Below are 72,089 nucleotides of genomic sequence, written 5' to 3'. Positions count from 1 at the left end.
AGAATTAAAGCAGAAAGTTCCTTGGGATCCATAGAGCAACACGATGGTATATGTAAAACTTTATGAAGATTTAGTCTGGGATCAGAGCTGACGTCTATAGACCTTTACAACCTTAAGTTGGTGGGCTTATAAACATTTTTTGGAGTCCTGGTCTCCCCCTGTGAACATATTCCCCCCAGGACAACCCCCTCAAAGCAGCCAGACAGAGTTGGCTACTGTGGAGACCTTTAGTATGCCCTCCAGAGCTCCAGCTTCTTTAAGATGTCCCACAAGTCCTAATAGGGAATGTCTGAAAATAACCCAGGGGTCTATCCATGGACAATGGAATATTTTATAGTAATAAAGAATGAGGACAAAAGACCTTCAGAAGGTAAGTACTATGGCTCTGGGCTTTGACTGGCCTTCCTACCCTCACCCTACCAAGTGACCTCCATGCTCTCCACCCCCAGCAGTGACCTGTGCACAGGGACCTGGAGGGGATCTCTGGGTCAACTGACTTCTCTGCACCCAGCCAGGATTTAGTGTGTTGGTCCAGCAGCTGGCAGGTACATGTGTGTGTGCAAACTGAGTCACAGGGCAGAATCTCTGAGGCCAGAGACTATCACTACATTCCTGAAAGTGAGATCTTAAATAGCAAAGTAAACATTATAAGTCAAGAGAAAGACAGCAGAAACGAAACATTTTTTAATTTTAGTGCCTTTAACAGCACTATTTTCCTGTTATCTGAACAAGGGATCTGTTATGAGCTGAACTATGTACTGCATGATTTTATATGCTAACGCCCTAATCACCAGTACCTTCAGACTAGGGCTGTATTTAGAGAAAAGGTCTTTACACAGGCAATTATGTTAAAATCAGGTCCTTAGGATGAGTACTAACCCAATAGGACTGACAGCTTTATGACAAGACATTGGACAAAGAGACATCACACGGAAGACTGACCGTGTGAGGACATGGAGAAAGTGAGCCTTTGCAAGCCAAGGAGAAAAGCTTCTGTAAAGACCAACCCTGCTGACGCCTTAATCTTGGCACTTCCAGTCTCTCCCGAATTGTGGGAAAACAATTTGTCATTCAAGCCACCCAGTCTGAGGGATTTTGTTATGTTAGCCCTTGCAAATTAATGTAGAGCCCCATATCTTCATTTTGCACTAGTCCCTGAAAATTATGTAGCCAGTTTTGACGTTTTACTGGATAAATAAAACCCTGCTTTGGGATGATTTTAACCCAGAACTATATAGGGAAGGAGAGTCTAAGAAATTTAATTCCCAGCTTATCCAAGCCGGCAATCCAGCACAGGAAAGCATGAAGATTCCTGGAAAAGAAAATACATATTCTTCTATGCCATGGCATCAGTATTTGTGGAATGCTGATTGCATATTTAATACTTCCCAGGACACAGAGGGCTGTGTGCAAGTAGATCTATGCAGACCTATGTATTGCCGAAATAAATTTCAGTTTACCTGTAGTTCAAGGTGTAAAATCTGGCAAAGAACCTGAACATTGTCATAAGTGTTTTATTGAAATTGCATTTTGATATTTCCCAATTGAGTCTTACCAAAAAAAGTTCCCTTGCTCTAAAACCATGAACATGTGAACTTACACACAATTTGACACATGTGCTCCTTATCACCAGAGTATATGAAGCATCCATGACAGCTTAGCTACAAATGCTTATTCATTTTTATTTATTGTTCAACTTTATTTCAGCATACTCAAGAACTAGATTATAGGTTCTATAGCTGTGTTTTAAGTTTTTTAATTTCAGTTGTTGCTGGAAACATTGTATTAGACATTAAACATTTTTATTACTTAAAAAGAATGAGGAAACACCTTCAGTACTAAAAATATTCTCTCCAAGTGATAGTCCTACTAAAAACATAAAACCAGGAGAATAATTTATATATATATACATGAAATATATCTAGAGAGCCATGGGGAGGGGAAATTTATGCCCAGTAGAAAGGGGTGGGAGACTTTTTCATCAACCTCTTTGTACCTTTTGATTTGAGTAACAGTTCAAATGTATTCTGATTGAAAAACAGTTTTGTTTAAAAAAAAAAACAGTTTCAAAATCTGCCTTCAATTTTGCTTTAGTATAGGACTCTTAAAATCTATGATTTATTTTCTCTTTACTCTCCATGGGTACCTCAATTTCCCTTCCCTGAGAAAAAGAACTATTTGTCCCTCCATTTGATTTTATGATAAACTTGCTGCTGGCTTTAAGTTCAATTGCCCGAGCTCACAGCATCCAATAAAGTCGGGCAGAGAAGATAGCTGCTTCCTGAAGTTTTAAAACACTCAGCTTTCACATCTCTGGCTCCCTCACATCCTCCAACCTAAGGCTGCCAGATCCTTCTTTCAGTGCTCTAGCCAAATGCATCATGGTCCCACCGTGGTGGTGTCGGAACCGTTCTTCCAGAGACAATTAGGGCCCAGTGCTTCACATCCTTCTGATGTCCGAAGTGTATCCCATGTCAAGCTAAAACTTCCTTCTTCAGTTAATCACATCCCAAGAGCAACTGAGACCTTAAAGTTATAATCTCTCAGCAAGCACTGCAGCCAAAACTGTACTATTCTCACTAAAATAGGTGTATTATATTTGATACTTGGTGCTCCAATAACTTTTCATGGGCAAGAGGTGGGAGGAAGTGCTGGGAATCTCACCCTGCAGTGCCCCCTACTGGTCATTTTAAGAAGAGGTTGAAGGAATGGAGGGAATGGTAGGGACTTTCTAAAGGGTGCTAAGAGATTCATTCTGTGGGCCTGGGATTTTCCCCCCTCTATGCCCTTCGAGTTGGGTTATTTTGGTACCTACACTCCCCTAGTTACAAGCTTACAGAAAATACCTCTAAGTCACACTGGGGAGGATCCAGTGTCAGTAGAAGGGAAAGAACTCCAAACTACAGACAAAAAAGAGAACCCCACAAGTGGGGGGAACAAAGTGCCTCAAATCTTAAGGGCTGCCCCATCCTGGCCCCCAACCCAGAAAGGGTGGTCATAATAGGACAGAACATTGATTTCATCGGCCAAAAACCCTATGCTGAAATTCTCCGATTTTTTTTCCCCCTCATGAATTTTCTTTCTCTTTCAACATGCAAATAACTCTGGGAAAGTTAAATGCATTGGTTTTACATTTGCTTTAGTGGAATTTCCTTGAAACAGATTGGCTTTGACTAACAACTTGGTTTGGGGTTAACTGGGACTGAAAGTTTTAAGACTTGCATTAAGGAATCTGGAGCAGGTTCAAGAAGGGAGGCCCAGAGGCCTGGGTTCCAGGGGCCTTTAGGTACCCAAGGGCAGCAGAAGGACCCTGAAGGAATTATAGAAGGACCCTGAAGGAATTTATGAACACTTAAATTTTCCCTAGTGTAGCAAGGTGTTCAGATGGTACCACTCCCATCTCCAAATGTGGGCCATGTCCCAAAGCTTAGAAAATAGATGCCAAGGCCATCCCCACAGGATTTGCAAGGGGGTCACCAAAGAAATTCTTTTTCCAAAGAGAGCTCATCACCCACGTCCTGACAATATAAAAAGCAATGTATTCATTGGAAGAGAACAGAGCTAGGAGGTAGAAGATACTTTAAGAGAGTTGGTGCTCCAAGAGTCCTCCTCATCATGGACAAGGAGGAAGCGGTGCCTCCCCCCCCCAACCCCTACTTTCTGTGAAGTGAGGGATTCTTCAAAAGAACTTAGAGTTTGTCCTTTGTTCCCTGGAGACTGCAGGACTGACACCTGACTTGTCCCTCAAGTGTTAAAAGGTAAGAAACTAGCTGAAGTATCCTGCCTGCTGACAAGGACAACAAAGGAACAGCCAGCCTTTCCAGAGTTTGGTGTGGTAAAGATGTTCAGGACTTTCCTGTTGGGCAACCATAAACCCGCATGGAAGAAAAATAAATAAATAAAGACTTGGTTTATCTTAAATAGATCCCCTAGAAGGTCAAAGTGATCCCAACATAGGGACATCACAAGGAGTCAGGAACTGAGAAGCACAAATGTCCACTGCCCATATCAGGGGAGCTGTGGGTGACAAAATGCTATGACTGGAAGCCCTGAAAACTCACTGAAAGCCTCCCTCTCCCCAGGAGTAAATACTAGCACTGTAGCATCCAACCCACCCAGGCACCCCAATGCCAGATAACAACTGTTCTGTCAAATAAGACCTTCCAGCTCTTGCTCATGTCCTCCCACTGCCACCCAGTGCAGTCCAAGGAGTGATGCTGAGGTAGAAGAACAAGGAGAGGAACAGAGGAGCCAGCCAAGTCCTTCCCTTCTCTCCACACAGGCTCACAACTCAAATAGCCTGATGTGGAGGAGAGGAAAACTTGGCTTTAACAAAACTTTGCAATGACGGCAATTATTCCTTTATTCATTAATAGATAAGGAAGAAAGACAAGGAGTTCCACTGCAGTTGGGGTGATGATGCTGGAATACATTCTGTGTATGCCTCTAAGTGCAAGGAAAACACAAACACCTGAGACCTCTCAAGGTGTCTCTTTTAATCTTCTAGTCTAAGAAACAAGACTTGGGAAGGATAACAAGTAGTACTGAATAGCACTTTCCAAACCACAGTCACATGTTATTACTCTATTTCATTCCCATTATCATCCCCATTTCAAAGATGGAAAAAAAAAAAAAAAAAGGTTCCGAGAAATAACTCACCCTGGGAGCAAGTGCACCTGTAACTGAATTTGAACCTAGCCTGACTCCAGGGTACTGAGAACACCATTTGTAAAACTCAACTTTCAGCTTCTCTGGAAAAATTCTGAAAGCTTCAATGGATACAAAGGATTTGGTGCTTTACTTTCTAGCTACTAATCCATTAATGTGATCCACTGGCTAAATACCAGAAGCTAAATACCAGAAATACCTACCAGCCAATAAATGCCCCTTCAAGACGACCATCACTCATTTTCCTGTGCCTTCTTAAACTCCTTAAAATACTCCTGAAAATTGATCATCTTCAGTTACTGAAAGATAGTTAGGAGGTCCTTTTTACACTGTCAAGCTCTGGACCGCTAGATCATTTCATGGTTTCTCACAGCCTGCCCCAGTCTCCAGACCATCTCATTGCCCAGGCATATAGGCTTTCCAGTGAGCTGTGTTTCTCTAGAACCCACAATAAGCTTTGCTTGTTCCTCAAAGCTGAAACGGGTTTTTTTCCACACTAACAAATCCCAACACGTGTTGTTTCCATAACAACTAGTTTAACGTTGTAAATGATTTTTAATTATTTAGGTCTGGGATACGGCATTCACATTTTCTCAAACAGCATGGCAGGTTTTATTAATTCAGATTATTGGCCAGCACCCACCCCCCCTTCTCTTTTATCAAAAAGATGGAAGAGAAGGCAAGGACAAAGAGGAAGAAAAGCCCAATGCAATAATACAGAAACAGCCCAAAGCAATAATACAGAAAAATAAATTCAAGGCAGGAAGGAGGTTTAACATTCATCCATTCTCCTGGGGTACCAAACTCAGGTGGATAGAACAGCAGCTCTTCTCTCCTTGCCCCTCACACATCACAAGAGAAACTAGTCTTCACTTTCTGGCAGCCCCTTGCTTCCTAGCCAGAAGCCTCTCTCCTGCCTTTTCCTTTATCATGGCAACCACTCCAGATACAGTTGTTTCATTCTTAGTTACACCAACTTCTAACTTCTTAGCAGTAAACTAGACTCACAATGTGCTTACAGCCAAGGTACTTTATTGTCCAAGAGGGGAGCCAAGAAATCAATTTGCAACTTTAAAAAGGCCATGCGGTAGGACAAATGGAGAGGCAGGATTCACTGGCGTTGCCTCCACCCCTACATTCCCACCACTGACCTTGGGAAAGTAGACAAGAGTTCCTATCCTGGCTTGGCCTGGGACCTCAGAACAGCTCTGGCACCATATAAGCCTCAGAAGGGCTAGAGTTTGGACTGGTGGGCTTGTCTGCCACATCAATGGTCCCTAAACCTTGGGGTTTAGGCATTTCCCTCCCATTGGCTCTAAAAAGCAAACCCCAAACTAGCTCACTTTCTAGTCCTCCCATCTCTGTCCTGTTAGAGCCTGGTTTCTTTCCCTCAGCTTCAGTGTTCTGAACCTTGGTTCTGTACCCCAGTAGGAGGCATGAACTACTTTCTCTCACTCTTGTCTCACTTACCACAAACCTTGCCTCTATCCCTATCCCTAAACCTCCTCCAGGTTTAACACTTACCTATGCTCTTCTGGCATTTGAACCTTGGCCTCCCTGACCGTGATCTCCGGGTCAATTCCCTGATCCAGCTCCAGCAGGGCAGAAGGGCCTGTTTTACAGACATGAGAAACAGGTACAGTGAGCTTAAACTGCCTGCCCCAAGAAGAAAGCCTGATTATATAACCTAGATTCTTATCATCTGCACCAGTGGGTCTCAAACATTAAGTGGGCATCAGAATCACCTGTAGGGAATCACGAGCTTACGAGGACCAAATCCCAGAGTTTCAGATTCAGAAGGCTTAGCATGAGGTCTGATCATTTGCATTTCTAACAGTTCCCAAGTGATGTTGTTGTCTGGGAACTGCACTTCGAGAACTCTTGCTTCTATACTGTTGTCTGCATTTAAAACAGGTCAATTAAATCAATCATTAGAGGGGCAGCCTAGGCATCAGTATTTTTCAAAAGCCCTTCAGATGATTCTAACATGTAGCCTGAGTTGAGAACTACAGGTACATCCTTACCACTCAAGGCACAATCCACAGGCAGCAACAACATCACCTGGGTCCACTCAGGCCTGTTGACTCACAAGATCCCCCAGATGAGTCATACTGCTTTAAAGTTTAAGGAACACTGATAAACACTCTACTGCCTCCCAGTTCCTCTCCAGCCACTCAGCCCATTACCAGGGATCCTGGAAATCACTGTATCAGTTTCAACCAGAGAAACAAAACTGGTAAAAATATATTATTAAGAGATTTATTGTAAGGAACTGGCTTCCAAGATTGTGGGGCTGCTTAGGCAAGTCCTAAATCCATAGGACAGGCCATCAGGAAGAGAAGGCTACATAGCTAAAGACACTATCCTAGAAAAAATTTCCTCTCTCAGGGAAACTTTGGCCTTGCCTTTTTAAGACATTTCAGTGGATTAAATCAGGCCCACTCAGATTATCTGGGATAATCTCCCTTAAAGTCAACTGACATGGGCCTTAATCACATCCACAAAACACCTCCATAGCAACACCAAGGTACAAGATTGACACATAAAACACATAAAACCAACCACTGCAACCACGGAGAATGTTTGACTTAGTAACAGAGCCCACAGCTAGCACCTTCCCTTTTATGCTCAACTGGAGCAGACAGCAGATCAATACATCTTTACCTGAGCACTGATGAAAATAGGAGTTGTGTGACAAGTGATTAGCTCTGCCTCCTTCAACTTTCATCATTGACTTCCCTTTCCCTAGGTGCTCAGAAATCCTAATAAGAAGGCAACACAAATCTTCACTTTCTCTAAAAGGGGCTATCAACTTATAAAAAACTTAAAGGGTCCTTACCATGTGTGGTTCAGAAGACTTTTCACATGTCTTCTAGCCTCCGTAAATTATAAATAATTATTACCTCTATGAGCTGGACTCTGTACTTCAAATAATACACCCTAAGATTGTGCAACATTTTTTAGCAGCCATGTCACATTATTTTGTTATTTTGAGCTTGAAGTCTACTGAATAATTCTCCATGTAAATTCCTAAAAAGCTGGATTTCCCCATAGCCCATACCTCTATGGTTCATTATTTGAACCCAATTTGAGACTTCACATTTCTTCCTTTATTAATTTTTTTAACAGATACGCTAGGCATGAGACACACCGTCAAGTAACTTCCAGTCAGATGGGTGAGCAGAACCACATAAGAATACAACAGAGATAAGTACAAAGTAAAAGTCCGTTTTGTTAATTTTAATTCATTCTTATAACCTATAAAAATCTCTTCCTTCTGTTTCCAAGTGTATAACTACCCAACCCAGCTTTATCTTAACCACAAATTTAACAAGCATGTTTTATATTTTTGTCCAAATTGCTACTAATATTTTAATTGCATCGGTTGATACCTCAGAATCAATGCTCTTTGAGTTTATTTATTACAGCCAGTTGAATAGCAATGCCAAAAAAGAGATATCCCCATCCTAGTCCCTAAAACATGTGCATGTGACCTTATGTGAAAAAAAAGGCTCTTTGCAGATATATTTAATTTATAAAGATCTTGAGATCATCATGGATTACTTGGGTGGGCTCTAAATTTAATAATAAATGTCCTTATCAGAGACACTCAGGGGAGACAGAGAAAAGAGAAGGCCATGGAGCAAAATAGTCACAAGTCAAGGAACACATGCAGCCATCAGAAACTGAAAGAGGGAAGGAAAGAATCTCCCCTAGAGCCTTCAGAGGGAACACAGCCCTTCAGATACCTTGATTTTCGACCTGTGGGCTCCAAAACTGTAAAAGAATAAATCTGTATTGTTTGAAGCCACCAAGTTTGAGTAATTTGTTATAGCAGTCCTAGGAAATTAATACTATAAATTTACTACCTATTGTGCATCACTTTGGTGTATATATTAACAGGAGTGAGATGCTGTGTGAAGAGGACCATCAAAGGAGCATACAGACTTCAGGGACATAGGGTAGGGGTCAGGTTAAAGAGGAGAGCTGTGAATGACAGGAATTTTGACTTGGTCCAATGGGAAGTCCAATGGTCCAAGGCTCTTGATTAAAGCTGGGTTTTTTAAAGGTTAAGCTGGAAATAATGGGCAGTACCTATGGATATGAAAGCAGGGAGGGGTGGTTTCTGAAGTCAGGATACCATTTAGACACACAGTTTCAAGAGTCTGGACATTAGGTGAAGGCAGTGTCAGAGGAAGAACCAATGGGAACTAATATACTAAGCATAGAGAATTTCAATCAGATATCAAAATCAGAGCAGGAAAAAAAGCCTCTGTCCAAACTGAGAATACTGGAAAGAAAAGCTAGCTTAAATGGCAGGTTTAACCAATGTATATTTGAATATCTGAGGCCTGCACTTTGTTGAACCATGAACAAATTGCCTGTATTTTCAGTATCAGCGAGAGAAGTCAGGTATATATCTCCATGGTTAAAGAGTATCTTTGCCCTTCTATTAGTGATTTTCCATTCTGGCCTTCCACCTCTCCTCATTCCACCTACAGGTTTCCCTTCGCAACCAGCAGTCACTCAGCCTGGGACATTCAATAACTATGAAATAACTCTAGTCCAGTCATGAAAACAAGTTCTGATCCATTTGTCCAGTGACTGGATGTGCATCACCTTAGCAAGAGCAGGTATCGTGAAACTCAAACCATTGGAACTTAAAAAAAAAAATGTAATTTGCTCCACCCTCTCTGCTAATGAGATTTTTCATTAGAACTTATATTGGGGGAGAGGGGAGCATGGATGTCATTGAATTGGTAGATGTTTTAGCTCAATGAAATCAAGAGCTGTAGGGGTGCCTGGGTGGATCAGTCGGTTAAGCGGCTGACTTCGGCTCAAGTCATGATCTCGCGGCCCGTGAGTTCGAGCCCCACGTCGGGCTCTGTGCTGACAGCTCAGAGCCTGGAGCCTGTTTCAGATTCTGTGTCTCCCTCTCTCTGACCCTCCCCCGTTCATGCTCTGTCTCTCTCTGTCTCAAAAATAAATAAGCATTAAAAAAATTTTTTTAAATAAAAAAATAAAGAGCTGTAAGAAGAAACAGGCTAGCGGGCAGATGAGAAGGGAGATGGACAGGCATACAAGCAGTGCCCATTTATATTTGTCAAACACATTTACTCTCAGCTTAACAATTTTTAACAGCAATTTTGTTTAAAATTTCTTTAATTTTGGGGACGCCTGGGTGGCTCAGTCGGTTAAGCATTTGACTTCGGCTCAGTCATGATCTCGTGTTCTGTGAGTTTGAGCCCCGTGTCGGGCTCTGTCCTGAGAGCTCAGAGCCTGGATGGAGCCTGCTTCAAATTCTGTGTCTCCCTCTCTCTCTACTCCTCACCAACTTACACTCTGTCTCTCTCTCTCTCTCAAAAATATATATATTTTTTAAAAATTTTTAAATAAAAATCCTTTAATTTTATAAAAATTTTATTAAAATTTTGTTAAAAGTGCATAGTAGTCCATTAGAGACAAGAATCCATTACAATAGCATGTAGTAAAAGTTGTAGGATGGAATCAGACCCAAAATCAAGGTCAACCAAGGTTCTGGGACAGAACTATACGGGTTTGAGGGAGGTCCCCTTACTAAGAGCATTAGTTAGTAAGAATCAAGACAGAATGAGTTAATTCATCTCAGAAATGTTTATTGGGTGCCTCCTGTGTGTTCTGCCCTGTCCTAAGTGCTTCTGGAAAGAGTGGTAAAGACAGACCAAATGCCTGCCTCCTTAGGTGGCTTGCCTAAGGTTATGATGATAATGGGACTCAATTTCCCAATCCAGTCAAAAAGATCCAAGGGTTTTTAGGTCCTTAGAGGTGAACAGGATATATCTACACAAAAACATTAATGAAATGTAAAGGATATAAAGGAAACTCCAACCTTTCAATTGTATTACAGCCACATGAGCTACTTACTGATTTCAGGAGTGGATTCTTCCTCTTTAAAGGGAATCTGGGGGTCTTTGCAGTAATGAAAGAGTTCTGTATCTTGATTATGGTGTTTACATAAAGCTACAAATGTGGTAAAACTGAAAAGAGCAATTCACACACACAAATAAGTGCATGTAAAACAGGTAAAGTCTGAAAAAGTTCTGTGGATTGTACCAGTGTCAACTCCCTGGTTGATACTGTACTCTAATTAGGTAAGATGTTACCATTGGGAAAATGGAGTGAAGGACCTCACTGTACTATTTTTACAACTTCCTATGAATCTATAATTATTTCAAAATAAAAAGATTTTTGGAAAGGGATTTGAGAATAAGAGTGTTTTCGTGAGTTTGATCTACCCAAGATAGAAGATGGTCTGATTCTGGGACCATCATCAGAGTTCTAAGCACATCCCTAGAAGGAAGAAGGTTGATCCATGCAGTTTCCTCAGAGTCCTAGAAATCAAGCCTCCTCCTTGGCAGCTCCTTTAGCTCTTCCCAGGATACCCACACCAGAGGCACACATAAAAAGCCATGGCAAACACTGGACTTGGCCTCAGGAAATTCTTCCAGAATGCCTCCACATAGCCTGCCTGGAGCCTTCTCACACATCACACATGGTTCTCAGTTCTCTTGGCTTCTCACCTTGGCTCCCCTTCTGCTTATTTCCCAGGGTGGAGCTGGTAACAGTGCCCCAAACTCTTGGCACTGACCTAAGACTTTGTGAAGTAAGACCCAGACATCACCTCTCAGCTCCAAACACTGATGTCTCTAAAAAAGAAGGCTGAGGCCCTGTGACCTGGAGTCCAGAGGGACCAACGAAGGTCCCTGGTTCCATATCCATCCAATCCAATTCATTTTTTTAATGTCTTTGTTCTGATTTTATGCTCATCTTGCAACAGTTGATCATGACTGGGACTTTCAAGTGGATTTTCTCAATGGAAGGAAGTGACCAGAGAAAATAACCACTTATTACATCTTCTGTTGCAAATAAATCAACTTCCATTCTGGTTTCAGCAGGAGTTAAATCAGCCCCTCAGTATAGTATATATGACTCAGAACCAGGCTGCTTGAGTTTAAATCCTAGCACTACCCTCACTAGCTCTGAAACCTTGGATTTTACCATTCACTTGCTATAGGACCTCAGGCAGAACCTCATCTCTCTGAGGCACTTTTTGTTTCCTCATCTGTGAAGTGGGTATAATAATAGAACTTACCTCACAGGACTGTTGAAAACATAGGGCTGTTGAAAAAGGAGAAACACATCTAAAGTACTTAGAGCTGTGCCTACATAGTAAGGGTTATGTTGTAGTTATTATCACTGCCTGGAAATTAACAAATATTGAGGCCTATAAAGCTAGAAGGCAGACCCTATAACCATAAGAACTGAGTTACCCACAAACACTGACACAATAGCATACCCAAGCTAAGAAATAAGCCATCTTCAGAGACTTCTGTTGCCCCCAAGTGCCTATAGAATTGGTCTGCTTGGTGATAAAGAAAGGACACATGCCAATGCTAAGTTTTGCCCTTCAAGGTCAAAACGACTTGACAAATGATTCAAGTCAGAGAAACTGCCTGGTGGTTCAGACAAATCTGTTATTCTGATGAACTGATTCACACATGGAGTAAGAAGAGTTCCAAAGACAATCCATGTAATGGTATCTGAAAATATCCCCTGAAGCAGGGTTTTGAGAAGTGCTGCTTGAGAAACTACAGCGAATCAATACTTGTGTTTACAAGAAGCTAGGGGAAGTAAAACTATTGCAGGTTCTATGTATATGATAACAAACCAACTACTTCAAGAAAGTTGACTGTAGAAACTAATAAATCAATTAATTCATTCAATTAACTTGCCAATTTAGTAAAAGATTCAGTTAACTTTGTGTTCAATTCAGTCAAAGGTATTCGACACACTTTGTGATAACCACAGATTTTACCTATGGCTCACTTGCCAATTAAAATGGCAGTTCACCCAGGGAAATACACAAGGGTTTGAAAGTGATTACATTATTTCATAAATTACCAACATAAACTAAAAGTTAGGTATGGAAAGAGCTTAGAGAGTCAAGCTATAGCAGCTGTTTATCATTACCACCCCAAAACATGATCCTGGCTAAGTTGCATAAACAAAAGACATACCGGTCACAGCATAATTAATAAATACCAAAGTTACAGCTGAATCAGAGCAGGTAACAAGGGTAATTAGGCAGAGACACCTGGATGGAATTGATTCCCTTGAGTCAACTGGGGAAATGATATAACTGCCTCCCTGGAGAGACAGAGACTGGCTGAACACTTCTTTTGTTTTCCCTACAGGGAGTCACAAATGCAAAAATCCTGTGTCCAAACTATGCATAAGTCTAGAACCTCAGAAGTTAGCAAAATAAAACCAGAGATAGGAAAAAATAATACATTTCCAGGGACCACTGTGACCTAACAGAGCTCTCCTAACTGTCCATTCATGAATGTGTCGGGGGGTTGGAGGGATGGGCTGGAGAATGGAGCTAGAACTCAGAAATGCCAAATAACAATAGCCAAGATGTGCTGGATGCCTACTGTGTGCCAGGCCCTCTTCTAAGCACTCTCATAGATTAACCCCTTTATTTCTCAGGAGAGTAGTGTAATCAGCCTCATCTTACAGGTGAGGAAACTGAGATACAGAAAAATTAAGTAACTTCCCCAAGATCCACAGTAAGTAGCAGAGCTGGGGTATTTTATCTAGGCAGTATGGTGTCAGAGTTTATTTATTTAAATACTATATTAGGGAGCTAAACAAAAGAATCCACTTAAATAAATGCACTATGGGGTCAAATGAGAAAGCAATCTATCAAATCCCCTTTGCCTTTAAAGTGCCTCCAACAATGAGCATCAGCACATATAAGCGCAGTGTTTGTAAAGAGGTTAGTCATTTGGACCTGTGGAGCAAACCAAAACTGGAAAGGGGCGGGGCACATGGGTGGCTAGTGGGTTGAGCATTCAACTCTTGATTTCAGCTCAGGCTCAAGTCATGATCTCTCAGTTCATGGGATTGAGACCTGTGTCAGGCTCTGTGCTAAAAGTGTAGATCCTGCTTCAGATACTCTCTCTCCTCTCTCTGCCCCTCCCCTGCTCACGAGTTCTCTCTCCCAAAATAAACATTTAAAAATTAAAAAATAGAAGACTGAGGGGGAAAGGAAGGAAGAATTTGGTACTGTGAAAAAATACCACTCATCACTCTCCCTTTCATAAACCTTGGTACAGCCTCTATAGGCTGACCACATCCACAGGGTGCCATGCCTCTGAGGCATGGCAAATACTCTAAAGTAGCTTCCTGGCAGTATAGAAGAAAGGTCAGACTTACAAATCAACAATAATGAAGTGCAACTCCCTGCCTGCAGCCCTGCCAGGCCCTGTGAACTGTTGGCAGCTCCTGGCACCTGTGGGGCCCTGGCCTCAGGGCAGGGTGGGCAAAACCCCATTTCAGAGAGATTTGGAAGGAGATAAAGGGTGATAAAGCCTGCTGTGCACAGAAAAGATCTCATCACAAGCAGAAACTATATCTACCTGAAAGGGAAAAGTAATTATTACTAGAAGACAATGGAATACTCTGGGAGCAGAGAGACAACAGAGCATGTCTCTCCTGGAACAGTTAAATCTGGGCACAGATCAGAAAAAGAACCAAAAGGAAAGAAGTGTAGCTATTTAGAAAAAGAAAAAAAAAATCTGTTTTAAAAAATCATCAGTCCCATACCCAGTTGCACTGAAAAACAGCTAAAATCTGGAAGTATGTTTACAAAAGGAATTGACTGGAATACCAGAGAGGTGTCCTGTGTCTGCTCAGAGTTCTTATTGGACCCCTGTAAGGAAGAGAGAGGCCTATTCTGTCCTTTATCCTAGGAAGCACAGTGTCCTGAGCAGGGAGCAGCACCACCCAAGCCACATGTGGCTTTTAAGGGAAGAAGGAGGACAGTGAAGGCACCTGGGTGGCTCAGTCGGTTAAGCTTCCGACTCTTGATATCACTACTCAGGTAGTGATTTCCTGGTCATGAGATCAAGCCCCGCATAGAGCCCTACATACAGCTCCTCACTGAGGGTGGAGCCTCTCTCTGCCCCTCCCCCATGTGCACTCCCACTCTCCCTCACACTGTCTCAATCTCAAAATAAATAATAAACATTTAAATAAAAAAAGAAAAATTTCCACAAAGCCTTTTAAATGACTAAACACACCAAAGAGAAAGGTCCCATTGCTGTGGGATTGGAGAGTATTTTCTACCCTTACTTGTAATGATTCAAACACTGAGGGATGCCATACCAAAATAGGGAAGCAGAGCGGGGGAGGGAGGATCCTGATGGAGCTCGCGGATGCAACATATGGAATAAGTTACTGAAGAAAGTGGCTCTAACAGAGTTTGTAAAAGTTGAGGAAGGGCAGTTATGCTTCTTTTGGAGACAGAGAAGATTGAGGGCGTGGTGAAAAAATAGCGAAACGGGATTAAGATAAACCAAAAACAGAGGAGAAATATTGGGCCAGATGAACTTTCACCTTCCCTAAAATGATTTATGTACTTACGAATAGCTAGACTGGACTTGATTTCTGGGGGTGAAAGTTGCTGGTGAACCTGCACGAATCCAGCATTTCTGCAGGAATTCTAGGCAGAGCTACAGTTCTACAGGCAAACCGAACATCAAAGTTTCATGGAGATGAGGTTCAATATTTAGGTGGGAAAACCATTACTAAGTCTTAGACTTGACCACCTCACTCTGAGGAGAGGAAAAGATGAAGGGCATGGAGTGAAGTAGAAAAAGAAGAAAGAGAGGAGCTGATTTTACAGAATTCTGAGGAAAGAAGTGGTTCACTTTTCTTAATGCTTTAATCTAGTCTTTTATCTCTTCTAAAAAAGAAGTTTCTTTCTGTCTCATTTATGACTTATAGTTATCAGAAGTCAAGAGAGACCCAACTGTAACTAAATGCCCTGTGAGAACTCAACCAGATCTAACCAGTGGCTTCCATAATACTTTGGGCCAGAGAGGGTTGGGCAGAATAAAGATTGTTAGAGCACAATGGTGAGCCAGTGTATCTAACAAATTGTCACAGGGCAAAGCAGGAGCCATAATGGCAAGGAAATAAAATGCAAGATTGAGAAATTTGGTGTCAAGTGTCAGGTACCGGATAGGGAGACTGAGAGAGTACAGACTTGCCAAGTCTAAGGCCCAAAGAGTCAAAGGTTGACCCTGAAAGATTTACTACAGCTTGAGATCCATGGAAGGGTCATGAAATCATGTGGTCCATTTTTCTCCAGAATTAAAAAAAAATAGTAATAAGATAAGATGGAATAGAATAGGTTAAGACAGGGTAAGATATAAAGTAAACTAAAATAGACTATACTAGAAGAGTGAATTACATTCTATACTAAGAATAAATATTGTTCAATGAAGTTTTTAATTCAGGGGCGTTTGTGTATATGTGTGTGTCCACACATGCACTAAGTCTTCCTATAAAATACACACCTGACCATGTGTATTTACCCAAAAAGTCTGAAACCACTCATAAATAGAGGCTTTAGGGGAAATGGGGGATGAGGGAGGAAAGAATTATAAAATGCATGAAAATTGGAATTCTCAGCAAATGCTACAATAGTTCTAATGCTCTCCTTGAAGAATGGAAACCCAAAGAATCAAAATAATGTGCCCAAAGGTCTAGGGTTCATGACAGTGCAGATACTGGTATCTTCATGCCTACACTGTGAGTGCCTAACATTAAGTTTTTGATTGCCAAGGCATCCATTTTAAAAGACATCCATCTTGGGGCGCCTGGGTGGCGCAGTCGGTTGAGCGTCCGACTTCAGCCAGGTCACGATCTCGCGGTCTGTGAGTTCGAGCCCCGCGTCGGGCTCTGGGCTGATGGCTCAGAGCCTGGAGCCTGTTTCCGATTCTGTGTCTCCCTCTCTCTCTGCCCCTCCCCCGTTCATGCTCTGTCTCTCTCTGTCCCAAAAATAAATAAACGTTGAAAAAAAAATTAAAAAAAAAAATAAAAGACATCCATCTTAAATAAATATATTATCAGCTGTGTGAAACAGGTACCAGCAAAACAACCAGATAAGGAATTAGGCTGCCCCCACCATGAAGTGTGATCTTTCAGAAAGCCCTGGGTAACCCAAATAACTGACCACCCGAGTGACCTTGCTTCATCCTTCCCACACCCTAATTCCTGCTCTTGTGCTCTAAATTAGCCAATAAAAAGTGAACTTGCAAACCTTGGACATCCTACCCTCAGACCCTAACCAAAACAAAATCCCAGGTTCATTTCCTCTCCCCTCCCTGCATCCCCGCCACCCTCTTTCTCTCTCTCTCCACCTCACCCTCTTGCTTTTCACTTCACTGTGGCCTTTGGGTGTGCCGTGTACCCTTCAGGACTCATGAGTAATAAACCCTGATCCTCAAAATTCCCTGATGGTTTTGCTGAGTGCATGCCATAATCATAATAAAAACCACAAGGGCCAGTACAGCCACAACATTGGCCCAGGCTAGGGAAATGTCTGCAGGGGCTTCCTACAAATAATACCAGCTGGGCTTGGCAAATGCCTCAGGCATTTTTAGCTGAGAGCATCACTGTATAGGCTGGGAGGACACAACAATGCCAGTAAATGCTTTTTCCCCCTAAACTGTAAGGGAAACAGGTTGAGAGAGTAGGAGGAAAGGAGGCACTTCAGACAAACCTCCGCTTTGAGGAGCACCTTGTGTTGGTTCTACCATTAAGGTGGACAACAGTTTGTAATAAGTCTCTGTTCTGCCACCCACCTAACTTGGGCAGTCACTCAACTTCCATAACCCCAGGTGTTTTTCCTCTATAAAGTGACACCAAATACTTGGACTACACCCCATTGAGAGTTACCAGCAAACATTCCCCCCTGCTTATTTCCTATCAGTACCCTGACTTTATTCATTCATCTCCCCTGCTCCATGTGACCCAAGGGTAATGAACTCCATGCTCAGCTCCAAGAGTGGATCCTGAATAGTCTATGCCAATCATAATAATCCCATCCTTCCTTGCCAGTAATTGGTTCAGGCACCCAAGCCTGTCACTGTAGGTCACCCCTCCACCCTCCCACTCCCCTATGAAATAGACATTACCTAAAATTAGATAATCTATGTAAAAACATTTTATAAACTGCAGAAAATTTATACAAATGGCAGCCTTTTCCAAAATTATAAAGTTTCAACTAACCTAGATAGAGGGGTTTTTAGGAAAAGTCCTTAACTATTATGAGCCTCACCTCCTTTCTTATGGGACATATTTGCCCTCTGTCTTGACCTCTGAACAGGGATTGTATTCTGTAACAACACCTAGGGCATTATCAACACTTAATAAATGCAAAATAATGTTGTGTTAACTACAAATTGCCACCAGATGTTCTTAAGGCTTTAGAACCTTCAGGTGAAACTGATTGCACAAAATAGTAGTTTAATTATTACATCATCCATCTCCGTAATGGAGAGTGTCTGTCTCAGCACTGAGATCCCAGGTTAGACTGTTGCTGCAGGGTTTAAGACTCAGTGCTCAATATGTGGTCCCTAAAGGCAGGTTTTGGGAACAGCCAACAATCAGCTTCTCTGTACATCACCATCTTGAATTATTTTGTTCAAAGACAAGGCTGAGCATCCAAAACAAGATGTCAAACAAGAAGATGTCAAAAAAAAGAAGTTTCTGGCTGAAATGAAGTTTAGGAAGACAAGTACTCCCAACAGTGCAGACAAGTAACCAGAAGCATTACCCATAAGTGGTTAATAAAAAGATAGGATGACAAGGTTGCTTAGAAGAGCTATAAGGAATAACCTCCTCCTCTGAAGGGCACCAGGAACGGAAAAGGATTCCTGAACCCTCAGAAAATATTCCTCCCATCCAGTGGGTTTTAATCCTGTCTGTAAATTGGAATCACCTGGGGAGGGGTGGGGGTGAAAGGAGATTAGTACCATATGTCCCTGAACCCCACCCCAGCGAATTAAATCCGAATTCCCAGGGGAAGGATTTAAAGTACACATGGACTACCAACATCATTAATATCACTAATATCACTTAGGAACTCATTAGAAATGCAGACTCTCAAACCCCCAGTCAAGACCTACTGAATCAGGATTTGCACTTTAACAAGATCCCCAAGTAATTTTTGTGCCCCTAAAGCTGGGAAATGCAAGCTCAGAAATCAAAGAAATTTACTTTTCCTCTCATAACAGTTCCTGTGCAGAGTAGCAGGGAAGCCTAACTCCACACAGTCATTCAGGGACCCAGCTTCTTTCCTTTATGTTGCTCTGTCATCCCTAGGACATTGCTAACTACTGCCTGGATAACTATGGAGTCCAAACAGCAGCAGGAGAAGAGAGCACCAGAGGAGAACCTTCAATTGCCCTGAGGTCTAACACCAGAAGTACTATACAATGTTGCTCCTCTGAAATTAGTCACAGAATGACAGGTAACTCAAAGGATGTTGAGAAAGTTAGTCTAGTCACATGTCTAGGAAGGAGGAGAGGACAAATTGTGGTGAACAAAAATCAGTCTCCATGCTGGACACACAGTAAGTGTCCAATAAATGATAGCTTTTAGTAGAGCTATAATTATTTTTTTTAATGTTCACTTATTTTTGAGACAGAGAGCGAGCAGGGAAGGGCAGAGATGGGAAGACATAGAACTCAAAACAGGTTCCAGGCTCTGAGGTGTCAGCACAGAACCCAATACAGGGCTTGAACTCATGGACCACAAGATCATGACCTGAGCCAAAGTCAGATGCTTAACCCACTGAGCCATCCAGGTGCCCCAGAGCTATTATTCTTAACCAGTATGTATGCTTTACTAGCTCAGAATACATTTTACCCTTCTAGTGAACTGCTGGAGACCCAAAGAACTGCTTGAGATCAGCAGGAAGTCTGGAACTCCTTCCTTAGGGCCTTCCCCATTCCTCCATCCTTACACGGCTCAACATCCTAGGGCCTTTTTCAGTTCTAAAAGGTCAATCAGCGGCATATGGTTGGTTCAGTTGATTGAGTGTCTGACTTCAGCTCAGGTCATGATCTCACCATTCATGAATTCAAGCCCTGCTTCGGGCTCTGTGCTGACAGCCTGGAGGCTGCTTGGGATTCTGTGTCTCCCTCTCTCTCTGCCCCTCCCCCTCCTTCTGCCCCTCCCCCACTCTGTCTCTGTCTCTCTCAAAAATAAACATTTAGGGGTGCCTGGGTGGCTCAGTTGGTTAAGCTTCCAACTTCAGCTCAGGTCATGATCTCGCGGTCCGTGAGTTCAAGCCCCGTGTCGGGCTCTGTGCTGACCGCTCAGAGCCTGGAGCCTGTTTTGGATTCTGTGTCTCCCTCTTTCTCTGACCCTCCCCCATTCATGCTCTGTCTCTCTCTTTCTCAAAAATAAAAATAAACGTTAAATAAATAAATAAATAAATAAATAAATAAATAAATAATAAACATTTAAAATAAATAAGTAAAATAAAAGGTCAATCATACTTCCAAATGCCAGATGAGAGAAATAACTAGAATATTCTACTAGCTCACCAGGTACCATTGCTTTCGTGGCTATATCATGGCCATACTAAACATTGGCAAAATCACCAACTTCTACTCAAGATCAGTTCTATTTACCAAGTTCTATGGTGAGGGGGCTACCTTTGTCAAACCATAAACAAAAATCCCTTAATAATATTACCTCAGGGGTAAGACGTTACTGGCCTTACTTTTTCACAACTAAGGGAGGCACTCACATGACTTTTCCTATTATAATAAAAATTGGCTCTACGGCTGCTGGTGGACGTTAGAGGCTGGTTCCATTTTAAAAATTTCATCTCACCAGGGCACCTTGGTGGTTCAGTCAATTACGGGTCTGACTCTTGATTTCAGCTCATGATCTCTCAGTTCATGAGCTTGAGCCCTACCTGTTGGATTCTGCACTGATAGTGCAGAGCCTGCTTGGGATTCTCTCTCTCCCTCTCTCTCTCTCTCTACCCCTCCCCTGCTTGCATGTGTGCTTAATATCTCTCTTTCCCTCTCTCTCTCGCTCTCTCTCTCAAAATAAATAAAACTTTTTTTAAAAGTGTGTAAAAATCTCATCTCACTAGTTCTCAATAGCACCTAAATCTCCTCAAGACAGGCATCATGATTTCTGTTTATTGTTTTAGAAGGGAAGAATTTAAAAGAATTTTAAAGGAGGAGTTTTAAAAAGGAAGAATTAAAAAATGGGGCTGTCTCCATCAACTGATGAATAGATAAAGATGTGGTTTATAGATACAATGAAATACTACTTGGCAATGAGAAAGAATGAAATCTTGCCATTTGCAGCAATGTGGATGGAACTGGAGGGTATTATGCTAGGTGAAATAAGTCAGTCAGAGAAAGACAGATATCAAATGTTTTCATTCATATGTGGAAGTTGAGAAACTTAACAGAAGACCATGGGGGAAGGGAAGGGGAGAAAATAGTTTCAAACAGAGAGGGAATCAAAGCATAAGAGATTCGTATAACAAGGCGGGGGGTGGGGGGGTTGGGGAGAGAAAATGGATGATGGGCATTGAGGAGGGCACTTGTTGGGATGAGCCCTGGGTATTATATGTAAGTGATGAATCATGGAAATCTACTCCCGAAACCAAGAACACACTGTATACACTGTATGTTAGCTAACTTGACAATAAATTATATTTAAAAATTAAATTAAATTTAATTTAAATTTAAATAAAAAATTGGGCCATCTCAATAACCACAAAGTCAGCACTCGAAACTTGGGCTTTTTGGCTGATAATAATAATATCTAATGTGCATTAAGCACTTTATATCACCATGTACTTTAAAAAAAATTTTTAATTAATGTACATACAGAAAAGTACACAAATCACAAATATGCGGCTTGGTGAATTTTCAAAAACTGAGCACACCCACGTAGTCAGTACCACAACAGGGAACACAACATTTCTAGCACCCCCAGAAACCCTCCTCATGCCACTAGCTAGTCATTCTCCCCAACTAGGGCAGTCACTATCCTATTTTCTAGTTTTGCCTGTTTCTGATCTTTATATAAATAAAATCACACTGCATTTACATTTTGTATCTGGTTCTTTTATTCTACAATACATTGTGAGATTCATCCATGTTTTTTAAGTTTTTTTTAAGTTTATTTATTTATTTTGAGAGAGAAAGCACAAGCCAGGGAGGGGCAGAGAAAGAGGGAGAGAGAGAGAAAATCCCAAGCAGGATCTGCACTGTCAGCACAGAGCCTGACTCAGGCCTCAAACTCATTAAACATGAGATCATGACCTGAGCCGAAATCCAGAGTCAGATGCTTAACCGACTGAGCCACCCAGGTACCCCAAGATTCATTTATTTTTTTGCAAGTACATACAGTTTCTCCATTATTGTTGCCATATAATATTCTATTACATAAATACACTGCCGTTTATTTATCCATTCCACTGTTGATGGGCATTTGGTAGCTTCCAGTTTGAGGCTATTATAAATCCTGCAACTGTGAACATTCTAGAACATGTCTTTTGGTAAATACATGTATTCATATATATTATATATATACCTAGAAGTGGAATTGCCAGCACATACGATATGCATTGTTCCACTAGCAGACACTAACCAAATACGGTTTAAGTGCTTCACATGTATTAATTCACTGAATCCTCGTAACAGTCCTAACAGTGAGAGTGATATCATTGGTCCCCATTTTTACAGAAGCGGAAATAGAAGCACTGAAAATTAAACACGTTAAATAACACAGCCAGTAAATAGATGAATTCTATTTAAATATGGTTTATTTTTTAAATGTTTACCTATTTGAGAGAGAGGGGCAGCGCACACACACAAGTGGGGGAAGGGCAGAGAGAGAAGGAGACAGAGAATCCGAAGCAGGCTCCAGGCTCCAGGCAGAGCCCAACACAGGCTCAAACCCACAAACCATGAGATCAGGACCTGAGCCAAAGTCAGATGCTGAAGGGACTGAGCCACCCAGATGTCCCTTAAAATAGGGTTTAAATTCAGGAGGTTTAGGCCCAGAGCCTAACCCATAACCACCACCCTGTGTTCTTAAGCCAGGATTCATTCCAGAACTGTGCCATTCTGTTGTTTTGCTAACTCATTTCCCCCACCATGCATTGTTACAAGAGTTAGAGCACATATATACACATGCACACAAGACAGTTCTAGGAATGACAATCAGTATTGACAGTATTGATATCATTGATATAAAACCAGCCACAAGCTGGTCATTTACCTGGGTAGTTTGTGTCTATATGAAAAGTTCAGACAACCAAAGATTATTTTTACTTTATTTCTAGTGGAATTAAAAATACAGGGTAAGCAAGACATCCTCAGATACACAGTATCAGACATTCTATTTTAACTGGAAAACTTGGAGCCATGCTCACCTCAGCCTCCTATAGCAAGTGGCAATTCTACATGATCGTTCACCATATTATCTGTGCTAGCTGTTTTGAGGGGGTGTACACTAGGGAAGCACACATGGGATGAAAACATTCCCCATCCTCATGGATCTCACATCCCTGTGACATCAGAAGTAACAATGACAGAGGTGCCTGGATGGCTCAGTTGGTTAAGCGTCTGACTTTGACTCAAGTCATGATGTCACGGTTCGAGGGTTGGAGCCCTGTATCGGGCTGGAGCCTGCTTCAGAGTCTGTGTCTCCCTCTCTCTCTGCCGCTCCCCCACTCACATTCTGTCTCTCTCAAAAATAAACATTAAAAAAAAAAAGAAATAACAATGACAGACAACAATAATAAGTGCCACAATGTAGTTATAGGGGTACAGATACTCAAGAGAGGAGTGAAATACTTCTCATCGACTGGTCAGGGAAGACTAAAGTAGTGGTCTCTTTTAGCTGAATAATAAAAGATTGATAAGATTTCCCAAAAAAGACAGTATGGTCAGGGAAGGAGTCATGGAAAACACCAAATGCTTCTGGAAAATAGCCAGTAATGGAGTATGTTAGAAACTGGAGCATATACTGAGCAGAATAACGACACTATTAACATTTACTCAGTATTTAGTGTGTACATTCTCATCTGATCCTCACAACAGCCTGACGAGGTAGACACCATTATTCCCTTACAGGTAAGGGTACAGGGATATAAAAAATTAAGTTAACTTGTTCAAGGCCACAGCACTGGTAAGTGTCACTGACCAGCCTTCAGTTGTGGCCCATCTGACTCTAAAGGCCCCACTACACTCTAATGTCACCTGCCAGGAGTAATGGGAAATGGATCTGAGGGGGTACTAGATGCCTGGACTTCATATGGCAGGCAAAGTAAGGACATCAAAGATTTAGTAAGAAACTAAGGACATAATCAGAGCAATGCTCTAAGAACAGAATACTTCAAACTGTGGGTTACTATTTATTAGTACATCATGGGATCTATTTAAGTGGGTTTTAACTAGCACCTTTTTTTAATAAAAAGAACAGATTGAAATAGAAAATATTAGAATGCATCTCTTGTTGACTAAAATACAATTTTATAAAACTTCTGTCTCACTTTAGATAGGTAACATACAGGTAAGTAAGTGATTGGATGGATGGATGGATGGATGGATGGATGGATGGATGGATGAATGGATGGATGGATAGATAGATCCATCCTTCTTACTGTAGGTCAGGGTCCAAAAGTGGGAAGCCATCAGCTCTAAGAAGATTGCCAGGAGTGCAAGCAAACTGATCTGATTAGAGGAAGAGTGTCTGAGGGCAGGGAAACCAGTGAGAGGATATTTGTAGATATTTTAGTCATGGAGAAGACTGAATTGGGTGATAGCAGCTGAATTCAACAGAAAGGGTTTTATGTAATACATGCATGTTTTCTCTGACTTCATCTACACTCGACCTCATTCTCCTGTTCTCTGTGCCCTCTACAGGGGTCCTTTGAAGGCCCCTTCTGACTTGCCTGCCTATTTCCTAGCAGAAGACTTAACTTCCACGTTGCACCCCTCCCCAGAGCTCAAGCAAAGCAGTCACTGACGTGTAGGGTTGTTTTAAAATAATGAAAGTAACTTCTCTCTCATTGGTCCAGTAACCTGTCTGTTACAAAATATATCCTGGCTTTGGGGACAAAACATTAGACAAGCCCAGAGAGGTGGATGGCCCTGAAGATGGTCTTTTCCTCTTGGGCTCATCATTAGAGGCCTTCCTGACTCTCTCAGTAGCTCTGCACTTCTGTTGCCTCCACCCTGGGCTCCCATTCAGCCCTCACAGCATCCTTGTCACATAAATACTATATTAGTAACTCCATTTTTTAACAGATGAAGAAACTGACAGAGAAGATAAGCAATGTCTTCAAGTACCCACCTCTCTCAGCTAGTAAAGAGGAGAAATGAGATTGCAACCCAGATCCATGTGACTTCTAAGGTCACGTGTTTACTACCATTGACACACTGCCTTTCATTAGATTATGTTTCCTTTATATTAGGAAAGCTTAAATTTTTTAAGATTGATTTTACTGTACTGTACCACAGAAAGCTAAGGTACGGAAGCATATCGGGTATTCAATCGGAAGACTAAAAAACAAGAAGTTTCAATGTCTCGTCTAAGACATAAGCCAGTGACAGAGCTAGATCCAAGACCAAGGCTAGCAGGGCTAAGTGACAAACAGCTGTTGGTTCAAAGAATTTTAATCTAACTGTACTCAGAGCATAGACATTGGTCTGAATTTGTCAGAAGCCAGTGTATAAATTCATTGCACAACTTCTTCCCTGAAATACACTTTTAAACTCTTTCTGGCTGACTGAACTTGTTAGCATTTTCCTTTACACTACATCTCATCCTCTCCGTGTACACAGGATGGTTGCTGGAGAATGTTAAGAGGGTACAGACAGATTCTACACACAGTGGGGAATCGCAATAACTGTGGAATAATGTCAACTAGGAAGAGACATATGAACTTATATACACTCAAAGACCCTGAACTAAAAAGGTCTCCCACAGACAAAATTTAAGAATTAAGTTGTCTGGGGCGCCTGGGTGGCTCAGTCAGGTAAGCGTCTGACTTCAGGTCATGATTTCTCAGTTCATGGGTTTGAGCTCCACGTCAGGCTCTATGCTGACAGTTCAGAGCCTGGAGCCTGCTTTGGATTCTCTGTCTCCCTCTCTGTCTGCCTCTTCCCTGTTTGCGCTCTGTCTCTCTCTCTCTCTCAAAAATAAATAAATGTTAAAAAAATTTTTTGTAAGAATTAAGTTATCTGGAGCACCTGGGTGGCTTTGTCGGTTACACATCTGATTCTTGATTTTGGCTCAGGTCATGATCTCATGGTTTGTGAGTTCAAGCCCCACTGTCAGTTCAGAGCCTGCTTGGGATTTTCTCTCTTTGCCCTTTCCCTCACTGGCATGCGCATGGTCTCTCTCTCTCTCTCACTCTCAAAATAAATAAATAAACTTTAAAAACAAAAAAAGAAAGCAAACCTACCCTTGCCTCAGTTTCTTTTTTTAATGGGGAGGAGAAAAAATAACCTTAAAATAAATAATGAAAACATGTAAACTATAGTATGACATGGTAAAATGAACATGACTTAGACCCAATTTCAAAACCCAAGCTATATGACTTTGGGCAAGTAACTCTACCTCTCTGTCCCTAGTTCTTCAGCTGTGACAATTAAATAAAATAAGTTATAGAAAGACATCAGAAAATGGTAAGTGTATATACAATAAATTATATTATAGACATGAGAGTACTACACCCAAATGATCACTGCCCTGAGGCATGTGGACACCTCACTGCCAGGCTGACAAGAGGATAAAAACCATTGCAGTTTGGCTGATGCTAAAAGAACTGACCTGACTCTGGACTTATTTGTAGAAAAGGAGTCCACCAGGAAAAAATCATAGTATTCAAAGGCAAGCTTGGATCTGATCCAGCCTGACACTGATACCCAAGAGGATGGAAGTGGAGGCCTGGAAAGGCAGTAAGAATGTGTGAGCTGTGGAGATATTCATAGTTAAGTGGATGACAGAATTTGATTCCAGACAGACTCATTCATGTTGAATGTCATAACCACAAGAGACAAGAGGTCAGCATGGGCCAGGAGTTTGTCAGGGTCCTTGTGGTAGGCTAAGAAATGGCCCCCAAAGGGGTGCCTGGGTGGCTCAGTTGGTTGAGCGTCCAACTTTGGCTCAGGTCATTATCTCACAGTCTGTGAGTTCAAGCCCCAAGTCAGGCTCTGTGCTGACAGCTCAGAGCCTGGAGCCTGCTTCGGACTCTGTGTCTCCCTCTCTTTCTGCCCCTCCCCTGCTCATGCTCTGTCTCTCTCTGTCTCAAAAATAAATAAAAACATTTTTAAAAATTAAAAAGAAAAAAGAAATGGCCCCCAAAAACCTATCCATGTTAAACCTCTGGACTCTATAAATGTTACCTTATTTAGAAAAGGGGGGGGGGGGTCTCTGCAGATGTAATTAAGTTAAGGATCCTGAAAGAAGGAGCTCATCCTGGATTATCTGGGAGTGCCTAAAGGCAATCACATGTCTCCTTTAAAACTGACACACAGGTGGGGCGCCTGGGTGGTGCAGTTGGTTAAGCGTCCGACTTCAGCCAGGTCACGATCTCACGGTCCGTGAGTTCGAGCCCCGCGTCAGGCTCTGGGCTGATGGCTCGGAGCCTGGAGCCTGTTTCCGATTCTGTGTCCCCCTCTCTCTCTGCCCCTCCCCCGTTCATGCTCTGTCTCTCTCTGTCCTAAAAATAAATAAACGTTGAAAAAAAAATGTTTAAAAAAAAAATAATAAAACTGACACACAGGAGAAGACACACAGAGGAGAAGGCAGTGTGAAGACAGAGGCAAGAGACTGGAGTGATGAGCCTATAAGCCAAGGAATGCTAATAGCCATTGGAAGCTGGAAGAGGCAAGGAACAGATTGTTCCTTGAACCTTCAGACGGAGTGTGGTCTTGCCCACAACTTGATTTCAGACATCTGGCCTCCAGAACTGAGAGAATAATTTCTGTTCTTTTAAACCACCAAGTTTGTGGCAATTTGTTATTGGCAGCACTAGCAAACTACTGCAGCCCTGGACAGTGGTTTGAGGTTTGGGTGAAGTTCAAGCCCAAGAATAGAAACAGAGTTCAATCTAATGGTAGAAGAGAAGTCCATCACACAGGAGTTCATGGGGCAGACAGCAGCATGGCCTTTCACTTACCAGATACCAGAGTTAGGCTATCCAGACCAATTCCAGATTGAACCCTGATGGAGAAGAGTGAGCAAGTGCTGAGCTGACTCAGAGGCTGGTGGAGTTCATCCTTCAGGTGAGATATTTCAGTACCCACAGGAGAGCAGGCAAACAGGAACGGACAGAGCAATCAGTGATGTTCTGCTAATAAATGATAAATATCTTGTAGAACCTGGTCATATGCAGTCTAAGATGAGTTGGTTTCGGCGGAGGGATAAAAAAGCCACAAAACATGCTTCTCCTACAATGGAGAAGTCACATGCTAGGCACATGTCAGCACTAGAAGCACAGAGCTGAGGCCAGGCTTTGCCCTCCGGAGCTCCACCTCCGGTCAGTGCCCCCCCGTAGCCCCCCCCAGTCTCTCTTAGAACAAGACCTCCCTGCATGTGCGACAAGACTCATTCTCCTTCAGTCAGCCAAAAGTTTCTGTGGCATTTTATGCCCATGTTAGCTAGAAAGAAGAATCAGGGAAAGGAAGAACTGACCATCTCTATAGGCTTCCAAGTCACAAGTCACAGAATCTGTCTTATTGTTAGAAGACAGCAGGATTCCCTGACCCCTAAAAGTACCATTATAATAGGATTTCAGCTTAGATTTTCTCAAAAGCCATACTTCTCCCTCCTAGGCACTACAAAAGAAACAGATATGCATCAGTTACATCTGCATACAAACAGATATGCATCCCTGTACTTCAAGGAGCCTGTGCTCTCATATGTAATATGAGGTCTACACATAACCACTAAACTATAAAGCAGTGGGTGCATTAGAGTGACACAGACAATCAGAGATTAAAGAACTTGAAGGGATAAGAGATGTTTTTATTGATATATCAATGCAGGCATGAAAGGGTTCCTAAATGTGGCAATCTGATATTAAACTTGTATCATCATTCATGGCCACCAGAAAGAGTCTTATCCAGAATAAACCAGCATGATAATGAAATAAGACAATGTAATGGCTGCAATGAAAAACTCTTAGTAATCAAAGAATTTCTAAATTATTTCAATTCTCGGGGTGCCTGGGTGGCTCAGTCGGTTGAGTGTCCAACTTCAGCTCAGGTCACGGTCTTGCAGCTCATGAATTCGAGCCCCACGTCAGTCTCTGTGCTAACAAACAGCTCAGAGCCCGGAGCCTGCTTCAGATTCTGTATCTCTCTCCCCCTCCCCTGCTCATGCTCTGCCTCTATCTGTCTCTCAAAAAAATAAATAAATGTTAAAAAAATTTTTTTAAGGGGCGCCTGGGTGGCTCAGTCAGTTAAGTGTCTGACTTCAGCTCAGGTCATGATCTCTTGGTCCATGAGTTCAAGCCCCACGTCGGGCTCTGGGCTGACAGCTCAGAGCCTGGAGCCTGCTTCAGACTCTGTGTCTCCCTCTCTCTCTGACCCTCCCCCCATTCATGCTCTGTCTCTGTCTCAAAAATAAATAAACATTTAAAAAAATCCAAATTTTAATCAAAATTTTAATCAAAAAAAATTTTTTTGATTGTTTCAATTCTCTGGCCTTGATTGCTCCTTCTATAAAATGGAGGAGTTTTATACATAATCACCAAAGTCTTTTCCAGCTTCCAAATATTCTTTGGGCAGTTTACCATAAGAGAGATAGCCCTGTTGGCTTTATCCTTAGGGACTTCCACGAGTTTTTTGTGGATGTGGAGAACTTTTGGATTTTTAGAAACCTATAGACATCTTTTTTTTAAGGCCATAGAATGGCTGACATGTGGAAATGTGACTGAGAAAACAGTCACATTTAAGCAGACAGGTCTGCTTAAAACTCTGGGTTCCTCCCTAAAAGGCAATATGGCCAATCAGGGAATGGAAGACTGATAGACACAAAACTTAAGCCCTGGCCTTGAGACATTTCTGATTGCCTCGGTCAGTTTGGTTCTCACTTTGCTTTCATTCTAACACCCAGCTGTAATTCCTACTCCCCCTCCCACATAGTTCTCCAATCGATCCTTTTTTTTTTTTCTCTTGAGTCAGGTTTAACTTTCTGAAGGTTGAAAATCATAAAGAAAAAACTAATATGAAACAAGGAATTGGGGGAAAGGGAGCTGTACTCAGAAAACTGTAGAACTGAAAGGAACATTTTAATGTTTAAGCCTCAAAAGAAAGGCTGGACTACTGACTCCTCAGAGGGCTAAGTGGTTTGAGCCACATACATTAGCACTGGCCTCCTCAGACTGATCTGTTGGTTGGTTGCTATATGGAGGGTGATAAAATATCTATTTGGGTGGGGTCAAAAATTGTATTACACTCTTAGAGCACATCTGTGAATACTGGCCTTTTGAACAAATGACCATAGTTCACCAGGCTTCTGTGCTGTCAGAGGCTGCTTCCCAAATACCAACTTTGAACCTAGCTCTGCCATATGGACACATGGGGTCAATGAAAAATAGTGTCCAAGGGCCCCCAAGCATGAGAAGGTCTGGCAAAAAGTGACAGGTTTTATCCAGTCTGCTGAAGAGAAATGTACTGAGACTGGAAAGACTAAGGAGGTGCACGCCTTCCGAACGTGTCTGTGGATCAAAATACACCCTAACAGATTTCTGAGAGAGCCCCTGGCGGCCATGTTAACCTTGGCATTGTTATCATTAAGAGGCTATGCTCATTTCTGGCACCTAACATCGGACACATTGACAGCAACAGGGTTGATGGAAGAGGAAAGAATCTGTTTTGCAGTAAAAAAAGATTTAAAGATAAAAAAAAAAGCAGTTCTCAGATTTCTCAGGCCATTTGAAATCACGCCAGAGAAATACTTGATTTCAGCATTCTTAAGCCCTCTGCGATGATGCTGTGAGTGGTGTCCCCCACGTGTGATGATGTGTTTTGGGGCCAGAGTTTTCTCAAGATGTTCCAAGCCTGCAGGCTCCTGATCCTTTTTCAAATTATGAAGATGATAGTATCCCAGTGAGGGTTGTGATTAGTCTAAACTCTCCACAGCTGTGAGAGTAGAATGGGCAAATTCCAATAAAGATCCTGCGTGTTCTGGACTGAATTTACCTACACGACATCGAGGCCTAACTCAGGGACCACTTAAAAGAACCGGAGCTGCCTCAGTGCTGTTCTGTTTCTTCCACAGCATCAGCTGCTGGGGGGCTGGCAAATGTTCTGGGAGGATGCCTCCCCTCGCACCACTGTCATTGGGCAACAGTGGATGTTCATTTAGAAGGTCTGGGGTGTGTGGGTGAAAAGCAGGGCTGGGGAAATTAAACTCAAGTACATGGGAATTTAAAGAGGCCTTGCAATTCATTATGTGAATGGCCAGGAGGATTATAAAACACCTTGTAACTGAAGAGGTTGGCCTGGAGCTGTGTGGGACAACAGAACCAGCTGTATCACCACCCCTAACTCATTTAGAACAGTGCTAGCAAGAAGGCAGGCTCAGAGCTTTCTTCGGTTACTTGGAAAAGCCAACAGGGCTTTATTTTCTTATTTTGGACACTTTTTTCTAAAATACTTCCTTGGAATACTAAGTAATGTAATAATACACAGCATGCTCCTTTTACCATGTTTAATAATTGTATCATCTGAAGACACTTGGCTATTCTCCCTTACGACACATCTGACACTACGCTTTCCAAAACTGGGAAAGACTTAGGGGACAAGGATTTACATAACAGTCTACACATATTAACAACTATAGAAATAATAAATAAGATTCCTCACTTTGGAAAACAAAAAGAAAATACCAAAAATACATATATGATAGTTTTTTTTAATCTAATATGATTTGCATGAATGTAGAATCTTCTAAAATTACGTATACATTCATCATGTACATCCACTTCCATTGTTTACAGTCCACTGAAGCACACCTGGTATCACTCCTGACACCTAGAGATTTTTAATAGTCTACTCTATGATTTACAGTTTATCACATAGCCACACACATATGTGACATGTGACATTTCTCCTTGTAAACACTGAACTTTTCTCTAAGGCAAACCAGAAAGACAACATGACTAAAGTCAAGAGACCCAATGGAGAGTTGAATGAGCTGTAACCAAAATTCTGAAAGCACCAACCTCTGGATGATCTATCCATACGTGGTATTTTATTAAAATGAGGATGTGAGTGGAAGAAGATGGAAACAAGCTCCAATTTTTTCTAATATTCATAACAAACAAAACACACAACTACAAGCATTTCCACTTTTAACTTTTCACGGTCCTTCATGCAAATCTTCTACATGCTAATAGATCTTTCAACTATTGGCCATACCACCTCAGATGTCATCATTTCTAGAGAAAAATCAAATCATTAATTTAAGCCTGTTAAACTGGATGGCGACTGTGCATTACTCCCCCTGGAACCCACGTTGCAAGGGCAACTTCAGTATCAAATGGCTTACTTCTGTCTTTCTGCTGGAGGCCATTTCCGAGTACAATCACCTAGTAAGGCAACTTGGAGGGGGGGCAAGGGAGGGGAACTTTAAAGAACTGAGTAGGAAATCAGACACTATGTCAGGATTCTTAGGGCTAAAACAAAGCTGCAGGGAGAATAAGCAGGGCAGCCCTACAGATAAGAGGAGTGTTGCCTTGCTGGGAATAATTCAGTTGGTCTGATAGTAACATTAGTAGTTGCTGGTAGATGCTTGACAATCAGCTCTTATGGAGAAAAGGCCATGTTTTATAGCATTTGCAATTTCCCTGGTGTTATTACACCCATGAAGGCTGATTTCAAACCACCCAAAGTGATATCCCTGCATGAGATTCACCGTAACAACCTCTGTATATTTCAGACACAGAGACATAACTAAGCTCAACAGCATAAATTATAATAAAATGTGGGGAAATAACTAGACTATGGTGAATTTTGAGCATTACTGTTGTTTTTAGTGTCGTTATTTTAATTGTAAGTTTATATAATTTAGTTCTAATTAATGGTTGCATTTAACAATTGGCTCCCAAAATTCATAAAAATATAAAGGTGGGCTCTAGTGAGCAGGTACCATTGGCTCCAGCACACCACTGCATTTTGTTCTTCAGGGACATTAAAGACATTTTAAACAAACAACAAACCAAATAAATGAAGCTACTAAATCACCTGGATCAAACTATTTTCAGGGATTCCAAGGGTTACACTGTGGGTAGTATTTACAGGGATACCATTAAATGACAACACCTTACATTTGTATCACGCATTACACTCTTCAAGTTTAGGGCACGATGGGACAGTCTGATCCTGCGTAGTGAATTTAAATCGGTGAGTAATAATAGCATTTTAGTGTCTGGTGCATGAAAAGAAATTCCTGGGAGCTATCCGTACAAGAGAGAAGTGTAAGGAAGGAACTGGGAGCCAGGCAAGGAAGCCCAGAGCTGGCCAGAGTCCCTAGGTTCCAGATTCCGTCCTGGAAACGGCTCCATTACTGAGAAAGCAGGTGTACGTTAGTACCAGGCTTTCCTAGCTCCCTCCTGTTTTCTGACTCTAACTTAGGAAGTCAGACTAGAACTCAAGTTTTTTCTGATAGAAAAGAGTTGGACGGGATATCCTCTAAGAATCCCTCAAAAAGATAAATTAGAACCATAACATTCAAATACGCTTTTATCTGACAGAACAGCTTTGAATGGTTTTTCTCCCCGATCCAAACATACCTGTTACACTGTACACACTCGTGTGAAGAGTCTACATAGATCTCACTGCCAAAATTAACAGCAGCAGTAGTCGTGGCCGAGTGGTTAAGGCGATGGACTAGAAATCCATTGGGGTCTCCCCGCGCAGGTTCGAATCCTGCCGACTACGGGAAGGTGAACTTTTGCTGCCGATACTTGTTTTCGTTTCGGAGAGTTCTTCCCAGTGTTTCCCGCAGATTATTTAAGGAATTTTGAACGGTTGGAATACAATGGGGACCCCAATGGGACCGTAAAAGGAGCGCGTGAGGGAGCTAGGGTGTCGCGTGATTGTGGTTACAACCTGAGCCCAGGAGGGGGAGACGGAACAAAACACGCCAATATGGAGCGAAGAAAAGCAAAGCGTCGCGAGGTCGCGCAAAAAGGGACAGCTCCGACCTCCGGCCCCGCGGCTGGCCAGCTCCGCCAGGACTCCCGGACCCCCTGCGCCCTTTTGCGCGAGCACGTCAGCGTCCGGGCCTCTCGGACGCCTGGGCTGCCTTGGGACGACAAGCGCATGCGCGGGAGTGGCCGCGAGCGAGAGCGCGATCTGTAATATCCTCGCGTTGCCCCTGGAAACCACCGGCGCTGTCGCGACGGGAACGGGAGAAAGACGTAACGATTCAAGATGGCGAAGGACCTGGACGAGCTCTTGGATGAGGTCGAATCCAAGTTTTGCAGACCAGACCCACTCAGACTGGGCATGGTCGAGCGGCCCAGAGGCTGCGTCGGCGGCATCCTCAGCAACGACCGGAACCAAGCCGAAGCGAAAGAGAATCTCAGGTTAACAGGCGGGAGGGGTGAGCTGTCCTGGGTAAAGCCTGCTACACGCTCTAAAGCTGCCCGCTGCCCACGATCTCCAGCTCCTCTCCCTAGTCGGGCCGAGATCCTGAGCTCCCACTCCTAGGGCAGCATACACGTCAGCTCCCTGTCCGGGAGGATTTGGGCATTTCTTAGCAAGGACCAGCGATCCGCCCGTGAGAGCCCTCAGCCAGTCTCTTTCACCTAGACAGGTCCCGGGGGCTCAAATGGGGCGGGGGAGTGCGAGGTGCAGCTTTGGGGTCCTCTCCTGAGACCCGCCCTAGAGGGCCACTCTGACCAGGGTCTTTGCCTTAGCGTGAGTCCTCATCCCACTGTAAGATTCATTCGCACAAAGAACCTCAGCCTATCGCCTCTGACCCAATTCCCCAGGCAGAATAATCCTTGGGCTGGTTGTTCGAGAAAACGATTCCGTTCTATACTGTGTCATCATTAGCTAATTTTTTTTAAACTCAGAGAAGTGAGTAATATTAAATTTTGGATAAATAGTTAATTATTGTGAATACAATGTTAGTACAGCCACCTATCTTCTCCCTGAGGCCCCCAGGTAAAGGTCTCAGGGAATCTCAGGCATCCAAATTGAAATTTCAGGAGATTTCTTAAGTATTCTGGGTTTTGATCCTAAAAACTACCTTTCAAATTTGTCCATCTTTTTGATTCTGTATAATCAATCCCAAAAAGTCAAAATTTTTGTGTCAGAATGAATATTGCCCTTCAAAGTGATGACCTGGGAATCTCTGTAGTGACTATGTTGGAAATGTTTGTGTAATTACACAGAGGCAGCTTTGGAACAACTCAAGAAAGTCATTCTTGTCAATTTATGACTGAGTCTGTAGTTTGGTTTTGTTTGGCCTTGATGTACAGGTGCATGATTTCCCAGAAGTATTTACCCAACATTGGTACCCAAATTACCCGACCTAACCTCTAGTGACATTTGTTTATAAAAATTGACCCTCAGAAGATCAAAAACATTGAATAGATTCTAAAGTTCAGAAACAAATTCTAAAAATTAGTTAAGTACTGGGCAGTATTCTAAAAAAACAAATGTAGAGCCAACTAAAATGACTACTTTGAAGGAGCTAATACTTATTTGACTGAACAGTTATGCAAATATCACTCATTAATTTATATATTTTTGCCTTGTATGCTGGAGGTCTTATGTATTCATTCCCAGTACATCCCACCGTCCACATTCCACAGCAATGTTATTTTACAATTTCTTTGGTTCTTTTTATTCATTCCTTTGGGGGATGGAGAGAATTTATCAAAGAGCTTTCCAAAGCCTTCATCTTAGGAGAGCTAGCATGCGGATGGATAGGATGTCTTGGAGCATGCTGCTCAAAATAGAAAGGGCTGCTGAGGTGGATCCTCTTTAAAAACGGGTCCTTTATGCCTCTCCATGGCCTGTTCTTGCACTACTGAAATCCATCCGTAATGTTTCTAGCATCCCATCCCATCTTACTGCATCAGATTTTTAAGTAATACTTTTATAAAAGCTGTAGCAAACCAGTACTGCTGTTATTTGTGTGTTAAAACTTTTCATTTGGCCATGTACTTGTAAAGGTAAATTATGCAAAAAACAGCAGCAAAGGCCCTAAACCTAAAACCAAATACAGTCCCTACCTGGTATATGAGGTCAAACATTAAAATTTTATCATGAGCCAAAACTGATACTAAAAATTAGGAACCGGGGCACCTGGGTGGCTCAGTCGTTGAGCGTCCGACTTCAGCTCAGGTCATGATCTCACAGTCCGTGAGTTTGAGCCCCATGTCAGGCTCTGTGCTGACCGCTCAGAGCCTGGAGCCTGCTTCAGATTCTGTGTCTCCCTCTCTCTCTGTTCCTCTCCTGCTCTCACTCTGTCTCTCATTCTCTCAAAAATAAATAAAAAAATTTTTTAAATGTTTAAAAAAAATTAGGAACCTATTTTTTTATGAATCTGTTAACAGACTACCTGTCAATTGTATAACAATGTAGCCAGTATCTCTTCCCCTTGTAAGAGTTAAAATACTGAAATTGTCTCTTAAAATGATAGCTCCACAAATAATAAATGACCATGCTACATCTGGATACCAGGAACAACTGCTTATGTAAGAGGTCAAAACCTATACAATTTGTTGAAGTATTCAAAATGATAAAGAGAAGGACTGGTTAGTTTAAAAAAAAAAAACTGGGTTGAACTGCAATAGGACTAAAGTGGTTCAGGATGATACAGATGGGAATATTTACAGATAATATCATAACCTCCTAGATGATAGCTATAATAATAGCCAACATTTATTGAGTCATTTCTATATGCTAAGTGCTTTGTATGTGTCATATCATTTAATATTCACAACCCTGTGAGGTAAATAATATTATTATCCCCATTTCACTGACCAAACTAAGTAAAAGTTACTTGCCCAAGGTCATATTTCCAGGTCTACCAGGATATTGTAGATCTAGATTTAAGCTTTTATATATACCGTTTACATTTAATTTGGGTCTCAACTGTTTATGTGTGTGTGTGTGTGTGTGTATATATATATATACAGTATATATATATATATATACTATATATATAAATATATATGTATATATATTTTAGAGTATGCCTTTTACTTTTGACAAAAACTGTATCTTTAATCAAGATTAGAATATAAGAAGCCAAGTTGGGGGGGACCAATAAGTGTTTATTAACCTTTGATTAAGATTATTGTATTATAGGAATGCCTCGTGGCTCAGTTGGAAAAGCATGCAACTCTTGATCTTGGGGTCATGAATTTGAGCCCCATGTTGGATGTAGAGATTACTAAAAAAATAAGTAAATGAACTAAAAAAAAGATTACTGTATTATAGCATCAAAAGACCAAAAAAAAGTATTATAGGGTCCATTAAAATTTGTATGAGTTCTCACTGAAATAATGGCATTCTTTTCTTCTTTTTTTCATTTCTATAATAAAGCATAGGCAATTGTATGCATCATGAAATGGTATAACAGACCAGAATCTTATGTAAGTGTGGATCCCTAATAGTTCTATTGGGTTCATAAAGTTTGAGTGCATCTGATTCTTGAAATTGTGAATATCCTAAAAACTAAAGGAGGAGAGAATTTCAGGAGAACAACTTAGCAACCTGCTGTCATAAAAGAAATTGAAGGAATTGGTGCCTCACAGCCTTGGGCATTTTCGAAAGATTAAAGGGGGGTGGAACTGAAAGCAGCCATTAAATTTAGTGATGTAGGCAGTGTTGACATTTGAGAGAAAAGTTTCACTACAGTTGAGGGATGTAGAGGCCAGAGATAGTATATTAAACCTGGAAAAAGTCTTAAATAGTTATCTAGATCTCATTTTTACAGGTAAAATATCTGAGGTTCAGAGAGGTTAAAAAGTTTAAACTAGGTCAGTAGCTCTCAACCAGTGATGATTTTACCACTCAAGGGCATTTGGCAATGTCTTGGCATATTTGTCACAACTGGGGAGGGGTATGCTACTGGCATCTATTGAGTAGAAGTTAGGGATGCTGTAAAACATCCTGCAGTGCACAACAGCCCTGCTTCTACCACCACCACCACCACCACCACCACCACCACCACCACCACCACCACACACACACACACACACACACACACACACACACACACACACCAAAGAATGATGTGATCCCAAATGTCAGTAGTTCTATGTTTGAGAAACCCTCACCCAGATCACCATCCCATATATTTGTGAGAGAGTAGAAATAATGGATATAGACTTCAGGAGCGAGTGAGAGGGTGGCAGCTCAAGAGAATTTTTGGAGTCCTGTATATACTTGTAAGTCAAGGGAACGAGCCAGTATAGAGTGGAAGAATTTAAGGGTAAAAGTTATAGAGGGAACAACTGAAGAGGCAAAGCCTGGAGATAGATGGAATCAGACATTCAGTGTCTGGATTTTCTTACATTGGGTTAATTACTCCAGGCAATAACAAAGAAGGATTATAATCCTGAAGTTAAGAATTTTCAGGAGCACTTGGGTAGCTCAGTTGGTTGAGCATCCAACTCCTGATTTCAGCTCAGGTCATGATCCCAAGGTCATGTGATCGAGCCCCACATCAGGCTCTGTGCTGAGTGTGAACCCTGAAGATTCTCTCTCTAAAATAAATAAATAAATAAATAAATAAATAAATAAATAAATAAATAAATAAATAAATAAATAAAAGAATTTTCAGAGTAGATACATTTCTGAAATCAGTCTGACTAAACTTATCTTCTAAAATATATACTTTAATGGTCTAATTAAGTTATGAAGTTGATATAAAGCATCTATAACAAACTCTAAAAAGAGTTCCTCTTGTTTAGCATTAGGTGTGCGGACTGCCCTAGATTGAATTCCAAACCTTTCTTCCCACTAGTTGTATGATCTTGGGTGAATTTCTGAATCTCTCAGTCCCTGTTTCTTCACCTATATAGTAAGTATTCAGTAAATGTTAGTTAGCTATTAAAGAGTTTTGTGCAGTAACAGTTCATATCAATAGTCCTGTGATGGCTTTCCCTGCACAAAGTAGAAAGGTAGTTGAGATATTCTGTCAAGTGAATGCTCTTGTTAGATAGATAGATAGATAGATAGATAGATAGATAGATAGATAGATAGATAGATAGATAGATCATTTGATTATATAACATTCAGCTCCTGTAGTTAAGAGATACGGTTATTGACTTACAATGGAACTCTTAGGGAAACAATTAGAAAGACTAATTAAAATTATCTTTGTTTATAATTCTCAGGTTCTACTTATAATTGTACATATCTTGTGTTCTTTAAATAAGTGGTTGATGTAATTTAGAAAGGTAATGCCCAGCTTTCTCTTGAATATAGCTTTAAATGTTTTATTTTAAGTGTGAAATAGTAAAGTACATATGTGAATTTGTACCTGATAAACTGCATCTTTGTGTCAACAGTCTTCAACTATGTCTATAGAAGGAAAATAATTAACATCACATTTATCCTCCTGTTATCAACTCTAATAATAAACCAATTAGACAAAATTCTTCTGATACTGACTGACTTTATCTGCACTTAAGCTTCAGCTGTTTTGTTTTCAGATCAACAGAAACATTTGCAAAAGAAGATGATCTTGACAGTCTTATTAGTGAAATATTTGAAGAGCCCAACTTTGACAAAAAACCTTTTGTAAGTCAAGTATTATAAATGTGCAGTAATTCTTTCATTATTTCAAGACATGTTTAGAGTAGTCTGTAAATGTATAGAATGCACAAGTATCTGTAGTCCTTTGAATTCTGAGAAATACAATTATTTTAAAGGAATTATTCTACTCAGAGTTATAGAAAAAATAAAATATTAAAAACTCTCAGTATGTGTTTTGCTGTTCATTTCTCAGCAAGAATGAAACTAGAAAAGCTGTTAGAGCAGAAGTCAGCTCACAGATGAAATAGGTTTCTTACATTTATTTGTATACTCTAAGAACGCTTTTCTAAAAGACTGAAAACGGGTACCTGGGCATCAGATCCTTGATTTCTGCTCAGGTCATGATCCGGAGTTGTGGGATTGAGCCCCGTGTGGAGCCCGCTTAAGATTGTCTGTCTCTCTCCCTCTACCCCTGTCTCCCTGCCCCTCTCCCCTACCCATGCTCTGTCTCTCTAAAAACAAAATAAAAATAAATAAAAGATTGAAAACAGCTTTAATTATAGAAATATGCTTAATGTTTCAGATGCAATGACATTGCTGTTATCCCATGAACCAATGAGTACATTGTTTGTATTTTAATGTTTAAGTGCTTTTGTATCTATCAACTTTATAAAAAGCTTATAAAATAATATAACAGCCAGCTATATATTTACCACCCATAGTGAACATATCTTAATGTTTTGTCATATTCGCTTCTCTGGATTTATTTTTAAAGAAATAAAAATTATAGTTTAAGAACTCCAAATCCTACTCTACTGCCTTCCTTCCCACAGGTAACCTATCCTTTCCATCTATACTTTTATATTTTAATTACATACTTATATAATCCTAAACCATTTTAACTGATGTACAATAGTCCATTATGTAATTCTGCCACAGTTTGTTTACCCACTTCCCTGGTAATAGACCTTTAGATTGTGACCAGTTGTTGCATTTAGGAACATTGCTTCTTCAAATATTCTTTGCATGGCTTCTTTTATCCACGTACGAGAGTTTCTCTAGGGTGCACAAACCTAGAGGAGGAATTGCTAGGTCATAAGGTGTGCTTATCTTCAACTTTTCTACCCATTGCCAAACGTTTTCTAAAGTGACTATACCGTTTCTATTGTGGCCAGCAGTGGATGAGAGTCTGTATACATTAATTTTTACTGGTTTGGTGAAAATACATTTGTGAAATTTAAGAGAAGGAGGCCAGATGGAAGTCTAAATTACAGGGACCACGAAGGGAAAAAAAATCTAAGAGATAAATATAATACCAGGGGCGCTTGGGTGGCTCAGTTAAGCATCTGACTCCTGATTTCAGCTCAGGTCATGGTCTCATGGTTCATAAGTTGGAGCCCCACATCAGGCTCTCTGCTATCAGTCACAGAGTCCACTTCAGATCTTCTGTCCCTCTCTCTGCCATTCCCTTGCTTGTGTGCTCACGCTCGCTTGCTTGCTCTCAAAAAATAAACATAAAAAAAGAAAGAAAAATATATTATCATAGAGGGCTTTTTTAATGTTTATTTATTTTTGAGAGAGCACAAGCTGAGGAAGGAAGAGAAAGGGAGACAGAATCTGAAGCAGCTCCAGGCGCTGAGCTGTCAGTGCAGAGCTCGAACTCACAAACTGTAAGATCATGACCCAGGCCAAAGTCAAAGTCAGACACTCAACCAACTGAGCCACCCAAGCGCCCCTCAAAGAGGCTTTTTTTTAAGGGGGAAAATTACTAGGCAGTGGTGGTGGTAAGGATAGAGATAAGAGCCATTTTTATTTTTGGTAGCCAGACTAAAAATCAAATGACTAGTATAGAGCTTAAGATCTTTATTTCTCTAAATTTAACATTTTCTGTTCATAAGCAGATGGTAAATTAATAGGCTGATGACCCAGTTGATTAACATATCAACATAGTAAGAATGATGAGTACTCTGCAAACAAGAATGCATCATAAATGCCAAATAGCAATGCTAATTTAATCAATGGTAGGATAAAACTGCATGATGTTCTTGTTATTCAAGGATCATCTGAACAATTTGTTACTAAGTACCATAGGGCATGTATCTGTATGTGAGGTACTATCTCTTTAGTTCAAGACAGTTCAGAAGGAAACGGAAATACTTCTCTGCTTTGGCTTTAAAATACACTAAATTGAAATAATAATTTCTACAATTGTGGGTAGGTGAACTTCTTTGCATTTTTTCTGATACTCCCTTTTTTTAGTTATTGTATTCAGTTCTCCAGATTGTGAGGGGAAAAAACAATCTAAATAAACTTCTCGAGGAGAGCAGATCTATGTAAAACATGGATTGGGTGAGGAAGAGAGGTGTCTTTGAAGAGGTATCTGTGCCCACCTTATTCTTAGCAGCTCATCTTCCAGAGAAGAGAGCACTGCTTCCTCCCCCATTGCTCACTCCTGTTGAATTTCTGAACTGCTCTCAGACCCACACAAGAAAGCCCAAGAACAACAAATGCTGTGCGTGCAAGCCTGGATGGTACATGAAACATGTTCCCCCAAATAAAAAAAAAAAAAGACTCATCCACGTTTTTATCTTTTAGGCATGCATCAAAAATTTTTCCAGTTCTGTTTAACATCAAATAAAAAAGAAATAGTGAAACAAAATACTTCTGCCTCCGTTAAATTTCCTCACCTACTAGGTAAAATAAAGGCATGTCTCTGCATAGTTTAAATTGCATTTTCTCCATCTTCCTTCCTTTCCTTGGCGGTGGTCCTGGTATGTGGTTGGTTTATGTTGTTTGGTACCATATACCAGTTAACACTTAATAAATGCTTGCTAATAATGATGATGTTATGTAACCATATAGGAACTACTGTATGGTTGTAACTAGGTAGTTCTACAATTTCCTTGAATGTCTATTGGTTGGTACCATTCCATTTGATCAAAATTAATATTTCTGAAGTTACCCAGGAGTTTGGTTAGTTTATTTTCAGTTCAGGTGAGTACCATTTACAGCCTTTAAAAATGAGTCTGAGGTTTTTTTTCCTCCTCAATTGAATTTTTCCAGGATGAAGTTTTAAATAGCAGGTCCTTCATATTAAATCATTGAACTTAGTATTAACTGAAGAGTTATAAAGTGACTCTAAATCTTAGCATGCTAATAATGGCAGTATATCAGTTTCCTAGACTAAAAGCTGAGTAATTTACAAATTCCTTAGGGAGGTCTACTTCCCTTTTGCCTTTAAAAGGTTTTGATCATTGTTTTTATTTCAGTAACTTTAAAATTATACAAAATTTTTATTTAAGTCATTTAAAAAATATTCTTGTTATAAAATAAAGAATATTAGATTTTATGTTAGAATTCTTCAAGTTACCCTTGGCCTTTATTGTTTTGTTTTTTTAACAGAAATTAAAATCTAAATCTTCAGGTAACACATCTGTCAGAGCTCCCATTCAAGGCCTTGGTAAAAGGTAAGTTGAGATTGCTTTAGTGAATTATACACACTAGTGAGCAAACACTATGAGCATAGTCTAGTAGATTTTGTAACCATTTAAACAACAGTGACATTGAACAACAAAGCACTGGTTGGTTTTCAAGAGAAAGACCAATAGCAATATCTTCGGTGTTCTTACGGTCTGTGACCCCACAGTGTAAAAGAACTTGAATGGAAGATTATTGCATTGTAAATAATTTTCTGCCACATGAAAAAAAAAATAAGTGTGAACAGTTCCTCAAAATTAATGTTCTGTTATATTCTTCAGTGTTTACTTTGTCCCTTATATTATTTGGCAAACACATTTTTCTGTGACTCGTTTTAACTCCTTGAGTGTTCCGGAATGTTCAGGTTATATCCAATAACACAATGATCCTGGAATAAATACCTCTTCTTTGAAAGTTAGCCTGATCAGGAAAATATACTGTTTGATTACAAGTATATAGAGTCAATGAGGCCAAACTCACTTCTCATGTTTTTTTATTGTAATTTTTTCTCCCATCTATTGAACACGTCTAGCTGCAGCCCAGTGTACCTTGGTGGAAGCACTGCTCCATGTGGAATCGGAACAAATACTTCACAGAGGTAGGAGGTCAGAAATAGATTATCTTTCTTAACTAGGTTTTTCCCAGTTGATACCCTGTCCTTAAAATGTAGCTCTCATCATCTTGGCATCCATCTGGTTTGTAACGAGAGGTGTATTTTATTAGCCAGGTTAAGAACACTGTACTGAAATGTTTGTTATTCTGGGCGATAGCTGTTGAAAGCTGTGATGTTGGGTGTGTGCTGTTCATTGTGTTGATGCCCATTTCTAAGCCCCACATGAAGTGCCTGGTTCATTCCCATCCAAGTCTGCTTTCCACAGGACACCAAGAGAGAGCTTCCGCCTTGCCATTTTTGCCAGTAGAAGCCAGTGGATGAGACAGGCAAATGTGGCCGTGCGGCTACATGATGTGTTACCCACTGTCTTGGCCAAACAGCATAAGAAAGCTGGGTCTTCAGTACCCAGAAAGTTCTCAAACATAGCCGCTTGATTTTACATGCTTAAAAAGCAGAAACCCTCCTTTCTTTGTCTCTTCCCCACCCCTTACACCCACTGTCTCATTCATTACTTCTTTCAGGACAGTCTTATGGTCCTGATACCACCCACCCCATTACTGCTAGCATAGTCCGTTATCATTGTCATAATGTAGGGAAGCAAATTGGTTTAAGCATATCTTTCTGTTGTCCTGGTACTGTTGATTCTGTTTTTGCCGAGGCCTGTTTGTCTAGATTATTATATTTTGTCTAGTCATTTCTAAAACACTTTTCTACTTTCTGTTAATTTTTTAAGAAAGAAAAGAATGAGATATATAATTGCATGTTGACCACATTTTAGGAGGAATAATGGTTATATTGAATAATAGAAGTGGGATCTAAAACGTCATTGTAGGAGGGTTTGTAGTGGTGCTGGCCTAGATCCTAGGAAGCCTAGAAAGAAAGGCCATGGGACTGAAGGGAGGTTGGGAGTGTGGGGAACCCTGTATTGGAAACACCAGGCAGCAGAATGGCTCAGATGGGCTACTAGAAGTCCCCCAGGGTGCTGTCTGCTGTAAGGGCTGTAAATAACAATTAATAGCACTTGAATCATTGTGCGTTGAGGGCCATCTATTCAAAGAATTAGAAACACAAGCTGGCCCTCACAGAAGAGTACAGTCTGCTTGCTGGCAGTCCTTACTTACCCATGTGGAGCCACTGGGACTTGTCTCCGTGTTTCCAGACCACACCCCCTCCAACCCCAGCTTCCCTCAGATCACCTAGGAACTGCAGTAGTTTCCCCGTTACCACCCACTCCTTCTTCCCTAGCTTCGCCCATATATAACATGAAGGATAATATCCCTAACATATTCTTTTGAGCACATCTCCCCTGTTCAGAGGGAAAATGAAAGCTACCATTCATCTCACATTAACTCTAGAGTCATTATTTGCTTTGCCAGATCGTGTTCTTCCTGGCTTCACCTCCAGTGAAAGCCGGGTTAGGATACTTCACTTCCACCAGAACATTTGTTATCCTCTACTTTCCACTTACATTTTTCTGCCTCTGAATGTTTTTCACATTTATTCCTTTTTCTAGAATGACTGTCCTTTCTAATGTATGTCCTTGCTGTCTTTGCTTATCTACAAATTTTTTTTCTCATTCTATTTGAGCTTCTTTTTTCTTTTCTTTATATGATATTCTTAAAATGCCCAGCGTGTCCCAGCCCTTACGCTAAATACTAGATGCCAAAAATAATAAATAAATACATACATACATACATACATACATACATACATACATACATACAACCCTATCCAGGAGAGGAACTGGTAAAGAAGCAAATGATGACCCCTGCAGAGCATGAAGAGAAAGGGCCCTGATGGCAGAATGCCTGAGTTCAGATCCTTCACTGTGCCACTTGCGAGATGGGAAGCCTTGAGAGAAGGGATCTATCTTCTAAAACTTCATTTTCCTCACCTGTAAAAACTGAACATACTCCATGGAGATATCGTGAGGATTAAATGCAATGGTACATTAGAGTATGCCGATGGTGCAAAACATAGCTAAGATACTTTGAGTAATAGTTTGCAATTATTTGTGGGTCTTTCTCAAATGGCAGTGCTGCTAGTCCTATATTCTCCTACTACTTTTCCATTTTATCTCAGGAAATATGTATCAGTGTTTACTTATAGGTATCTTCTGATTTTACAAATGGTCTCTAAGATAATACATTCTGGTTCACTTCCAAAAAGTAAATATTTCATGAAGATTTTCTTTTATATAGTGTTTTTTACATGTACTTTGGTTCTAGCACAGAAGAGTCTTGCTCCAGATGGAATTTAAGTAGACAAAAGAACAGCCTATTTTTTTTTTTAATTTTTTTTTTCAACGTTTATTTATTTTTGGGACAGAGAGAGACAGAGCATGAATGGGGGAGGGGCAGAAAGAGAGGGAGACACAGAATCGGAAACAGGCTCCAGGCTCTGAGCCATCAGCCCAGAGCCTGACGCGGGGCTCGAACTCACGGACCGCGAGATCGTGACCTGGCTGAAGTCGGACGCTTAACCGACTGCGCCACCCAGGCGCCCCAAGAACAGCCTATTTTTATACCTGGGGGATCCTATTAGATAATATTGACCCATGAGCATGCCAATATCCATCAAACCCCTTCCTACTTTCTGCACAGCTACAAAAGGAAAAAACACATACTGTTAGCATATATATGCATAGATAAATGTTTATATTCATGGATCTTTTCTTCCTTACCATTACAAAGATACCCTCATAGACCATCCTCTTCATAACACAGATCGATACCCACAGGAGGGTAAGGATAGACCTGTTCATATGCATGTAAAACATTTTATGTGTGAAGTACTTTATGCTGTCCAGAGCACTGTTTTAAATATGCTTATTGGTTCAACTCCACAGGAAAAAAACCAGCATGCAAATACAGCAAGATTTTTTAACCCCATTTTATAAATAAGGAAGTTGAGACACTGGTGTCAAATTCATTGAACACATATTAGCCACCTGTTTACTAGGTCCTAGGTTGTCAGTGATAAATAAATGCACACTTCTCTGCCCTCAGTGAGTTATCAGTCTAGATAAGGAGAGAGACTTTAAATAGGTAATTCCACAAATAAGTATTTAATTTCCATATAATACATAATTTGAAGGGAAAGTGCAGGGTACTATAAGCGTAGATAATTAGCACCCAGTTAATAGGAAGGGTTAGAGAATGCTTCCCTAAGCAAATAACATTTAACCAGACTACAGCATGAAAAATGAATTAGCAAAGAGAGGACCATTAGAGCCAGAGGGCACATGGTGTTAGATGATCCCTGAGCTGGGAAGGAGTTTTGGAGTAGCACAGGACAGCCAGGTGAGCTGGAGCATAGTGAGTGGGGGAGAGAATGGCTCTTGATGGGGCTGGCAAGGTAGTTGAGGGACATTTTTGTTTGGGGTCCTGTAGCCCTCTGGAGGATTTTAGAAAATGTATTGATATATGCAGTGGAAGCCATTAGTTGTTTTGTTTGTTTGGGGAAGGGGGGACTGGATTTTGTTTTTAGCAGATGGAGTGACAATCATACTTGTATTGATAAAGGAAGTCATTTTGGCTGCTGAATGGAACATAGATAAGAAGTTGGAGGGACAAGACTGGTGAGGACACAGGGAGACCAGTCAGCAGGTAGTAGTCATGGTGCTCCAGGAAAGAGACAGTGATGGTAGCTGTAACCTGAGTAGTGACAGTAGCTGTAGGGAAAAGGTGTCATGTCTATGCTATTTAGAATCTAGAACTGACAGAACTCAGTGTTTAAATGGCTATGGGAATTAAGAGAGAACATTGTCAAGAATGGCACCCCAACTAATGTGCCTTGCCAAGGTCACAAAAATTATTACAAATCGAGGACTCAAATATGTAACGTGTTCTTGGCCTATGATGCTTTCTAGTATACCAGTTTGCAGCAGACCATGTAATATATGCAAAAGGGATGAATCTTAGATGTTTTTTCTGTTGCTGCTACTGTCATTTTCCAACTGCCAAACATCAAGGCTTCCTAGTCCACTGTGCATATCTGACAGGATTTAACTGAGAACCAGAGTCTAAGCAGAAGACTATATTGGACTGTATTTTGGGTATTCCCATCATGAACATCTTTAAAATTGTAAAGATTATACTTACTAGCTGGACAAAAGGACAAAGCTGATGGTGACAACTTGGTATTTGAGTTCCCTCCACATTTTGGAGGAAGAATCCTGACAATTTATCTTTCATTAGAATCATGCCTTTTTTTTTTTTTAGAGGTGCTCTAATATGTACATAGTTATGAGAGAGAAATGTATTTAAGCCCTAAAAATAAGCACTTATTTACATGCCAAGGGCATAAAGGAAATTGAGTCTAATTTTCCATATGTTTTGTCTGTCTGATTTCTAGCTGAAGCTCTGGTTTGGGAGTAATGCTGAATGAATTTAGAGTGTAAAGATTTGAGTCTTTTACCCAGTTGGTGGAAAGGAGAAAGAGTAGTAGCAGGAAGCATGGTGGCATTAGTAAAGTATAGATAAAACCAAAGTGTTATTTTCAAGCCAGATCGAATTTTACTCTCCTATTTTTTAAACTACTTGTAAGACTGGATTATTTCATAGGCTGCTACTAATTATGATCTAATAGAGTGAATCGTAGCAGCAGAATGATTTCTTAGCTGCAAGTTAGTTTTATTTTTCTCACAGGGCAGTGTTTGTAGGAAAATGTGGTAGTGTGAGTAGATTTGAATAAACTACTAAATTTTAAATTAAATTAAAAAGCTATATTTAACATTATGGTTGAGATTTTACACATACAAAACGTCAGGAGATTCTAAATTATAGTTCCCGCAACAGCAATAATTTAGCCAAATTGCACATATGTATTAAGGCATTAAAGTTAACACTCTGTGCAATCATGTAATAAACTACATATGCATAAGAAAGCAAGTTATGGCAGCTTTGGGAATCATCATTTTGCATTTCCTGACTTGTACGTTCAAACTCCAAGTTCGAATACGTACGAATGTAATTGTGTTAAATTTCCATATGTACAAATACAACCCTATAAATTGTTAACAGTTTGAAAGAAAATAGAGAATTGTTTATGAAACTTGTATAGATTTGGAGTGTTTATTTTTTTATGAGTAATCACTTTTAAAATAAAAGCATTTATTTTCAAAGAAACTGTCAGCACAAAAAATATTCACAGTTTTGAAGTTACCATATCTGAATTCTAGAGAGAAGTGAAAAATATATATAATGATGGGGTTTTTTTTTTATTATTTTTTAATTGCAGATGTCTTGAATGCTTATTTTAAAAAATAAAAACGAGGGGCGCCTGGGTGGCGCAGTCCGTTAAGCGTCCGACTTCAGCCAGGTCACGATCTCGCGGTCCGTGGGTTCGAGCTCCGCGTCAGGCTCTGGGCTGATGGCTCGGAGCCTGGAGCCTGTTTCCGATTCTGTGTCTCCCTCTCTCTCTGCCCCTCCCCCGTTCATGCTCTGTCTCTCTCTGTCCTAAAAATAAATAAACGTTGAAAAAAAAAATTTTAAAAATAAAAACGAAATTTAAAAATGTATGAAGAGAAAGGTAATAATCTTCTCTCCCCTCCATTCCCACTACCCCTGAGGCAGCAAGTGTTAGTCGCATAGTATATAACCTTCCACACTTTTCTCCATGTTCTTCCAAACCTGCAAACACCTATATAGGAAATTTTTTCAGTTGTTTTTACAAAAGTAGGATCATGCCATATATGTTAACTGTGCACCTTACTTTAGACATCCCTCTAGGTCAATAGATAAATCTAATTCTCTTTATCATCTAGCTACCTAATATTCCATAGTATAAATATATTTCATGTTGTTCAGTCTTTTCCCTTTTTAATAGGTATCCAGGTGCTATCCTGTTTTTGCCACTTCAGCAGTGCTGCAGTTCAGTACAGATTCATGATAAGTGCTTGTATACTGATGGTTTTGTTTATATGTAATAGGTGCCCAAAAATGGGGTTGCTAGTGCAACAGCTAGCAATAATTTTGATTTTAAGATAGTGCTAAGATTTTTCCCAAAAGGTTATAGCAATTTACATACCCACCAGGAATGTCTTAAAGTGCTAGATTAAAACATTTATTTGTGGTTGCTTTAAATTTTAATTATGTTATTTTTTAACTATTTAACAAACACTATGCCAGGCACTGTTATTAGCACTTTACCGGTATTAACTCATTAGGTCCCAATAATAATTCTAGGAGGTATAGAAGTATTCTTATTACCCACATTTTATAGATGGGAAACTGAGTCACAATGAAGTTTTTTGACTACAGCTAGTAAATAGTAGAATCACATTTGAAGCTAGGCAGTCTATCTCCACGTCTATACTATGATGCCTGTATTAGAGAGATTAAATATATTTTTAAGGGTTTTTTGTTGTTGTTGTCACTTGTAAGCAATCTTTTATAGCGTTAAGTATTCAGCAATGTGTTGAAAATATTTTCTTCCACTCTATCACCACTGGTCTTTTCACTTTGTTTTTGGTATCTTAAAGCCTCTTTTTATTTCCTTTTAATTTTTAGATGATCAAATGTGTATCTACATTGATTCTAGTTTGTTTAATTTTTTTTAATGTTTATTTATTTTTAAGAGAGAGAGAGAGAAAATGAATGAGTGGGGGAGGGGCAGAGAGAGAGGGAGACACAGAATCCAAAGCAGGCTCCAGGCTCCAAGCTGTCAGCACAGAGCCCGACTCGGGGCTCGAACCCACAAAGACGTGAGATCATGCCCTGAGCTGAAGTATGGCGCTTAACCAACTGAGCCACACAGGCACCCCATACATTGATTCTAGTTTTTAAATACTTCAAACAGTGGAGGAAATGTCTTCTTTTTTAAAGTAAATCACAGTCACTATACAAATCAAATTGTTTGCAGCAGCAGTTCATAAGTATTTCCATATATTGTCATTTTACTCGTAAACTTACTGTGTAGTATGAGTTTTGAGAAACGTGACATTTCAATTCCTCACATTTTCAGTAAGCACCTAGTACCTGTTAAGTGTCATTCCAGTCACTCTACCCTCTTTCTCCTGTATCATCAGTGTTTTTCTTTTCTCTGCATCTTTACCATCAACATAAAAATATGCTTTTTTTCCTGGCTTCTTAAATATAACCTTCTCTTAACCCGTTTTCTTAACCACCTCTCACTCCCTTTAAAGAACGTGCTCAGATGTACTTCTCAGTGAGGCCTGTGCAGACTACTCTACTTAAAATTGCAATCCACTCCCTCCCGATACTCCCAATTTTATTTACTCTACTTATCATTTCAAAAACTGGAAGCACTTTTCACCTTCTAACATACTATATTATTTAGTTATTATGAGTATTGTTTATTTCTTCTCTCATTAGAATTTAAGCTCCATGAAGACAGAGTGTTACCAGCACATAGTATTCTTTGGGTAAATATCTTTTAAGTGACTGAATGAATACATTAATGCCAAATAGTGGGGCAACTGAAGCAAGTAAGATACTGTCCCAGCATTTAAGTAGCTTATGGGGTGATAGATTCATTTCCATATAATGTGGCAAATTCTGTGATAGGGGTGCCCCTGGAATTTTCAATAGGAAGGGAAGCAACTTAAAGAAGTTATCCTAAGTGAAGATCTCCCTCAGACACAATTTGAAAACCACTGAACTAAAAGATCTGCACATCCCTTTTGTCTGTCTTATATCTGTACACTATGCATGTGTATGTGTGTGTATCAGTATGTAAGATCTTAGTAAAATATGTAGGTTTGTACAGAAATCAAACCTGCAAGTTTGTGCAGAAATTTAACCTGAAAATTTTTACCTGAAAAATAATCAGTCCTTTAGTTAAAAAATAAGATGTAATCACATTAATCTTTACTTTTCTGTTGTTTACTCAGTCATCTCTAATATGAGGTGTATCCTATTAATAAATCACCAGAATTCCCTATTTAATTTTACCAGTAATCTTTAACGTACTGTTCTTTTTCTCTGAACAGAGCTTGTGACCATCTGCGTTGTGTAGCATGTGATTTCTGGGTAGTAAGCTACGACGACTTTATGTGGGACAAATCATGCGATTATCTGTTTTTCAGGTATGTTTCCAGAGAACTTCCCTCTGTGAAAAAACGTACCAGTATACCTTTTTATTTCTTATTTTGCTCTAACGTCTCTTGGTGGACTTGGCAAGATCATGTAGCCTCCACCTCTTGACCATTTCATCTCTCCATCTGCTGTCAGGCTATGTGACGATTTGTTACTTCTGGCAGGAGTGTAGAAAGAGCCTCCTCACTGATTTTTCTGCCTACCTTCTCTTCTTTCTGACCACCCTTTCCTTGCTGAGAATTAAAGCATAACTCTGAGGGTGCCATTCTCTTGCCCAAAAGTCTTCTGCTTATGGAAGCATGTCCAGGTTCCTTAGTACAGAGCAAGACCCTTCACAAGCCAGCCCCCATCTGTCTGTCATCCACCTTGTCCTTCCCCAGTTTACTTCTCACCTTCACAAGATTTTTGCTGCGTCAGAGTACTCAGTACTGCCATTTCTTCGGACAGTGCAAACTCTTCCCATCCTGGGACACCTTCCCACCATCCCACCATTTATCTACTTAAACCTGAACTGCCCCTCAGGGTACAGTTCATTGCGTGTCTTCCATGATTCCCTCACCACTCCTGTCAACTTGGAAGTAATTTTGTTTTTTCCTGTGTCTCCACAGCACTTTGTACCTATCATAGCACTCACTGGAATAGAAGATTGAAAATCTTAGTTGGTATACGTCTGCCTTCCTCCTTGTGCTCAGGATAGTGTCTTACTCATATTTTGCAGTTTGCACATTCTTTTTTTTTTTTTAATGTTTATTTACTTTTGAGAGAGAGAGTGCACTGGTGCGAGTGGCAGACTCTTTTCAGAGAGAGAGAGTGCACTGGTGTGAGTGGCAGAAGGGCAGAGAGAGAGAATCCCAAGCAGGCTCCTCGCTGTCAGTGCAGAGCCCGATACAGGGCTCAAACTCATGAACCGTGAAATCATGACCTGAGCTGAAATCAAGTCAAACCCTTAACCGACTGAGCCACCCAGGTGCCCCACAGTGTGTAAATTCTTGAATACTTACACCATACCTAACATTTTTAAGATGATGTAAGTTATAAAAATGTATCTGAACTGTACTTCACATTTTCAAATAAAAATTAAGAGCTAAAAACTAATAAAAGCGCATAAGGCATGCATTTTGCACCCCCTCTCCCCCGCCCAAACCTGGGCCTGAATAAGAATTGTATTTTCTGATACAAGTAATCAGAATATATTGCGGCTGTCTCCGGTAGTGAAGAGAAGGAAAAAGGTGAGAGTTTCTTCTGCACCTCTTTTGGCAGCCATTCTCACGTAAATCCATAGGAATCTTCTCTACTTGAATTATTTTTAAACTGTCTCACATCAAACCGCTTTCAAAATCTTATGAAAACTTTGAATCCGCTTCACAAAACTTCAAATATACAAGTACATGGAAAAATTACAGTTTGAGAGCTTTCACATTTCCCAACCCAAATAAAGCCTAGTGAAGTCCCCAAATCCCAGATCAGGTTAGCCCACTTGTTAATTCTAGAGTTGGAAAACTTAGCTTGTGATTTCAGATCCATTTTGCCATTTCTGACTTTTCTCAATCCTCTGCTCTATACTAATTTCCGGTTAATGTAATGAGTGGTCAGTAACCCCCATATGTCACCAGTATAAACCATAAACTTTTATAAAACTAGTGTAGAATAATAGAATGCATGTAGTATCAATGCTGGGATGAGCCCTCTGTGACTGAGTAGAGGGAGGTAAAATAGTGATGTATTCAGGGGGAAAGCTAGGAAATGGAAGATTTTTCACATTTGATGGCCTAGCTGTCTGAATGAGGATGTGATCTACAGAAAGTAAAGGACTGGGGGGAAGATGAAACATTTGAGGAGGGTAAGGAATCACAGCTGAAGAAAAGCACAAGTAGGTGGTCACCAAAGAAGGCAAGTTAAAACGTTTGCAGGATGCCGTTAATTGCCTGACAACACAGGGAACCATTTATAGTGGTGTCAGTCTGTACCTTGGTTTGTTTTATTGTCCTTATTTTATAGATGAGAGAAATAGTGTATTCTAGCTTTGACAAGTTCTGGAATTTTCAAAGAGAAGTATAAGCTCTACTTGATCATCCTGCCATAATAGCTAAATAAAAAGCTTGTGTTTTTCTACTAAATCATTTTCTTTACAGAAAATTATATTTCTAAGCTTTTTTTTATTTGTTTATTTTGAGAAAGAGAGAGAGAGGGAGAGAACAAGTGGAGGAGGAGCAGAGAGAGAAGGAGACAGAGGATCCAAAGCAGGCTCTGTGCTGACAGCAGAGAGCCCAACGTAGGGCTCAAACTCGCAAACCATAAGATCATGACCTGAGCCAAAGTTGAATGCTTAACTGACTGAGCCCCCCTAACAGGGACCCCTCTAAGCTTTTAAGATATGTGCTTCCTTAAAAAAAAATTCGGAATACATTAATTAGTTTCCTGGATATTCATGATTCCTGCTCATAAAATCTCCAATTAAGGATTCAGTCAAGTATCAAATGTTAAATTTGTCACAATATATTACAGCTTGAATAAAGAACTTTTTTTTCTTCATTTAACCACTTAGTTTTCATTAAACACAGTTTTGTGGAGTTTTTTCCCTTCTGATAAAACTTAGATTATTCATTTCTTCCCCTAGTTTGCTGTAACACTTACCTAGTCAAAGTGTCAGTTTCCTGAAAACAAAGTTGGCCAGGAAAATCTCTGAGATTTTGTTAGGTTCAAACCTAAATTATGCCTGGGTTTAGTACAATACAGTACTGAGTATGGTGCCCACTGGCCACCAGAGGGCACTTTGTAGCCTGCCTTCCATTGCAGTGACCTCAAAAGTAATAGCACTTTTTGTCTCTTTTTTTAATATTTATACTGTGTTTCATAATTTTGCTTTGTACTTTTTCATCACTTCATTTTGAATTTTTCCTTTTTTTCTGTTACATAAATTTGATACATTGATTATCATGAAAACCATAATTGATTTTCAGTTAATTAAACTTAAATTAACTTCTTTTTTTTTTTTATAGTAGCATCAAGTCAGATAGTTATCACTTTTTATAATGGTCCTGCCCATTGATTTAATTGTTTTAACATTACTGACAGGGGCTCCTGGATGGCTCAGTCAGTTAAGCATGCGACTTTGGCTCAGGTCATGATCTCACAATTTGTGAGTTCGAGCCCCATGTCAGGCTCTGTGCTGACAGCTCAGAGCCTGGAGCCTGCTTCAGGTTCTGTGTCTCCCTCTCTCTCTGCTCCTCCCCCAGCTCATGCTCTGTCTCTCTGTCTCTCTCAAAAATGAATAAACATTAATGCAGCATAGTCATTTATTCTGTTGCTAATAGTATATCTTGCTGATAAATGAAAGATACAGTATTAGTTCAACAAATAGAAAAAACAGGCACTTTTTCTCTATTAATGAGAAATTGTTATAGTTAACCCATCAGAAGCCTATTGTCTTTATGCCTCTTATGTGCCTTCCACTGACCATATTGCAGGCTTTTAAAAATATGGTATAGGTGAGTATTTGAGGTAGGAGATGAACCACCATCCCTCCTACTCTCTTCTCATATCATGTCATCTCTGATTAAGACAAAGCCACTATGCTAAAATCTTCATTTTTTATTAATAGGAACAACATGCCAGAATTCCACAAATTAAGAACAAAGTTGGTAAAGAAGAAAGGAGCACGGGCATATGCCTGCCAGTGCAGCTGGAGAACTATTGAAGAACTGACTGACCTTCAGACCGAACATCAGCTTCGTTGGGTTTGTGGTAAACATTAAGAATGCAAACTTTTTGTGTTTAAACAAATGTATCCGTGAGAGCAATCTCCACTAATCATCATCATATTTAGGTAAAGGTACATAGCAGTATCATGCCCTTTGGAAAAAGACAGGAAATTTCATTTAATGGCTATACAGCACAGATTTTCAAAGACCAAATGGACTTGAGAAGATAATGTGTCCAATAATTTTGGAGTTATTTCTTTTCGATATATGGGCATTTTACTTAGTAAATAAGATAGCAGTTCATCCAAATTCTTTGCTAACCTATCTCCTGTTAAATGGAAGTTTAATTATGACGTTTTATACAAACATATAGCCATTCATTAGCAACTGCAGTATTAGTCACTGCTAATACATTTAGCTAAATATTCCTCACGTATAATATTTAAAGGGGATAAAGCCAGCCAGTGTAGAGAGGTCACTGAGGGGTGTATACATCATCTCCTCCGGTCAAATCTATTGTTGCCAAAAATCATAATTTATATATGGCAGAAACCATGTGATCAGTGGCTCACTGAAGGATTTTTAGGAGTACTGGTATGCTGTAAATGAAAACACTGCCTATATCTGACCTTACCTCAACAACTCACAGTGATATGCATAATAATGATAAATATGTATTACTAGTTTTAACTTATTTCTTCTTTTGTTGATTTAGGTATCAAAAGTTACTTAGTTTGCTATTTTAACAAATAATCCATTTATATATAAAAAAAATTTTTTTTTGATGCACCTAAAATCACAAGGAAAAATCCTAATACAGATAGATCATTGTTAGATTTTTTCCAAGTACTTTCTAGCCTTCAGTGCCTAAAATTCCATCAAGTGAACATCAAGTAAGATATTTTCTCAGGCAGCCTGTTGATTTTTTGGTAGGATCAGGTTAATATATTATTTACTACAGGAGTGCATGAAAGAGGAATAAAGCATAATTGAACCAACAGGTGATCTGTTAGGCTTCTCCTTTACATCACTGAGACTTGAGAAACCCTACAATAGCAGCCCATTCGGGAAGTCAGTTACCTAAAAACAATCAGTTCCCAGCACCATCAAGAAATTTTGGGGGCTTTCCAGTCTACCATAAGCTCTTTATTGCATGTGTCTAAGATATCATTCAAATGTATGACACAAGGTGTGCTGAAAGAGAGTAATTGAAGCAAAGTTGTGATTGCTTAGTCTTAAGCTGAATCCATTCCAGTCACCTGATTCAAGTAAGAAGAAGGATCAGCCATTAAAATCCTTTTCCTAGCCGTGACACATTTGCTTACCTGTCAAACTTACTCTAGTAGGTCTAGCATTGCAACGGAACTCATAGTGGCAGATGCTTACATTTTTGTATTGACAATGTATACAGACCTTACTTACTTTATTTTTGAATAAAAAGTTTTTACTCCCTAAAATTTTATCTGTGTGTAATTATATGAGAAACAAGGGGATTTGATTGAGAAACCATTGGTCATAATGATGACGTTTTCTTTATATTCAAATGTGCAAATTTACTAAATCATTAATTTGAAAATTTTTTTCTTTTTTATTGTTTCATACCTATTCTATATCCTAGATACATTGCTCATGTTTGGCATTCCATAACATAATTCCCCAATGTCAGAAATATATATATGAGCTCACATTGTTGTTGGCAGTTGTACAATCTGTAATCTAAAATGTAGGAAGAATATTATGTTTGTATACTGATGGATAAATAATTTAAGCCAAAATGCAACTATTTTAGTAACAATGCATAAGAAAAGTATAGTTTCTGGTAAGTTATAATTTTAAAATGCAAAGTCTATAAAACTTTCAAGATGTTTTGCCTATTTGTTTTCAATATTTCTCATTTTCTACTTTAGCAATTACCTATTTTTTGTCAAGCTAGGTAGCTACTTTCCTTGAGCTGTATTATACTCTCAGATCCTTATCCTGCCTAGAATAATAAGTAAATAATAAATCTGCCTATAAATAATAAATAGTTTTATTCTGTATTTAGTTGTTTTATTTTATAGTAAAATATTCATAGGATTAATTTGAAATAATTTCGGTAATTTCTTTTAAAATGATAACAAGAGTTTCAAACCATCCAGTTGATCAGAGAATTTATTTATTTACATTGGAGAAGAGAAACATGCCATAAGTTTAAGTGTGTGTGTACATGTATGATAAAAGAGCAGTGGTATTTTTTTTCTAATGTGGAAAAGAGTCTCACTTCACGGGACCAATTTTTTTGTTTCATATATCCGTAATCTCCACGTTTTGATATAAAAACGTCCTGTTTCTTTATCAAGTGCCATGGCAACATCATCGAAAATACTTAGAGGTAAACTGTGAGCCATAACGTTGGAACAGACAAAAACAACTCATGTAGCTCCTTTTTCACCTATGTATTCTATGATTTTCATTTATTTATTTATTTATTTTTAAGAGAGAAAGAGTGATCAGGGGAGAGGGGCAGAGGGAGAGAGAGAATCTTAAGCAGGCTCCATGCTCAGCAAGGAGCCCAACACGGGACTTGATCTTACAACACTGGGATCATGACCTGGGGCGAAACCAAGAGCCAGACACTCAACTGAGTGAACCACCCAGGTGTCCCTTCTATGATTTTCTTATTAATCAATGGTCTAATCTGTCCTTCTGTCAATAGAGAATCCACAATAGACCAACCTGGGAGATACGCAGAGAGCTCATGTTTGGTTGTAAGGATCTTCTCAGTGAGACTCTTATACATTTATGTTTACCGTGCCTTTGGGCAGCATTTTGTCATCCTCACGGTAATCCAAGTTTCCTTTTTCATAGTATATCATCACTGACTTCATCCCCAAATTTGTTTAAGACACCATCTATGGGGAGTTTCTCTCCCTTCACAGAATTAGACTGACCAGACTGTTGGAAGTACCCCATTTGAGACTTAGCCCTACTCATGGGTACCTGTCTGGCTCAGTTGGGTAGGCATCCGACTTCAGCTCATTTCATTATCTCATGGTTTGTGAGTTTGAGCCCCGCGTGGGGCTCTGTGCTGGCCGCTCAGAGCCTGGAACCTGCTTTCGATTCTGTGTCTCCCTCTCTCTCTGCCCCTCCCCCCCAAAAAAATAATTAAACACTAATATTAAAAAAAAAAAAGACTTAGCCCTATTGTTTGGCCTATGTTCTTCAGGTTGTTGTTGATCTGGGGAGTCTTCATGAGCAATAATAATATCACAGGGAAACTCATCCCCAAGACTTTTGGGGGTTGCATTGCCACTGGCAGAGGGAACAGATGGGGCAGAACTGATGGCCTCAGAGTGAGTTTGAGACCAGGCTTTTGCTCTGGCTCTTCCTCTTTCATGGGTTCTTCTCATTTTTCTTCTTTTTCTTGCTTTTCTCCTTCCTCTGGTTCTGGTTCTTGCTTTTCTTGTACTTGTCTGCGCCCTCTCACCCTCTCATTGCGTCCTCTGGAGCTCTGCATCTGGTTCCTGGCGCCCTTCAGCCAGAAGGCCCTGCCTGATTTCCTCTAGTTCTTCCTTCTCTCTCCTCAATCCCGTTCATCTGCTTCCATTTCCTTTTCCCTATCATGCACCCTTTTCTGAAGGAAGCTCCTCTGTAATACTCGGTCATCTTTACCATCATAATCTTCCAAGAATTCCGTTAGGCATTCAATTTCTTTTGCCATTTCTCTTCTCTCTTCTCTTTCAGCCTCTTTCTCATACTCCTGGGTTTTCTTCCAGTCTCTGCATTCCCAATTCTTAAGGCACTCTTGGTAAGAAGCTTCTTTCTCTCAAAGTTTTCAGGTTTTCTTCATTCATCTGCATCTTCACCCTCTTCACAGTCCTGCTTCTTGTCTTCTCCCCCTGCACTCCCACTTCCTTTCTCTCTCTACATTCTTTCTCCCCATTCCCTTTCAGGATCTCTGCTCTTTTCTCCTGATCAACTCCAATGCTTATTCCTGTGTGAGCTCCTCTCCCAATCATAGTCACAGTCCCTATCCTGTTCGCCCATTCCTTGTCCTCTCCTCATTCACGTTCTCTCCCCTTTTTCATGCCCACTCTCACCTTTCTTGCTCCCCTTCACATTCCTTCTCTCCTTCTCTCTGTCCTTTGTCAATTTCCTGTCTCTCCATTTCCTTTTTTCCTTTCTCCCAGTTTCTTGTGTGTGTGTCTGAATTTACTGATCTCAGGTCTCTTGTCTTCTAACATTTCTATAGCATTTATATCCTCCTTAGTGGTGAGTGGGTAAGGGATTAGTGGAGCCGCTGGAAGTCTGAGGAAAATGTGCTTCTTTTCTTCTTCATGGGGTGAGAGTCAAATTCTTGTGAGGGGGGCATTTAGTTCACTGGAGTATTCAGTATTAAAAGTTCAAAGGCCCAAAGGCCCATTTGATCTCTTTGCTTCTTCATCTGAGGCTTCTTATCGTTAGTGAGTTTCTGGCCTGGCATTTCCATCAGAAGCTTTCTTCTTTGTTTTCCACTCATCCAGTTGTGCCTTTGTCTTTGCATCTACTTTAACAAGTAGCTTCTACCATCCAATCTGCAGATCATGCCATAACCTGAATGCCATAGGGATAGATTCAGGCTCCTTATACTCACAGAATCTGAAGGCTTGAAGTTTTCCAGATTCACCTTGTACTCTCTTCCAGCTCAAAACCAACCCACATTTAGCAAGGAGTTGTCTTCTAAGCATGTCCAAGGCTTACTCAGAAGTGTTACCAAAAAAACTGTAGTGGTGGGATCACAGTTTTCATCATTTTCTTTAGTCTTTAAGCCTGGATAATCCTTTCTTATTCCCAAATGCTTTCCAACCATAGACACAGTGGTACTAAGACCTTTGGAGCAGCAGCAGCCATAATGTTCATTGGTACAGGACTCATTGGAGTCCCTGGAGGTACAGGTGGAGGAAAGCCAGGAACTGTAGGGGTGGGATCCCTGATGGGAGTGCTGGGATTCCCATGGGAGGGCAGCTCAAATGAGAGGGGAAAGACATTCTTACTGCAGCAGTCCACCACTGAGGAAATGGTACTGTCTTCACGGCCTTCTGGGCTCCAGGTTAGGTGTGGGCTCCACCGGCTCCAGGTTTCTGTGTGCTGCTCACCAGGAGACTGGTTCCAAAGTGCCTCCTCACACAGGCTGCAAACACAACCACACTGTGCAGGGAGCTTCTGGAGCATTGACATTCAAAGGAGCAGGTCCAAGTACAAGAACGAGCCATGTTGGTATGGTGGTATACATCTACACCCTTGTTGACGTCTGTGAACTCGGCATCTTTTTTCTCTTGGGCCAAAGAAGATTGCATCAGACTATGATTTTGAATTGCTTTCCCTCCTTTTCTCTGTGATATTTTAAAATATGGAATAAAAAGGTGTTTGCATCCAGTAAGTCCTATGGTAAAGCTTAGCAGTAACTTTCAAATGCTGACTTTTCTGTTGTTACTTTTTTATTTTTTTAAGATTTTATTTTTAAGCAATCCCCACGCCCACTATGGGGCTCAAACTCACAACTCTGAGATCAAGAGTCAAGAGGTCAAGAGTCAAGAGTCGCATGCTCTACCAACTGACCAGCCAGGCACCCCTCATATGCTACATTTTAACAAAACTTCCGTCAGCCAACACACTACTAGTAATACAGCTTTACCTATTGTTTAAAAAATAGTTTTTGAAGGGAAGAAAAATTCAAAATATGCATCTTTTTAAAGATTTAATGTATTTATTTGGGTTTGTGACACCATTTTATACCCTATTTTGAAAGATTGAATGGATATATGGATATATTGATGTGTATGTGGTTGTTAATTTGTTTTCAAACTCTCCCCAAATGTGTTGAAATAATAGGTGACAATATGAAATGTTACTAAATCAGAGTTGAGTCATGTCCCTTGGAAAGTTACTCAACTCTCTGGGGTTTTTCTGCCTCATCTGTATGAATGATCTCTCTTTTATAAGCTTGTTGTAAGGATTAAATTATACAAAAAGTGACTAGCATTGTGTTTAGTTCACAATAAGTGCTTAATAAATGTTCTCATTCTTTTTCCTTCTGAAAATAATACTGTCTAAATCAAATAGTGCAGCATGTTTTGTACAGCAAAGCGTTTGACCACAAGTTTATTTTTCATTCCCTAACATTACTTATGAGGAAAACAACTATGCTTTCATTTTTATTTCATAACTAGCAAATGTAAACATGGCAAGCTTTATTTTTACATAACTTGAAACTAAAGCTTTCAGAAACAAAAGAAAAAAACCACTCACCCTAGCCTCCTCTTCCTGTCTGGTTTAAACCTAAATAACTGTCATGAAGGCATCTGGGCCTTTCAGGGTGTCTCCTCAGCTTATCTGCCTCTGCTTCCCTCCTCTTCCAACCAGACATATATCCTACCCACTATTCCTTAGATACGCTCACGTTTTACAGCCTCTTGATGTTCCTACTCTCCTTCATCTTATCCTATCAAAATCTGACTCATTTTTCAAAGTCTGTACCTTTTATAGTTGTCAGAGCCTTGTCCACTCTCAGGGGAGGGTCCACAAGGTCAAACCTATTTTCATAACGCGAAGACATTAACTTCCCTTTTCCCTGTGTTGACATTCATACTGACGGTGCAAATGTAGGCCCACCTCCTGACACCTTATTGAGCGTGATATAAAGTAGTGAGTGGCACAGGCATATGCAGTAGAAAAAGCCAGTTTTACTTAAGAATGTCCTTGGTAAAGGCAGTAAAAATTATTAATCTTGGTCTTCAAGAATGTATCTTTTTAATACACTGTGTGACTAAATGGGGAGTTCACCAAAAGCACTGGTGCAATTGAGTTGTGAGCTGAACAAACCACTTTTTCCATCGAATTCATTTTTGCGTGAAAGAACACTGCAAAATCAGACTTGAATATTTGGCATATGTTTTCTCAAAAATAAACTGAGTGAGTCACCTCCAAAAAATAACTGACAGTGTTTGTTGCCAATGATAAAATTCAAGTCTTCAAAGCAAAAATAAGAATTCTGGAAAAGGTATTGAGCACTGTATGACATCATACTTAAAGACTTTCCTGACGAGACTAGTGGTGATATAGACAAGTGATTTTTTTTCCATACTATGTAATGAAATACGAAAATATTTGGAAAATCTGTATAATTCAGCAAATCAACATTGCTAAATGGCCAACGCATGATATCACAAAACTATGCATTTAAAATGAAACATATGGGGCACCTGGGTGGCTCAGTCAGTTAAGCCTCCGACTTTGGTTCAGGTCATGATCTCACAGTAGGTTTGAGCTCCGTGTGGGGCTCTGTGCTGACAGCTCAGAGCCTGGAGCCTGCTTTGAATTCTGTCTCCCTCTCTCTCTGCCCCTCCCCCGCTCATGCTCTGTCTCTCTGTCTCAAAGATAAACATACACACACACATACATACATACATACATACATACATACATACATATATACATACATACATGCAAATAAGATACAAGATAGACCAATGGATTTTAATGTAAGAGAGTACTAAAAGTTCGATAGGATTTCCGTTTCCACAGGGTAACTGGCTTTTAAGAAACTAGCACTTTTCGAGTTTTGATGTAGTATTGAAGAAGAGCCACAGTTACCTGAAAAGGCTCTTAAAATACTCTTCCCTTTTCCGAATACATGTCTACATGAGGCTGAATTTTCGTCTAAGTCTTCAACCAAAACAAGATCTCAAGAGACTGAAGGCAGTGGTAGATATGAGACCCTAGCTGTCTTCTAGTAAGTCAGCGTTAAAGGGATTGGCAGAAACATGAAATGCCACTTTTTTTTTTTAAGTTTATTTATCTTGAGAAAAAGAGAGAGGGAGACAGAATCCCAAGTAGACTTTGTGCTATCAGTGCAGAGCCCAACACAGGGCTTGAACCCATGACTGTGAGATCATGACCTGAGCCAAAATTAAGAGTCGAATGCTTAACCAACTGAGCCATCCATTAATCCAAATTTCCACTCTTCTAATTATATTTGTTTTGTAAAATATAGTTATTTTCATAAAAATATAACAACATAATTGTTACTTTTAAATAGTTTTTAATAGTGTTCTCAGTTTTAATTTCTAATATAAATATCAATAGATATAACTGCAAAAAACAAGCTCTTTGGGGTTCACATAATTTTTAAGAGTGTAAAAGGGTCTTGAGACCAAAAAGGTTGAGAGCTGTTCTACAAATCCTTTGTATCCTCCTTACCCACACCCCATGCCAGCCTGAAGATATGATTTCTCCCCCTTTCATCTGCTTTCAAACTTTCTTTTTCCCATATAATACCTTGTATTTTTTGTGGCTTACTGTAGTCATCCTGAAGATTAGATTTCAAGTTCTTTAAAGTCTTGAATGATCTCTCACTGGTATATGAGGAACTGTCTGAGACAGCGGTGCCACTAACTTCCTGGGGCACCATGGGGAAGCCACTGTGTCTTTGGCCCATGTATAAAATAAGAGTTGGATTTAATAACATGTTTCCTTTTGCCTTGAAAATGGTATGAATACTGTTCCTCTTAAAAGGACTTGGGGACCCAGTGTTGTACCATCCATACACTGAGAGGTGCAGTACTTGTAGTGGAGAAGTACCCAGATTCTAGGGTCAGAGAAACATGGGTTTCAAAAAGACACTATGCATCCTCTTAGAGCCTTCAGTCAGTGGGGGAAACAAGTGAACCACTTACTACAGAGACCATGACTGCTCTCGGAAGTAAACAGGGTCCTTACAAAGGACAGGCATTTAAATCAGGTTGGGAGAGAAGAAGGTTCTTCCTCCTTGGAGAAGATTATTCTCAAGCTGTCTTGACGTGTTTGAAGAATTACAAGTAAATTGATATGGTTTGATTTTTTTGTAGTGAATGTGGGTGGAGGAATGCAGCAGTAAGATCTGAGGCTACCCAGGCAAGTAGGGTTGAATGAGGAAACCTGTCCATTACAGTCCCATGGAATAGAAACTGAACTAACAGGGAGAAGCAGCTGAGAGAGAAAGCTGACAAACACTTTTTCTGAGGGACATGAGTGTGTGTGGTGCTCTTGTTCACAATTACTCTTTCCCCTCCCTCCAAGAGGACTGCACATCCTCACCTGTTGAGCTCAGAGGGTTAAGAATGATATCCCACACCCTGACAATGAAAGAATCTTAAGGAGGCATTCCCAGGAAAGCTATGTTCAGTGAAGGCAGAGGGAGAACATGTGGAGTTTACCATAGAACGGGAGTTCCAGAACTCGTGGTGAACAGAGTTGGCCAAGAATGGAGCAGTGTTGAAAGCAGAGGCTGGAAGGAACTTCACACTTCAACCAAAAAACAATAGGGATCAGAGCTCTGGGGGATTGGCCTGCCTCAAGGATCTAAATGAAACTCTGGTTCCAATTAGAAACAAGGCAGTGTCTGCATGACTCTCTCATGGCCCTGAGTGGTGACCCAGGCTGCTGGACTGCTGTTTCCTGCATCCAGATCAAAAGTCTGCATCCTTTGCTCTCAGTTTTGAATAGAATCGATTCAAATAATCCAGATTGTTAGGAAATTTCGAAGCTTAACTCTGGCTAGGGGAGTACAAAGTCCCCAAGAAAAAAATGTGTTGAAACATAGTCATTGTCTTCAGAAGGCCATTATAGGCTCTTGGAGTACTAGGGAGTGAGGCCTAAGCACCAATCCTTTCTTGTCAAGAATTTGTTCATCAGAACAAGCTGTTATCAAGGAGCCCAGAGGATTCAGATAGATAAAGAAGGCCTCAATTTGCTAGAGACCAATACCAGAAGAGAGGCAAGAAGAATGAACCCATGAGACAGTTTCATCATTATTCTTACTAAGGGTTGAGGAAACTGACACATAAAGAACTTGCCCAAAATCATATGGGTTGTAAATAGCAGAGTAGGATTCAAACCTCGATCAACCTGGGGTGCCTGTGTGGCTCAGTCGATTGAACATCCAACTGTTGATTTCTGCTCAGGTCATGGTTCCAGGGTCATGGGAATCAAGCCCTGCATTGGGCTCTGCACTGAGCATGGAGCCTGCTTAGGATTCTCTCTCCCCCCTGCACCTCCCCCCAACTCATGCTCTCTCTCTCTCTCCCTAAGATAAATAAAAAATAAATAATTTTTTAAAAACCTAGATCAACCCAACTGCGTCTGTGTGTGGAGGGAAAGGGAAAATTGTTTTCCACAGGATGAGCTAGAGCAGAACCTTAGTTGAGTAATCCAGGGCCTTCACCCTGGTATGCCCTAGTGGAGCCCTGATGGACAAACAGATGAACACGCTGGACTATGAGAATATACGATCCTGGTTTGACCAGAATAATACCTTCAGATATTTTCTAGAATTTTGTTTAGAGGAAGCAAGATACCGTGAGTGCCCAGAAATAGCTAGGTCTCAGGTTGTCACCCAATGCCAATGGGCAGGTGGTAGCTTCCAGGAACAGTATCAGGAGGAGGCCAGGTGAGGCACAGCAGGAAAGCATTCCATGATCCACTAGGCAAGTCTGTCATGGGCTCAGGGATGAGGAATGACAGACTACAGTGGATTTGATTACTCTAGGTTCTTGCCTAGCTCAGTGGTTCTCAACTCTTGGCTTCAGAGTAAGACACCTGGGAGCTTTTTAAAAAGTACCGGTACCCAGGGTGGAGGCCCAGAAATTCTGATTCATCTGTCTACAGTGTGGCCCAAGCATCAGTATTTTTAAAGAACTCTCCCAGTTACTCCATTGTGCAGCCAGGGTTGATTACTAGTAGCAATAGGATCTTGGGCACACCACATTCCTCTGGGTGCTTATTGTTCTCACCCATTTAAAAAAAAAAAAAAAAAAAGAAGTATTTGGGTGGCTCAGTCAGTTGAGTGTCCGACTTCAGCTCAGGTCATGATCTCACGGTTCACAAGTTCGAGCCCCATGTTGGGCTCTGTGCTGACAGCATGGAGCCTGGAACCTGCTTCAGATCCTGTGTCTCCCTCTCTCTCTCTGCCCCTCCCCCCACTCGTGCTCTGTCTCAGTCCCTCAAAAATGAATAAATGTTTTAAAAAAAATCCTTAAGTAAATAAATTAAAAAAGAGTTATTTGTTAAAAGCTCTTGCTGCCAGTATAAAAATATAAGCTTACAGTAGGTGATTTTTTTTTAATATTTATTTATTTGGGGGGAGAGTACAAGCAGGGGAGAGGCAGAGTGAGGGGGACAGAGGCTTTGCCCTGACAGGCTGAGAACAGCGAGCCCGAAGTGGGGCTCAAACTCACGAACCCACGAGGTCATGACCTGAGCTGAAGTCAAATGCTCAACCAACTGAGCCACCTGGGTGCCCCTGGTGATTACAGTAGGTGATTTTCAACATCCCTTCTGGGATTAAATGTTCATGAATCTTTTTCATGGTATAATCATTCTAAAATAGGTATTTCATTTAGGGTTCAACATATATTGTCATTAGTGTTTTTCTTAGTCCATGGAAACAGTGTGGTGTCAATGCTGAGTTTAAGGTTTGAGTCCCACGATGACCTATTCACCTTACATGGGGAAGAACGTCAACCTCCAAATGTAAAGGATGCAAATCCTTCCCACGAGGAGAAGCCACTCCGAGCATGTGGCCCTCCAGAAAGTGAGTCACTGGCACCATCTTCCACTGCAAAGAGCAGCCCTTCCTACTAATATTAAGTAGAAACCAGGACTCTAGAAAGTAGATAGCAAAGAATTTTAAGTCAATAGAGAAATTTTACATAACTTAGAAGCCATCCTAAGTTCTTACACTGAAGATTTTTTTAATTGACATCCACAAGATGTGTGGGGAGAATTATAAAAGACCTGCTCTCAAAGAATGTACTGCCTTATTTTTACATTTTTATTGAGGGATGGGTGATTAAACAAGGTTTTTTCCCAGTAGATTGAGGCATATCATATTATGATCATTTTCAGCCTCAACATCTGGTGCCTGGAAGGATCCAGCAAATGTCTTCCAAGTCCCTTATCTCTGGCCTTGATTTCCCTCGACCACTTACTTTGCACTTGGCTTTTATGGAAGAATGTTGGATATTTAATCTAATTACAAGCACAAATTTATTCAGAAATATGCCAGGTCCAGTGATAAACCCAGGGACTGAGAAGGAAAGGATTTGCATGACCCCACCTGTAAAGGCATAGATGTGTCCACGAACGGAGCTATGCACCATGTCCTCAGTGAAGGAGCCAGATGCCCTTTATGCCTTTGCCCCCGATAATCAGGAGCTTGAACCCTAAATAAGCTGCTATAGTAGGTGAGGTTAGGAGCACAGACCCGTAGTCAGACTGCCTGGATTTGAATCTTGTCACGTGCAACTTCAGGGCATGTGATGTTCTGCAGGTCACTTATCCTCCCTGAGACTCTTCTTCCTGACTAGTGGAACAGAGGTTGTAAGAACGCTTACCTCACAGAATTAGTGGGAGGAAACGAATGAAATAATCAATGGAAAGCTTTTAGCTTTTAGCACCTGGCGCATAGTAAGTGCTTAGTAAGTGTGAATTCTTTGCTGAGTTCTGTCAATGTAAAAGTGCATACCTTAAACACTACTTTCTGCCACAATTCTAGATAGGTATTTTTCCTTCGGCATTCTTCCTATTTTGCCTTAAACATGTATCACCACCACCAAGCTTCCTCTTATATGGAAACCCAAAATGACCCACTTAAAGGAAGCCTCAAATCACACGTGTGTTTTACTTAAAGTGCTCACCTGCACTATGCTGGGTTAGCAGCAAGCAGGCCCAGAGTTGCTGGTCATATCCACGAGTAGAGTTGGTAAAAAGTGGGTTATTTCTTTTTTTTTTTTTAACATTTATTTATTTTTGAGACAGAGAGAGACAGAGCATGAACAGGGGAGGGTCAGAGAGAGGGAGACACAGAATCTGAAACAGGCTCCAGGCTCTGAGCTGTCAGCACAGAGCCCGACGCAGGGCTTGAACTCACGGACCGCGAAATCATGACCTGAGCCAAAGTTGGACGCTTAACCAACTGATCCACCCAGGCGCCCCAAAAGTGGGTTATTTCTTAAGGAACTGTAATAATGAGTTCTTTTATGTTCAGTGTCTGACTGGTGAATACCAAACATCAAAATACAGACATCTACAGGCAGACTTGGTACACATAGACAATTTCACAACCTAGTGAAATTCAGCACAGGACACCCCCTGCCATTTGTTCATCATTGGTTATAATGTGACCAAATGGAAACTGCTAATCTATGTGCCAGTAATTGTTCTAGAAACATACACTTCTCCCAGGCAAGGAGAAAGGAAAGCACTTTGCTTAAACTTCCCCTTTTATAGTCTAAAATTCTTACTGTAATTTCAGGTCAGCTGTTGAGTCATAGGGTCACATCCTGAACCCAACTCTGGCCATGCCTGAGGCCTGAAGAACCCAGCAAAGGAAGGAGGTGGGTCCTGAAGAAGTCTGTATGGAGCTACAGCTAGTTACAGTGGAGAAGAAAGACACAAATTTTACTCTGGGGACTGAGGGGTTTAAGAAAAGCCATGAAACTAATAAATTGAGAATCTAGCCAATAGGGGGCAGACCTGCACTGAGAATGGGATAAAATTTCTTTGTTGGGCTGTGGTCTGGAAAAAGCACCCATAACACTGTTCTAAAACATCATCCGTTCCATTTTTCATCAGTCTGCCTGCTGTTGTTAATGATATCCTGCAGTGGTGGAGTTCAGTGTTTTTTCATCTGGCCGAATTTAGAAATCCTCTGTAGTCTAAACCATCTGTCTGTTTTTAGGAGAAAAGAGTGGGCACTAAACACTAGATGTTTTATCAAGGAAGTTTAACAGCCCTCTCTACATGGAAGCCCTTGTCATCTTGAACTTGTGGCCCCACCTCTAGAAGAAAATTGGAACAATGTAAATAATTCACTTCAAAAAATTGACTCCCTGGGGCATCTGGGTGGCTCAGTCAGTTAAGCATCCAACTTCAGCTCAGGTTATGATCTCAAGGTTCATCGGTTCAAGCCCCACGTCAGGCTCTGTGCTGACAGCTTGGGGCTCAGAGCCTGGAGCCTGCTTCAGAGTCTGTGTCTCCCTCTCTCTCTGTCCCTCCCCCACTTGTGCTCGCTCTCTCTCTCTCTCTCTCTCTCTCTCAAAAATAAATAAACATTAAAAAAATTTTTTTAATTAAAAAAAGACTCCTTAAGTACTTCAAGGAATCTAAGTGGGTCGAAAGTTAGAGAGGAGCAATGAAATGATTCCTCACCACCAACAAAAGATGGGAAATCCAGATGACAGGCTTGGCAGAGGCCTTTGAGGAGACTGCAGGGGTGAACAAGTTTGTGCTGACTAGCCTTCTGAGACCGGGAAACCATTATCTTCATGACCTTAGAGCATGATTATTCAGCACAAATATTCCCAGAATACCGGGATCTGGCTTTATTTTTAATTTTGCTTATTTAAATGTACAGAAAAACAAAAAAGAAAAAAAATCATTTGTAACTTTCACGTTTTTGGGTATTGAAATACAATGTATAAAAATGCAGACATCCCACCACCATTCCAAGAGGTAAACATTGTTCATCCGTTGCCCATCCTCCTGGATGGATGGATGATTAGGGATATTTACTGACTTTTTTTTTTTTTTTTTTTAACAAAGACGAACATGGAGTCCTATTAGCAGACTGGGCAAACTCAAGCCCACCATCTGCAGAGGAGGGCTCAGTGGGGACAGCGGTTTCCCCCACAGGGCCTCCTGGCAGAGAAGAGCCTGGCCTGCCTGTACATGCTATGCTTCCCAGTCAGTCAGAAAATGAACGCTCAAAACAAGGTCACAAAAATTCTGATATCATTTAAATTATTACATTGAGCAAATTACTATATTAACACAAAAGTACAAGCCACACAAGATTATTACAGAATTTAATCACATATATATTATGTATGATATATAAAATGTATGTGTGTATATACTTTTTAATTATGTTTTTTATTTAATTTTTTAGTGTAAGTTGCAGATTCTTAATTTTTTAAAATATTTTTTAACGTTTACTTATTTTTGAAAAACAGAGAGAGACAAAGCACGAACAGGAGAGGGGAGAGAGAGAGGAAGACACAGAATCTGAAGCAGGCTCTGAGCTCTGAGCTGTCGGAGCCTGACACAGGGCTCGAACCCGTGAACTATGAGATCATGACCTGAGCTGAAGTCAGATGCTTAACCAACTGAGAGACCCAGGTGCACCCCCTCCTTTTATTTTTAACAGCACATTATAGGCAGTAGGTCCTACATGCCTTGATTGACATCTTTACCCCTGCTCTGTTCTCCTACCTGTGAACAGCTGCTGCTGTTCTTGCTTTACCATAAGAGCTGGAGGCCAGAAGCTGCCACACACCTTCCAGTCCTGTCCCTATATCTCTGTGCCTATATTTATTGCTGTAATATCGAAATATAAACCTGAGCACTTGGTGAACGTGCCCTCTGGGCCTCCTGTCTTTCCATCCCTTAACAGACCTTGTGCCAAAGGGTCCACATCCATCTTCCAGTCTCACAAACCAGCCTGGGTTTTCCACCATCACCCTACATCAGGTCTATGTTCTTCCAGTCATCCCCAAATGCTACCTGTACCCTCTTTGGTGCCCCCTGGCCACTGACAGACAACCACAGCAACTACCTCTGCTACGCTTCTAAGGTAAGGGCCTTCTCCATTCTCTCACAGGTGAGGGACAGCAGCCTCTCTAGGGTTATGGTCACCAGCACAGGTTTTTGGCTCTGCAAAAGTCCGCTAGCCAGTGAAGGAGTCTGCTGCATCAGGAGGGCATTAGAGGGTCTGCAAGCGAAACTCAGAGGTGCAGGGTGAGCATGGCGGGCAGCGTGTCAACAGCACAGTCAGCTCACATGCTCACTTATCCACTTAACCTCCATGAGCAACATTTACATACAGGAAGGAACTGTGAATGTCCTTGCTAGATACTATAAATCCCAAACTCTCTTCAGTGGTTAAGCTTGGCATGTCCTAGGGTTGCCTGGGTGGCTCAGTCACTTAAGGGTTCAACTCTTGATTTCAGCTCAGGTCATGCATGATCTCATCGTTTGTGAGTTTGAGCGGAGCCTGCTTGGGACTCTCTCTCTCCCTTACTCTCTGCTCCTCCCCCAGCTCACTCTCTCTCTCTCAAAATAAATAAACGCTAAAAAAACACTTTATAAGCATGTCCTGAAGATACATGTATTATTCCCTGATTATAACCTGTGTCTTTTCTGGATGGGGCAGGGCTTTAGAACAGATTGCTAGAAGAGAAGACAGCATTTTAGAATGAAAGCATCAGAACTGAAAAGGACATCAGACATCCAACCCCTTCATTTTATAGATAAGTTAACAATCTCAGAAAGTTGAGAGGACATGCCTACAGACATACAGATAATAGCATCAGGAACTTTTTTAGATAAGAGGAGTCTTGGAAATTATCAAGTCCAGCCAGAGGCAGGTAGGCCCCTAGGAAAGAGTATTTTTGATGCCCTATCCCTCCCTTTGACCTAATTCTCCTAACTCTCACCTAGTCAGATGGGCGGCCTGCTTAGGTTGGACCTCACCAGATGGTTCCCCAGGTTCTTCATCCCTCTTTCTACCTCCCCTCCCTCAACCAAGACAAACCACTCCTATCCAGACTATCGTGGCCTCCTCCACCGAAACCAGCTCTCCCACTTGAAAAACAAGTGATAAATAAATGTTACCCATCCCAGCTGTTAAAAGCTGATAATGGCTCCTAGTGGTTCTGCACTCATGGATATTCTTTTTTTTTTTTTTTTTATCTTAGTTTTTGGAAAGGCTCAATTCATATGGCTCAAATTCAAACAATATAAAAATTTTCATTCCTATGCCTACTTTCCATTGAGCCAATTCCCATCTCAACTCTGCAGATAACCATTTCTATACCTTTTCAGAGTTTCTTTGTACTCATATAAGCAGATACAGATATGTGTTAACGGAGAATTCTTAAAAGAATTCTCA

General features: G+C 40.6%; 1 protein-coding gene and 1 non-coding gene across 3 annotated transcripts; both read left to right on the top strand.

The window, feature by feature from the left end:
- Positions 1-33,424: 33,424 nt before the first annotated feature.
- TRNAS-AGA lies at positions 33,425-33,506 on the top strand. Its single transcript has one exon. It is a non-coding gene; the product is annotated as a tRNA-Ser (tRNA).
- Positions 33,507-33,946: 440 nt separating this feature from the next.
- On the top strand, positions 33,947-57,183 carry CFAP418 (cilia and flagella associated protein 418). Of its 2 annotated transcripts, XM_003999996.6 has the most exons (6): positions 33,956-34,156; positions 39,251-39,338; positions 42,696-42,760; positions 43,303-43,368; positions 51,338-51,433; positions 55,045-57,183. In XM_003999996.6, exons 1-6 carry the CDS (start codon positions 34,002-34,004, stop codon positions 55,196-55,198), a joined length of 624 nt encoding a protein of 207 aa, XP_004000045.1. In that variant the 5' UTR covers positions 33,956-34,001; the 3' UTR covers positions 55,199-57,183. The 2 variants fall into 2 exon arrangements, with proteins under 2 accessions (XP_019678478.1, XP_004000045.1); XM_019822919.3 differs by lacking the exon at positions 51,338-51,433 and having other exon boundaries at positions 33,947-34,156.
- Positions 57,184-72,089: the final 14,906 nt, after the last annotated feature.

Source organism: Felis catus, chromosome F2, assembly GCF_018350175.1.
Source record: "Felis catus isolate Fca126 chromosome F2, F.catus_Fca126_mat1.0, whole genome shotgun sequence".
NCBI classification, from domain to species: domain Eukaryota; kingdom Metazoa; phylum Chordata; class Mammalia; order Carnivora; family Felidae; genus Felis; species Felis catus.
This window is presented reverse-complemented; position numbering and strand designations above follow the sequence as displayed.

Coding starts and splice junctions, on each gene's coding strand:
- CFAP418 (XM_003999996.6), top strand. CDS start 34,002: ATGGCGAAGGACCTGGACGAGCTCTTGGATGAGGTCGAATCCAAGTTT. Junction 42,761..43,302: donor ATTCAAGGCCTTGGTAAAAG/GTAAGTTGAGAT, acceptor GAACACGTCTAG/CTGCAGCCCAGTGTACCTTG. Junction 51,434..55,044: donor TGCGATTATCTGTTTTTCAG/GTATGTTTCCAG, acceptor TTTTATTAATAG/GAACAACATGCCAGAATTCC.